Source organism: Coffea arabica, chromosome 8e (assembly GCF_036785885.1).
Source record: "Coffea arabica cultivar ET-39 chromosome 8e, Coffea Arabica ET-39 HiFi, whole genome shotgun sequence".
Lineage (NCBI taxonomy): Eukaryota > Viridiplantae > Streptophyta > Magnoliopsida > Gentianales > Rubiaceae > Coffea > Coffea arabica.
In genome coordinates, this window is record NC_092324.1 from 27,019,152 (window position 1) to 27,091,240 (window position 72,089).

At 36.7% G+C, this 72,089-nt stretch overlaps 3 protein-coding genes, 1 long non-coding RNA gene and 1 pseudogene across 8 annotated transcripts; 4 read left to right on the forward strand and 1 right to left on the reverse strand.

Moving 5' to 3' along the window:
* The first annotated feature begins 2,679 nt into the window (after positions 1 to 2,679).
* LOC140012704 (uncharacterized) lies at positions 2,680 to 3,630 on the forward strand. The gene has a single exon (XM_072060990.1). It carries the CDS (start codon positions 2,680 to 2,682, stop codon positions 3,628 to 3,630), a length of 951 nt encoding a protein of 316 aa, XP_071917091.1.
* Positions 3,631 to 11,766: 8,136 nt separating this feature from the next.
* LOC113704354 (uncharacterized) lies at positions 11,767 to 35,674 on the forward strand. 5 transcript variants are annotated; one of them, XM_072061580.1, is made up of 19 exons: positions 11,767 to 11,963; positions 13,319 to 13,393; positions 13,684 to 13,911; positions 16,630 to 16,716; positions 18,739 to 18,828; positions 18,940 to 19,066; positions 19,157 to 19,257; positions 21,007 to 21,175; positions 21,274 to 21,395; positions 23,811 to 23,939; positions 24,017 to 24,115; positions 24,207 to 24,264; positions 24,344 to 24,419; positions 24,491 to 24,620; positions 27,613 to 27,770; positions 30,859 to 30,931; positions 31,285 to 31,479; positions 32,543 to 32,636; positions 34,573 to 35,674. In XM_072061580.1, the coding sequence occupies exons 2-19, from the start codon at positions 13,319 to 13,321 to the stop codon at positions 35,460 to 35,462; spliced, it is 2,901 nt and encodes a 966-aa protein (XP_071917681.1). In that variant the 5' UTR covers positions 11,767 to 11,963; the 3' UTR covers positions 35,463 to 35,674. The 5 variants fall into 5 exon arrangements, with proteins under 5 accessions (XP_071917681.1, XP_027082011.2, XP_071917683.1 ...); XM_027226210.2 differs by having other exon boundaries at positions 11,768 to 11,963; positions 13,265 to 13,393; XM_072061582.1 differs by lacking the exons at positions 11,767 to 11,963; positions 13,319 to 13,393; positions 13,684 to 13,911 and adding an exon at positions 15,744 to 16,024.
* Positions 35,675 to 38,462: 2,788 nt separating this feature from the next.
* On the forward strand, positions 38,463 to 44,848 carry LOC140003903 (uncharacterized). Its single transcript, XM_027224276.2, has 2 exons — positions 38,463 to 40,505; positions 40,618 to 44,848. The coding sequence occupies exons 1-2, from the start codon at positions 39,596 to 39,598 to the stop codon at positions 41,160 to 41,162; spliced, it is 1,455 nt and encodes a 484-aa protein (XP_027080077.1). The 5' UTR covers positions 38,463 to 39,595; the 3' UTR covers positions 41,163 to 44,848.
* A 3,960-nt stretch (positions 44,849 to 48,808) lies between these two features.
* LOC140012705 (probable LRR receptor-like serine/threonine-protein kinase At4g31250) lies at positions 48,809 to 51,228 on the reverse strand (annotated as a pseudogene).
* Positions 51,229 to 52,874: 1,646 nt separating this feature from the next.
* On the forward strand, positions 52,875 to 57,037 carry LOC113703061 (uncharacterized). Its single transcript, XR_011819818.1, has 4 exons — positions 52,875 to 54,197; positions 54,924 to 54,979; positions 56,056 to 56,120; positions 56,852 to 57,037. It is a non-coding gene; the product is annotated as an uncharacterized lncRNA (long non-coding RNA).
* Positions 57,038 to 72,089: the final 15,052 nt, after the last annotated feature.

The following is a 72,089-nucleotide window of genomic DNA, read 5'->3' on the forward strand; positions in this document are numbered from 1 at the left end:
CAAAAATTGAAATCTCAGAGAAAACAGAAAGCTGTCGGTTAAACAGGGCATTTGGGCAGTCAGGGGTATTTTAGTCATTTTACAGGATACAGTACTCCGATTGAGCTGAAAGTTTTTGGGTAGAAAGCTAACTCAATTCCCTACAACTTTCATGTTTTGAGCAAGAACTGATTTGGCCTTTATCATGGACGAATATGCAGGTCAGTTTGGTTCCAAAAACAGGGCAGAATCACTACAAATGCTGGAAATTCAACTTTTACTCTAAAAAGTCACAACCAAACCATTAATCCCTTCACCAAATCCATATCCTAGCTCAATAACATCACTTACTAGGTAAACAACAATAACCAAAGCTGAAAAAATGCAAACCCTAGCTAAACATGCCACTACACCATCAAAACTAGGAAATCAACCACCACAAGCCAAGATTAAGAACTTCTATACTAATTTTAACAAGATTAAACAAGAGAAAAGCAAGTTCAAGCCTTATACCTTCCAAAAGCCTCTTGCAAGTGAGAAACAAACCCACTATCTTTCCAAAATTTCAGCACACCAAGACTTCCAAACACCAAGAGGTAAGTTTAATCGGTTTGGTTTTGTTGATTTCACTCAAACAAGCTTGATTCAAGGTTGAAGTTGCAAGTTTTCTCTCTTGTTTTTTTCTCTCCTAAAGCTCGGCCAACCAAGGGAAAATGAAGAAGAAATGAAGCCAATTTGAAGATAAGAAGGAAGGAAATTTGTTTGGTCAAGGTTGGTTTGATTTCCGCCAAGTGTCGCTTCATGGTTTAATCTCAAAAAATTTTTTATTTTCTCTCTTTTCTTTTGGTCAAGAATTTCGGCCACTTTAAGGGGTAATTAAGGGCAAATTAGCTCAATTAAAAACAAGGAGATTAAGGTAATAAAGTAGTGTTTAAGTGGTGTATTCAATCGGTAGCAAACGGTGCACGTCAGTTCGAGTCGATTTTCCTTAACTCGTGCGTACTAGTGTTTTCACTTATGATTTACTAACTTACTATTAATACTATTTTCAAGCTAAATAAGAACAAAACTTTTCTCTCTCGACTTTGGACTGAAAATGAAAGTTAGGGTTTGTCAACGTGGGCAGATCTGCCATGGCGGCAATCCCGCCGCCGGCAGGACCCATGGAGGGTGCGCAGCCTTTGAGGAGTTTTGCAGTTGTGGTAGCAGATACAGGCAGCGAGGAGGGATTTAATCCAGGGACTGTATCTACGTATAGAGGGGAGCCTGCCCTCAGAATAGCGAAAAAAGATATCATGCAATTGGCTTTGCCGTTCCAGCACGCACTTGTGGGCAGATTCTCGTACAGCAGGCCACCAATGGAGACTGTGCGGAAGTTCTTTCTTTCGTTGGGTCTGAAGGGGGAGTGTGCGGTGGCTCTGTTAGATGCTAATCACGTTCTCATCAGACCAACACTGGAGGAGGACTACACTCGACTCTTTGTCCGCCGTACGTGGTTCATAAGGAGCTCGCCTATGTCGGTATCAAAGTGGTCCTTGGATTTCAGAGCCAACAAAGAAATTTCAATTGCACCGGTGTGGGTCAGTTTTCCAGGCTTGCCCATCCCTTTTTTTGGCCGACAGGTACTGAATAAGTTGACCTCTGTTTTGGGTCGTCTACTGAAGATTGATGCAGCAACGGGAGATCTGCGGCGGCCGTCGGTAGCACGGGTACTGGTGGAGATGGATGTTACGCAAACGCCTGTGTCACGGATCTGGATCGGGGAGGAAGAGTATGGCTTCTGGCAGAATGTTGAATATGAGAATTGGCCTGAGTTTTGTTATTTCTGTGAAAGATTTGGCCACGAAGAGCAGCAGTGTTTTAAGAAGCATCCGACGTTGAAACCTACCAAGAATTCGCACCTACAGCAGACACTTTCTCGGCCTACATGGGTACGGCGGCAGGGGGATGCTGTGCAGGACATTCGTCAGCCCATGATATCTGGAACGGCGGGAGGAGATGGAGGGGCTGAGGCATTAATTACGGTTACTGGGCAGCCTGACGTGTGGAAGGATGAAGGGAAGACTTTGGCTGAGGAATAGGCATCAGCGGGGGAGGATTCCCCACGGCGGCAGATAGATATTGGGGCCTCGGCTGGAAGTGCATTGGCAGTGGTAGAAGGTGTTGGGCAGGAACAGGAGGGGCGAAGCGCGATGTCTACGGCTGATGTAGGAGGGGAGGCAGCGGATACAGGGGGACTTCTGACGTTGGTGCTTGCACAGGCAGGGGGTGAGGTGGCTGCCCAGGAGACAGAGGTAGCGTCGGTAGAGATCAGAAATTCTTTTGGGATCCTTGAGGACGTGGGTGACGAGGTTGCTGGGGTTCCAGTTGCCAATCTGAGAAGTACTAGATCGCTTAGTCCAGTGCGTGGGGCATCGGCGAGAGCGTTGTGTTGTCAAGACTTGCAGGCCATGCAAGTGGAATTGACGCATCGGTTGGAGCTGTCGCGCAGGCTACAGCAGAATTGGAGGGACTCCGCAGAGGTTGAGTCGATAGAGGAGCAGCGTTTGCCCCATTCGGATAGCGTGGGAGGGAAGGCAAATATAGGCAGGCTTCCAAGATCAACCATAAGGGGAGGGGAAACTCGCGTTAGGTATGCTCTTCGTTCTAATGCTAGGATCAATTAATTTTCTGGTGTGGAATATACGGGGTGCGTCTAAGATGGATTCACTTCGTTATTTAAAAAAGCTGAAGTTTGACTTTAACGTGAAAATTTTGGTTTTATTGGAGCCTATGTCGGAGGAAGGCCAGCTAGGCTATGTCAAACGATTAGTTGGTTTTCACTCGGCAGCCTCCCTTGTGGAGGGTAAGATTTGGGTGCTGTGGGACCTTGCCTTTAACATCTCTTTTAGCACGCTAGCTGATCAGTTAGTGGATATGGAGATTAGTTCTTCTGTTGGTTCTTTTTTCCTCTCTACAATCTATGCCCGCTGCACCAGAGTTGCTAGACGTCCACTCTGGGGGGCCATGGAGAATTTGGCAGCGTCAAGACAGGGGCCCTGGATGTTGGCTGGGGATTTTAATATCATTGCGGAGGCCTCGGAGCGGCTTGGGGGTGCACCACCAAATGCACGAAATATGGAGGAGTTTAATCAAACTCTGTTTAAGTGTGACCTTACCTCGGTGGAATTCGACGGGCCTCAATACACCTGGACAAATGGGAGGGTGTGGCAGCACTTAGATCGGGCGTTGGTTAACAGGGAATGGGCTGAGCAGTTTGCAGTTTCCCGAGTGGTGCATTTGGCGAGGGGGCGGTCTGACCATGCACCCTTACTAATCCAGTGTGGGTCAGGAAGGAAAGGGGCATCATCCTTCAGGTTCCTCAATGTGTGGCCCCGTCATAGTTCCTTTCTTGGGGTTGTTCAGGAAGCATTGGGAAGGGGAGGCCTTTCGCATACGATGTCAGGGTTCTATCGAAAGTTGTTAGGGGTGCGGGACAAGCTGAGGGTATGGAACAAGGAAGTTTTTGGACATATTGGAACTCGGGTGGCGGTACTTGAAAAGGAAATGCGGACCGCGAAAATGCAGTATGACACGGAGAGGACGGTGGCGTCAAAGATTGCTTATCATGAGGCTCGGGCGACGTATATGCATCAATTGGCCGTTGATTGAGGTTTTTGGCGTCAAAATCGAGGATCAAATGGATTCAGGAGGGGGATGCGAATACGGCTTTCTTCCATGCGGTGGTTCGGCAACGGCGGGCCTCAAGCTACATCTCTAGGATTCGGGGTGCAACGGGGCAATGGATTACTGAGGCTGAGGACATCAAGAGTTCGGCAGTATCTTTCTTCGAGTCTTTGTTCAGTTCGGATAAGGGTACTGATCGGCACCCCGTACTGCCTTTTGCCCTCCCACAGGTGACTTTAGTGGATAATGAGAAGCTGCTGGCACTGCCAACACTAACTTAAGTGCACGATGTGGTATTCTCGATCTGTCCAGATAGTGCCTCTGGACCAGACGGCTTTGGATCAGGTTTCTATCAGGCATGTTGGGAGATAATTAAGGAAGACTTGGTGGCTGCAGTCCAGGATTATTTTAAAGGGGGGTGGCTACCAAAAGGGGTGACAAGTACGTTAATTGTGTTAATACCGAAACTTCAGGGGGCTTCTCGGTGGCAGGACTTTCGGCCCATCAGCCTGTGTAACGTTAGCTCCAAGATTATATCTAAGCTAGTGTCCAATAGGTTGAATCAGCTCCTACCTCGCCTGATCTCTCCTTGGCAGTCTGGCTTTGTGCCGGGGCGCCAAATAATGGATAATATTCTTTTGACGCAGGAACATGCAAAGGAATTGGACCGTCGGTTGGAGGTTCCGAACCTCATGTTAAAGCTAGATATGGAAAAGGCATATGACAGAGTTGAGTGGTCCTTTCTCCTATTCATGCTTAGATCGTTTGGCTTCCAGGAACCTGTGGTAGATTTATTCTTTCGTTTGGTCGCAAATAACTGGTTTTCCGTGCTTGTAAATGGGGAGCCGGCTGGATTCTTCAAGTCGACGAGGGGGGTCAGACAGGGGGATCCAATCTCCCCTGGACTTTTTGGTGGCTGAGTTTCTTGGGCGGGATGGGTGGAATAGGGACCGACTACTTCACTGGCTCCCGGGCAATTTGGTGGATGTCATAGTGGAGATTCCATTCGATTTGGATGGGCATGATCAAATCCTGTGGGCGAAGTCGGCGACCGGGTTTTTTTCTTTATCCTCGGCTTGGGAGTTGTGCCGACAACGTCGGGGCGGTTTATCATGGGCTGGGATGGTTTGGAATAAGGGTACACCCTTGAAAATTTCATTTTTTGCTTGGCGGCTGATGAACAACTTTGTGGCCTTGGATTCGGTGCTGCGACGAAGAGGGCTGCCTTTGGTGTCCAGGTGCTCCTGCTGTCTGGAAGAGGCAGAAACCTTGCCACATCTTTTCGTCAATGGACCGGTGGCAAGAGAGGATTGGGGGCATTTTGCCGGTATGTTTGGCATTCTTCACTTGCCGTCGGATGATATTCAGCTCGTGTGGAGGGAGTGGGCCACATCGCTGACACGTATCCCCACTCATCATATTCGATGTGTACTCCCGCTAGTGGTTACATGGTTCATATGGCAGGGAAGAAATAAGGCGAGGTTTGAAGGACAGGCTTTTTCGGCTCGGGAGGTCATTGTTGAGGTGAGCAATTTCTTGCATGACTTGGGACGAGCAAAAAAGTTGGATAAGGCACAGTTCAACGGTGACCGGGACTGTGTATGGGCACGCTTCGCTTCCGGCAGAACTCGTAAACGACGACCAGTGGTAGTTACTTGGGCAAAGCCACCGCCCCTGCGGTACAAATTAAATACGGATGCTAGTGTGGTCAACGGGAGGGCAAGTGGAGAAGGAGTCCTTCGGGATTCTTTTGGTAGGGTTATCGTGGCCTTCTACAAGGAGTTTGGGGACAAAGGAGTACTGCAGGCGGAGGCTCTAGCAGTATTAGAGGGGCTCCTAATATGTGCAGCAAAGGGGTTACGAGGGATTCTAGTAGAGGTGGACTCGGCGGTACTCGTGTCTTTAGTCAACTCTTCGGCTCAGGGAGGATGGTTGTTTTGCAATGTGCTGAGGCGGATTCGTCGCCTTTTGGATCAAGTGGCTATGTCGTTTACACATATATTCCGAGAAGCAAATGCGGTGGCAGATAGGCTAGCTGCTCTACAGGGGGGTCCCAATCAAGTTTTTGATTCTCTTCAGCAGCTTCCTAAGGAGGTTCGAGGCTGTATTGCTATGGATGCTGCCCAAATCCCGTCCTATAGACTAGTGCCTCAGTAGGGGGTAGCACCCTTCAATTCTCTTGTAATTGTTTTGTCTACATTTTGAATAAATGAATATTTAAATTTAAAAAAAATTATAATATTAAAGGAAGTACATTAGAGGTTTAAAAAAAAAAAACTTACTATTAGTACTTCTAATCACACACTTTCTCTTATCTAAAACTCATTCTCAACCACCAAATTTAGTACACACACCTCACTAATTAATCACACTACCAAAATATGCAAAAACCCTATTTTACCCTAACTATAAAACTAAGGGTAAAACTCTTAATTCTATTATTATTACAACTATTGAGGAAGTAAATGAGTAGTAAAGATATTTAAAAGTAATTTATTCAAAATAAAAAGAAATTTTAAGAAAATATGGAGAATTTTGCAAGTCCTCACAAAAGAGGTGGCGAGCCGGCGACTGAGAGGTGAAGCTGAGGCTGACTGATTGAGATTGTGAGACTGAGACTGAGAGAGCGAGAGACGAAAGCTTGAAGGCGGGCTGCGTGGCGGCAAGGGACGAGGGAAAAGTGTGGAAAGGCTGTAAAGGGGATGAGGTTTAGGTTTAGGGATTAGATTCTGTCCCTTTGCCTTTTTGGAGTTTTGTATTACTAATTTTTGTATTATGTGTTTATAGCGTAATATACAACTAATTTAATAAGACTTATTATTGATATATAATATTATTATTAGCTAACGATATTATTATATAACATAAATAAACATATATATATGGGGGATAATTTCAGAACCTCCCCGAGGTTTCTAATAATTATACATAAATACCTTTCAATATCAAAAATTACACTGCCCTCCCTTTTCATTTTGATGTGACCAGATGTCATCCTCAACAACAACAAAGTGATCGAAATACCCTTACAAAATCAGTCCTTAGAATACTAGAAATATGGGGAAAAATAAGATTTCCAAGTATAATATTTTATATGCAATTTACCAATTATACTACTTGTAAAACTTGTTAAGCAACAAAGCACAATAATGGAAGAATGAAAGATTAGTTGAGATTGTTTAGCGATAATAAAGCTATCTAATGTGGGGAAATGAAAAAAAATTATAATGGTTTAAAGAATTTTTTGTATTCTAAAAGGTGCTCTCAGATGTTATTATATGAAAAAGAAAGTTTTAGTTTATTATTCAAGTTATGATTTTAGTAAGTAACAACTATGATACTAATGATTAATTGTATAATACAAGATGTCACCTATGGTTGATCATGACATTGTAGTTCACTACAATCGGAAGAGAATGAAGATTCCTAATGTCGATTTTGATAAGTATTCTTATATAGAATTGTTGAATGATGATATTTGTGAAAAAACACTCCACAAATAACCTAAAAATCTTAATTATTTGCTACATATGAGGTGTGGGATTCCAAAAAGTATTGCAACAATAGATGCCAACGCTAATAAGGCAGTCATTGGAAAGGTTTTAACTGCATGAAAATGAGCTGGCAATCGACTTGTTTGTGGACCATATGGATGTAATTCCTCCTAATATGCTTGAATTGAACAACATAACAACTTTTGATGGGTATTCAGTAAACTTGAAGTGTATGACCTTGTTATTTATTATGTTTAAGACTTGTTTTAGGGTGCATTTGATAAAACTGAAGTCTGAAATTTGAAATCTGAAGTTTAAATTTATTAAATTATTAAATTGTTAAGTATTAAATCTAATACATTTTAGTGCATATAATAATCAGTGATAAGTGAATAGTTTATTATTTAATTTTGAGAGCAAGTTTTGCCTAGGAAATTCAGTACCACTTAATTTATTCAGATGTTCAATTTTTTGGTTATCAAATGGTTTGAATATGTTAAGATTCGAATCCATTAAATTTAAGTGCTGAATTAGATTACCAAACAAGGCCTTAGTTTATTTAGTTTATAGTGCTTTGTACATCTAGAGTCTTTGATTTTGAAGCATGATAGATAAATTCCTACTAAATATTGCAGATGAATTGAAATCCACCATTTTCGTAGCCTTGTGATTCTACCATTATATAACTACCAAGGCTCAACTTTTAGGTGTACATTTTTACAATTATATCCATAGTTCAAATGGATTTTACAACGTGAATGAAATGAATATAATTAATAAACTCAGGTTGATCATTATCAGTATTTGGGTACCATTGCACTTCTAACGGTTCTTGTAGGACTTTACTATCGAGAATGCTGATTTGTTTAATTTTATTTTCATGTCCCAAGGGGATCAACTTACTGCCAACTTTTATTTTTTTATTGCCATTTTTCTTGCCCAAAATTTTAACTCATTTTCTTGTAGGGTCAATAAGGAAAAACTTGGAATATAATTGTTTGACAAGACTGATTCATCATTTTTAAGATTACTTTTTCTCACGTGGGCTTAATCTGTTATCAAATATGTCAATTAAGGAGAAGGCAGTGTAATTGTTCATATTAGAGGGTATTTATGTGTAATTATCAGAAACTTTAGGGGAGGTTGCTGAAATTATCCCTATATATATTACATATATGTACGTATGTGTGTGTGCAAGTGTATGTGTATTATATATATATATGAGTTTGAAATCGAAATAGGTAGCCGATTTTCAATTTTGAATTGTGAATTCGAAATCGAAAAATCCAATTTGAAAAAACATAATCTCAAATTCGAATCAAATTTATAAGTTTCAAAAACAAAAAACCCGATTTCCTTTCTCGTTTTCTCTTTTTTTGATTTCCTCGAATTCAATTTGTAAGTTGGTTTTTTTTTTCAAAATTGCACACTCCTACTTTTTAGTTTTGAGAGGGTCCATTCCTTTTTTTTTTTTCTTTTGGTGTGCGTTGAGTTGGTACTAGTTTCATTGAATAGTTCTTGTTATTCATAAAATATACGTCTTATTTATTTTTTTTTATCTTACATAAATCATATTGTGCTACAATAAATAATACTTAAAAACTCTCGCTAAATAGCCTACAATTATTTATTGATTACAAATCAACAACCAAATCTTCTTTCCGCCGCAAACGGAAAAGAAATCAAATGTGGTTGTTTTATAATTTTTGTTTGGAATGATGGAGAAGTCAAAGCTACAAAGAAGCAGTAGTAGCACGTGACTTGAATGTTAAGCGAAGCTCTCAACATTTCGAGCCTGTTTGGAACCTAAGTTTTTTGGGAGTTTGTCTAAAATTTTACTGTAGTGCAATGTAGAAGTTTTTAAAAAAATTTTGTAGAAGTTTTTGTAAGGTGAAAATTTTTTTTGTAGAAGTTTTTGTAAGGTGAAAAATTATATAGAAGTTTTTATAGAGTGAAAAACTTTTTTTTCCGTTTCTTTTTTTTTTCTTTCTTTTTCTCTTTCTCTCTTTCCTTTTTCTTTTCTTTCCTCTCTTCTTCTTCTTCTTCTTCCTTTTTCTTCTTCTTCTTTCTTTCTTTCCTCCCCGTTACCTCCCAGCAGCACTCACGCCCGTCACCCCTCTCCTCCCTTTCCCCTTCTTCTCCCGCCACCCCCTGTGCCCCTCCCCCCTCTGACACAGCGACCCCCTCCCCCCGCCACCCCCTGCCCTTTCCTCTGCCAGCTCGAGCCCCTCCCCCTGCCTTTTCCCCAGCTTCTCCCGCCACCCCCTGCCTTTTCCCCAGCTTCTCCCGCCACCCCCTGCCCTTTCCCCAGCTTCTCCTGCCACTCCCCCTCCTCCCGCCACCCCCCTGCCCTTTCCTCTGCCAGCGCGACCCCCTCCCCCCGCCATCCCCTGCCATTTCCCCAGCTTTTCCCACCACCTCCCCTGCGCGACCCCCTCCCCTGCCACCCCCCTGCCCTTTCCCCAACGCGACCCCCTCTCCCCGCCACCCAGCGGACGGCGCTAAAATAGTACCCCGGTTTCCGGCAGAAAGCATTGAGGAATTTGCGGAACTTGGAACGCTTCGTCGCGGAGGATTTGCTCTTCTGCATCCAATTGAATAAGGAAACCATCACGTTGAATTTGATGTCCAATTCCTCCATTCTAGACTTTTTTTTCCCCTTGTTTTGCCTTTTCTGGGCTATGATTTTGCTTGTTCGGTTCTTGGGGTTTTATGTTCATTTTTTGTGTTTGAAAATGAAGGATTTAAAAACTGCCTGAAAGGGGAGGGGGAAGGGGGCGGGGGAGGCAGAGGGGAAGAGGGAGGGGGGAGCGAGAGAAAAAAAAAACTTTGTGTATGGCCGGAACTGGCCGCCTGAATAGTAACCGGCGCCGAAAGTGGTGGTGGAGGTGGTGGCCGGCGGCGGAGGATGTGGTGGGTTGGGTGGGGGAGGAAAAAGAAGAAAAGTTGAAGGGAAAGTTTTTTGTGTATTTTTGAAGTGTGTAGGTAAAAAGTTTTAAGAAGTTTTTTGGGGTTCTTGTAGCAAAAGTTGTTAAAAAACTAGTAGGTAAAAAACTTGGTCAAAAAACTCACTTCCAAACAGGCTCATTTCCAGGAATTTCCAGCCAGGATGCTAAAGTTCAAAACAACTACTACCAGTCCCCAAAAGGACTATTAATAATTTTTTCACATCGTAGATGTAAATTTTTTTTTTCCAACCGGCAACAGACTTTCATTACTAATCAGTCATTTACATCTCTGGGTAACAGCCTTTTAACGTCAGCTTTTGCTGCTTCAAGCAGCCAGCTTGGGAAGCTATTCTTCCACTCAATCTCAATTAAACAATTAGCAGCAAATTTTGCTAAGACATGGCTTCTCTTCCGGTGAAAGAGAAACAACATTTATCAAATTTTTGTTTTAGTTTTCTGATATAAGACAGAATGAGTGTAGTCTCTGCAACATCCTCTTCCCCAGCATTTAACTTGTCTATATTGGTTTTGCAATCGTAGATGCAAAATTGTGTCATTAAAATTTGAATAAAAATTACTGCAAGCCTCTTAGTTAAAAATCTATCTACCAATATTGTACCTAAATATCACTGGGTCCGTTCGGTAAGCATGATTTGTTAAAAAAAAAATGATTCTTCTTATATTATAAACACAATTTCAATTCACCATTTTATTTCCCACATACTACAGCACAAAAAATGCTATGGTATTATTTCAAATGATTTTTTCTAAGTAATCTCTTGGTATTTTTGAAATTTGTTATTGTAGATTTCATAAACAAAAACACTTTATAAGGAGGAATCCAAGCAGATCCATTATACATACTAGTGCTAAAGGCGCATACAATGTGTGTGCAATTCAAAATCATTTTTGCGCATCAATTTTATATAAAATTTTCATTATTAAAGCAAATTGTGGTATTTTAACTTTTTTTCGACCAAATAATGGTTACTTTAGTACTTATAATACTTAGAGTCAATCATTTTGTTAACATGTGTTTAGGTGAGTTGTGGTTAAAAATAGTTATGGACAATTTTTTAGCAATTTATATAAGCATAGTCTGTCTAACGAGAGCACTTGTTAAAATGCATTTCACGTATTAAATTTTTAGAAATATAAAATTAATTAAAAAAAATGCATAAATGCAAGGAGATTAGTTATGATAAGTATATAAATGCAAGAAAAAATAATAATTGTTAGTGTGTGTATAGTGTGTATATACATAATAGGTCGGATGGAATATAAGTGTGTTAACGAATACTCATTGGGTACCTATTAAATAATTTCATACATGTAATTAGTGATTTTCATGAGAGAAAAGTTGGAACGTGATGACAGAAAATGTTTATGTTTATTTCAAATTCCCCTATCTTCGTTTATTTATAATATAATATACAATAGATATATAGATATATAGCTATAATTGTACAGACAGTATAGATGACGCGCATCCTGACGGTTCACTGTAGAAATTCCACACGCTGCAAGACTTGAAGGTACGTTTGAAAATCGTTTAAACTTGAGAAACTAACGGACGATGTTAAATTTCATTCTTAATTGGCAATAACGTAAAACTAATGGAGGAGGCAAACGTCAACAGAATATCCTAAGGTCCTTTGGGGGGGGGATTGGTGGGTGGGTGTGTGGGTGTGGAATAAAAGGCAAGACTCCACTAGTATGAACAAAATGGCACCGTCCATTATGGTGGCTTCAAGGCCATCTCTTTAGAATATTTCTAACGCGTTCTCGTATAATATACGCTGTTTACAGTTTACAGTTTTATATTCTCTCCCCTTTGCCTTTCTCTCTCAACCGTTCTTTTCAATTCAATTTTCATGTAAGTCTCTCTTTACTTGTTTGTAATTCTTAATCCATTAATTTGGTATATTTGTTGCCCTGTAATTTTGTGCTTATTTTCTTTTGTATTTCAGTTAATTTTTTTTTTTGTATTTTTTTGGTAAAGTTGTGAATCAAATATCTTCCATTCAGTTGTTTTCAGTGGTTCTGTTCTGTATATTTATCTGCTTCATTTTTTTGGGGTTTTATGTTGCCATTCCCCTTTTTTTTTTGAGAATTTAATCGATTGGATGAATAAGAATGAGAGCTTCATTGCTTGTTGCTTAAGGATGCCTGAATCTTTCTTGCTTTCCAGGGTGCCGGTATTATGATGCATAAACTAAGATAGAAAAGAAAAAAAATTCGATTTTTATGTTCTCGTGGCATAAAAGAAATGATTTTTTTTTGTCTTTTTTTTTTTGTGGAGAATTTGGAAACTGGGAGGGGATTGTGCATTGGGCAAATTTTTGGTTATGTATAGTTATGGTATTTGATTGGAACCACAAGCTGTTAAGCCTCTTTTAGTCAGCTAGTAATGAAGGGGATTGTTAGTTGTACAACTGTTTTTTCCAACGTGGAACGAGCATGATTGAGGTGATGATCCTATTGGCTGCAATGGATATGTATTTTGTTTTGTAACTCTGTTAATGTGAAAGGAGCTTATGCACTCTTTTTTATTTGGTTTCTAGGGGTTAAACTTCAAATGTGTTAAATTGATTACCTTCTTAGTGATAACTGTAGTGGGCTATGCTTGTATGGGAAATGACCTGGCCCTTCTGAGCTAGTCTTGTTTGCTAGGAAAAAGGCAAATTTTGCTAAAGTTACATGGAAAGATGTCTGAGCCACCAGCTTCCTTTTCATAAATTTGAAAATCGTTATAAATTTGTCTCTGTAATGCACCTATAAGTAAAGAAAAAAAAAATTGTCATTAATGTAGACGTGAGTCGGGACCTGGCAGGGTAAAGTCAGAGTTATTAATACATTAACATAACATGACTAAGCTTTATGGTAAAGAGAGAGGATATGAAGGTAGATTGTACAACTTTGTTTTTATGGTCAGTACATCGTGAATCATTAACAATCGGGTAGCTTATATGAGACAGACTTATAAAATGCTGCTCTAAATATAAGTGAGTCACGACTTTCTATGTTTCTGAATCAAACGAGTACTCTTATCAAATCTTATACTTTTCCTTTCTTATAAAAAGTGATACTTATCAGTTGAGATTATATTAGAATGTTTTAGGCTCTATATGCTGTTAACATTATACTTTAATAACTTATGTGTTTCCCTTCCCTTAGTGGAGATTGATAGTCCTGGTTTTCTGAGGAAAGTTGGCTATAAACCTGCTTCAGATGGGGTGGGGAAACATATACAAGAGACGCATAAGAGTTTTCTCGTTGGCACTCGTAATATACTTGGACTATAAGGTACGCCTATCTCCGCTGATGCTTGTCTGTTACTGGATGGGTTCTTAATGGCTTTGGATACTTTGTGGCATTTTAATATTGTGATGGTTGGTTGATAATGGAGTCTTACTGAAATTATATGGAAGGGCACATGTGTTTCTAATAAATCGTGTTGGGAGAATTGTAACAGTAATTATCTAATGGAGTGTATAAAGCCATTTTTACTATGTTGTGGAAATGGGAAATCTTTTCTTCTAGTTTGTTAGTGAAATTCTCTTTCTAAATGTTTGTTTGGAATCACATACTTGAAGGCTTTACAGCAGAGAGATAAATGGACAAGAAATTCAAAGAAAGCTGCTCTTTGGGAGAAAGCTCACGAACGTAATGCTAGACGTGTTCTTAAAGTGATGGTGGAGCTGGAGGGTTTGTGGGTAAAGCTTGGACAGTATCTATCTACTCGTGCTGATGTGCTTCCTCAGGCCTATATTTCCCTTCTGAAGCAGTTACAGGATTCTCTTCCTCCTCGCCCCTTAGAAGAGGTATTGTTTGACTACTATTTTGTTAATTGGGGGAGGTATAGTTTGACTACTATTTTATTACTTGAGGGTGAACAATAAGAAACACTTGGATAGCAAATGATGCTATGCGTACTAATGAAAGTTCAATCTACATGAACTTGAACTTTCATCTACTTTCTCTGCCGTTAATATTCCTTTTTGTGAACTTTCACTGAAACAGCTGAACCTATGTTCTGTCTTGCCTTCATGTTGTATTGGAGTATAGCTTCTGGAAAAAACGTTATGAAGTTGTTATAGCAACAAAGTCATTGTCATGGCAGTCACAATAAAAGAACAATTTAACTTTGTTGTTATGACTTTGGTGAAGGCACATAGGTTGTTGAATAGGCAAGGGCACGTAGGTTGTTGGCATTGGATTCTGTGCCTACTGCTAATTCAGAATCAAGAAGAGGCTTTTGTTCCTTGGTATGTGTGATGAGTTTTAAATACCTAGCTGATGAGATTGGTATGGTGGTTGCTATCTTAATTAGCCGATATGGTAGGGCTAATTAGCTAAAGTTCAACCATGTTGTGCTAATTCAGAACCAAGTTGTGCTAAGTTGGGGTAATAGAACTCTCAAGTTGGGCCTACTTCAGTCTTGTGCTAAGTTGGAGTATGTCTTCTAGTGTGGACGATAAGTTAGGAGGATCTCAATCATTCAAGTTACACCGTTAATCAAGGCCTTTTACTGGGATATCTTAACCCCACCGTAAAATGTTAACAGAAAATGGTAGTGCACTATACTTTTGGTTATTCCAATCTGGTGTGATCACATGAATTAAATGGGCCCAAACTGTAGAAGGTCTATGTCCCAGTAGGATTGGCTTAGCTTGATCACTTGATGTACATTTGTTATAACCAATCTAACATCTCATATTTTCCCTCCTGTATGCTGTTCTTGTTGCCCATTACATCTTGCCATCTGCCAGGATTCCTATGTCATATACGTGTCTGATATCACAAGTCATCATGTTGAAACATGTTCTGCCCTACAAAGATGTTGACAGCATGGCATGGGCATGTTTATCAACATGCACACTCTTCTTATTATGATGTTATATTATGGCAAGTCCCATGGTTAAACTATATCCACATCATAAGACACTGTGTTGCAAAATGTATGCCCCGTTTGGCAAGTGAGTTTTTGGGTGTTTGTCTAAAACTTTACTGTAGCTTACTGTAGAAGTTGTAGAAAAAATTTTTAGGATGAAAAACTTTTTTCTTTTCTTTCGTCTCTTCTTCTTCTCCCTTCCCCCTCCCCCGCCACCTCTGCCTCCGACGTAGAAGAACTAGCAGCCAGGGGAAAATTTTTTTTTCCCTTTTTCTCTCCCCCTCTTCTCCCTCTCCCTCTCTCCCTCTCCTCCCCCTCCCCCTCGCCCTCCCTATGCCAGAGAACTTGCAGCCATGGATTTTTTTTTTTTTTGCTTTTTCTCTCCCCCTCTTCTCCATCTCTCTCTCCCCCTCTCCTCCCCTCCCCCACTCTCCTCCCAGATCGCAGCCCCCCTCCCCCTCCCCCTTGTCCGATTTGGTCTCGCGACCAGATCGCAGCTAGGGGGAGGGGGAGGGAGAGGGGAGGGAGAAAGAAAAAAAAAAGAAAAAAGAGGGGAGGACCAATAGATCGGTCAAAGGGGAAGGGGGAGGGGGAGGGGGAGGGAGAGGGGAGGGGCGGGGAGGAGAGGGGGGAGGGAGAGGGTGAAAGAAAAAAAAAAGAGGAAGGCCGACACAGGAATCGGCTTCGGAATAGGTGACCGGCGCCAGAAGTGGCGGTGGAGGTGGTGGTTGGCGACGGAGGACGTGGTGGGTTGGGTGGGGGAGGAAGAAGAAGAAAAGAGGAAGGGAAATTTTTTCGTGTATTAGATATTTTGAAGTGTGTAGGTTAAAAAATTTGATAAGTTTTTTGGGTTACTGTAGCTAACGTTGTTAAAAAACTAGTAGCAGACAAACTTGGTAAAAAACTCAAGTGCCAAACAGGGCCGTAGTATTTCACAAACATGTTGGCTTTGTAACATGCGCTCGTTGTTGCACTTTGCTACAATTGCCACCTGCAGTTCCTGCCCTTGCTGAGATTAGTTGCCCGTGAGCAAAGAGCAGTGTGTATGTCTTTTGGTCTTATCTATAAACAATGTTCTCACCTCACAAGAGAGATTTTTTTTTAACCTGTCCCTCTACTATAACCTCCATTGCTTTGCCTCTCTTTGGTGCTGAACAAAATCCCATGCAGGCTTCCTTCTGATCCAACTATGTTGATTCCAGTGTACAACATATATACACAGCTCAAGATGCTATCCTAAATTTCTATTAATATGTAATCTGGAAGGTTCATCTGCCTAACATGTTTCCTTTTCCATCTGAACTCAACCCATTGCATATCTCTCTGGTTTGATTTGCAACTTTTATCACAGGTCACTGGTCCAATCCTATATTTATTATTTACACCTGTCTAGATAAATATTTTGAAAATTTAGAAATCTGGGATGTCAATTCCAAGTAATAAAGGTTGCATTGTATGCTTTAAGATCTATTTGGATACTATAGATAGGGCTTTTATTATGCTTCTTTCGGTGAAACTAACTTTCCTTATCATACTTATCTATCTTCCCCTTTTGTTGCTAGTCTTTATATGAGTGTAGTTGCTGGTTTTATATTAATTTCCTGAACATAGTGGATATGGGAATCACCAGCTGATGTCTGTTCAACAGGTTTGCCAAACCATACAGAAGGAGTTGGGGAAATCCATGGAAGAGATTTTTTTGAATTTTGATGAATTGCCTCTTGCGACTGCATCGGTAAGCTTCTATACATGAAGTAGATTGAATTAAATATAAGGAAATGTAAACCAAAAATTGCCCTGGTGGCAATATTGAGACTTTAGTAAATGGGCTTGCTGTTGAAATACTCAAGTTCAAGGACTGGTGATAAGAACTGTTGTAGCCGTAAACCTGTTAATGGTAATATCAAGTCGAATGGATGAACTGAATGGATTTGCAGGCGGCCATGTGGCGATGCCTTACAAAAGATTGTGACAAAATGCAAATACATGTACATTATTTTTTAGGTGAACTATCCCAAAATTTATGATACGCAATTGAATAGCCTTTGCTTTTTAAAATTAGGCTATTGCGAAAGGTAAGATGATCCTTTTAAGAAAGTATTTATGCTAGTTTTTGTGTGCTTATCTTGTGAACTTTGTGGAACTGCTCTGCAGTTAAAGGTGGTGAGCATAACCTCTCTTAATCTTAACCTTAAAAGTATGCATTAGGTATTAGTATGTACTGCAGTATGTTGCATACTATCCATTAAATGTTATCCCGCAACACAATCAGTATATGGTAGTCTCTGACTGAAGGGCCTGGTTTAGCTTATTGTCAATTTCACTGCAAATTTTGTTGGACAACATTGTCTCCTCATGGTTCCATTTTCTGTCTGGCACATTGATGAATATGTGGGTGGTTACATGCTAAAGATAGAGCTTTCAAGAAGTTTTTGCTGTTTTTTTTTTAATTCTTCTTCTTGTTAATTTTTTTTTTGGGGGGGGGGGGGGAAGGGGTGACAGGCGAATATTATGGGATTGTGTGCCTGTTGGTATAAGAAGTAGCACACCATGCATAAGAGGAAGAATGCAAGGAAAATGTGGAATTGCCAGGAGGGGAGGCTAATTAGGCTACAACAGCAGGATTTTGCTCCTGATGGGGATGGGAGTCTGCTGAAGTGTACAGTGCTGACAAGCGACTGGTAGTGGGTCTGGGGAGAGCACTGCACAAGTGATGGTGGAGGAGGCATAAAGGTTGGCAAAGGAGAGTGGAAGGGAATGGTGCAATTGTGCTGGTGGAGGTGGCTTATTATTTAGGCTTTTGCAAGTTGTGTGGTAGTGGCCCGGGGGGGGGGGTTCAAGTAGATGCGGGTGTATAAGGAGGGGATGGAGAGGGGGATGGGAGTTGGGCAGTACCCATGCTCTGTAGTCCACTGGCATAGGTCTAATGCCAGTGTACCCTGGAGATTGCGGCAATTCTTTAGTACCAAATGCAAAATGTCTTATGAATTTTAAATTTGGCATACAGTGGACATGGTTTACAATTTGGAACACTAAAAGATTTGCAGATTTGTCTAGACTGGAAGTAATTGTAATGTGATGGAGGCACCGTACGTAATTAAGCGTATGTGGAGTTAATTGGGAATGGATCATACAATTTGCAACTAGTGTGTTTGCTCCACTAACTATAGGGCTTTTGGTTGGAGGATGACATTAGCTTCTTTCAGTTTTGACTGCTTCTCGATGTTTGGCTTGGAATGAAGCTACTTTCAGTTGCATGTATCCATTCATCTATGTGTTGAAATAGTTATTGATTCATTTATGGTTGTCAACAAAAGACAGTTACACTGAGAACTGTTGTCAGCATGTTATATCATTATGATGTCACAATACCCTCAATTCTGGTATTATTTCACTGTCTTCAAAGGATGCAAAATAGATGTTTCATTGTGTTGCAGTCAATCTATATGTGCTATGATAATTGGATATAGCTGAGTGCTTATGGGTTTTCGTTGTCTTAGAAAGAAAGTGCTGCTTCCCATTCTTTCTTCTCATTTGTTCTTTCCCTTTTTTCCATTTCCTAAAGTTCTATTTCTAAGCGTAATTTACTGATTGGACATCCTGATATATGTCTCGTAATTGGAACTTGATCAATGTCGAACAGTGATCATTTTGATGCTTATTTGACATTAAACAGTGTCGAGTATCTTACCCAAAAAAAAAGCGCTGACTAATTAATCTTTTGGGTTAACTCCTTGGTATCCTTTATTTTCCTTAGATAGCTCAAGTTCATCGCGCAACTCTAAGTGATGGACAGAATGTAGTTGTCAAAGTTCAGCATGATGGCATTAAGGCAGTAATATTGGAGGTTAGTAACTCTTCGGTCCTCGTGTTAGAAATATGGGGTGTGTGGGGTGTGGGTGTTACTAAGTCTGGAGCTTAGCTTTAATTGACCATTAGGTTTATCCTCATCTTGCAGGATCTGAAGAATACAAAGTCAATAGTTGACTGGATAGCATGGGCAGAGCCTCAATATGACTTCAATCCAATGATAGATGAATGGTGCAAAGAAACACCTAAAGAATTGGATTTCAACCATGAGGCTGGTTAGTTTTAAGTCATTTGCAAAATGGTTTTCATTTTGATGATGCAAGCCTCATTTTGTGTGTTTTTGATGATTTCTTCCTCACTTACAGAAAACATAAGAAAAGTTTCCAAAAATTTAGGATGCACTGGCAAGTATGGTGATGATGTACCAGCCAATCATGTTGATGTACTGATCCCAGAAGTTATTCAGGTTCTACGCTTTTCAGTTTTCATTTTTCCTGTTGTATTCGTGATTTTGGTTGCTGTGTAGTGATGCTTCCTTTAGGCTCTTATACAGTTTTCCCTTGAGAAGTCAACAAAAGTGTGATACTGCTCTTAAAATTGATTTTAGGCCATGTTTAGTGACTCAGTTCAGCATTTAAACTTAATGGATTTAGATCTTAACATATTTAGACCGCTTGATTACCAAAAATTGAATATCTGAATTAATTAAATGGCATTGAATTTCCTTGGGAAAACTTGCTCCCAAAATTAAGTGATAAGCTATTCACTTATCACTGAATGTGATATGCACTCATATGTATTATATTTAATACTTAACAATTCAATAACTTAATGGATTCAGACTTTAGATTTTAGATTTTAGACTTCAATTTTATCAAATGCACCCTTAGTATTACAAAGCTTCTCCAGAACAGTTTTTATGGTGCTCTTGAAACCTTGGACATTGATGAATTTGATTCTTTGGATGAGCTATCTGTCACTCTAATCAGATTGGTTATCTGGATGAGCTATCTACCACTCTAATTAGATCACTTATTCTATGTTCAGCTTACCAAACCCTGCCTCTTTGAGATACTTGGAATTATAATTCAAAAGAAAAGACAGAGCAAGAGAGTTGTTCAGACAAAAATACTATTTTCATGCATTTGTAGTGAAAGTGGAGCCATATCTATTCCTCCTTTACAATGAGTTAAATTTAATGGGAGGTTAATGTTAAAGTGCTTAGTTGCAGTTAAAATCATTTTTGTTAGAATTACAGATAATAGGTGGAGCAATTAATTCATTTTTTTTTACCATAATATATAATGGACAGGAAAAAATAGTTACTGACAGGGAGAATGTTTGTGTAGACCTCTTAAACATGTACTAACCAAATATAGAATTTGAAGCCCTCAGTTCACATCCATAGGCACAGAGATAGAGAGAAGGCATGCCTGTGTCTGTGTATTTGTGTATCTTATATTACTAATGAATTCAGTTTCCCTGAAAACAGCAAGAAGTTTATTATGGTGGAGAACTCTACATGGGCCTGTGTCCCTGCTTGAGAACAATATAGCACGTTACTTGTCACTTGTGATCCTGACATTCATGTTCCATATTTTTGCACTTCATGGACCTGTTAATTATGTAAACAAGCCACAATCTGTAAATTTTGGGGAAACTGTTTTCTCATGAAACATGGTTGCATGAAATGCAGTTTGAAGTTTAAAATAGTGGTGAGCTTTACTTTGAACTTCCTTGTTAAAAGGGATATAGCAAGTAGTTGTCACTTGTGTGCCTAATGATTATTGCCATAGTTGGCATTTCATGCGTCTGGAAATATCTCATATTTGTTCTTATACAGTATTGTCCTAGGGTCCTACAGCTTGTCTTGTTTGGACTTAGACTCCCTACTGGTATGACATTGAGGGTTCCTTAATGAACTTATTGTTAATTGGGTTATATTTGGTATATGTAACTGTATGCGAGTGGGAATTTAAGTTTCCTTGGATTGTAGTTTGGGAAGTATCCATTTGCAATTTGTTTGTTGGTATCATTTATATATTTGTCTTGATGACTTATGCTTAATAATGTAGGAGGTTTAGTGGATTGCTGACAAGCAAGTTCTTTTAGGTGGCATTTGAAACTATGCTGACTGCTACTACATATATCTCCAATTTATTTCTACTTCAGTAATCAATCCTTACCCTGTGTTATATTTTGCTTGTACTGTCAGTCAACAGAAAATGTCCTCATTCTGGAATACATGGATGGTGTTCGTTTAAATGACCTTGAATCACTACAAGCTTTGGGTGTTGACAAACAAAAGCTCGTGGAAGAAATCACACGGGCGTATGCTCACCAGATTTATGTTGATGGATTTTTTAATGGTGACCCTCATCCTGGTACAGCATCTTCATACCCACCATGTGCACTGGCATGACTATGCAGGAGATTCATGGTTTTTGTCTAACAAAATGCTTGCACACCTTGTATATCCTAGGAAACTTTCTTGTGAGCAAGGAACCTCCACATCGTCCAATCCTTCTTGATTTTGGGCTCACTAAATCACTATCAAGCTCTATGAAACAAGCTCTAGCGAAAATGTTTCTGGCATCTGTTGAGGTCAGTATGCTGCAATGTCCCAGGGGTAATATTAGTGATGGGAAAAGATTGTCCATGATAAGGTTAACTTTAACGGTCACATTGATAGCTGAATCTGCAAAGCCCTTCTCAGCTTCAGTTACTCACAGCTAGTCAACTTACATATATCTAAAGGTTCTGAATTAATCATTTTTTCCCTGTTACCATGCGGGAGTTTTCGAGTCCATTTGGCTTATGGCACTCTCTCTTTGGTATATGGTGTATGCGATCTTCAATCCTATAAATTTTGAGAATGGTAGAGTTGCTTGCTAAAACACAAAGGGAGTTACACTGTTAAGAAAGATTTGCAGTGCTTTTTGAAGTGCTTGATCTTTCTATTCTTCTGTGTTTCTGGTGGCTTCAAGCTTTTGTCTACACAAACCAGTTTTGATGGTTTTTGACATTTCTTTGGTTTCATCCTGGATCTACTTGCGGTCTCCTCCTATATGGAGTTTGAAGAGCACTGGGTGAAAATTTTTTTATTTGATTTATGAAGTTAATGAACTAATGTAGCATTTAAGTTCAAATTGCACAAATGTCAAACATGCTGACCAGTACAAATCGTGTATGTCGTTATTGTGTGTAATAGTCTTAACTTAATGCTACATGCTGGTCTTGTACGTGAGTGCATAACTTGGAAGTCTTTCCAGCATCACTTTCTAAATGAGAGTTCATGACAGGGATTGATATTCTTAAATCTGTGAGAGAAGTACCGTCTGTGTTGCTGATGCCAATATGCCAGTCGTGTGCCTGGGTGCAGAACTTGGAACTCTTTTTAGCATGACTTTCTAAAAGAGAGTTCATGACAGGGTATGATAGTGTTAATTTGTGAGAGAAGCAGTCTCTGTTGATGAGTGTGGGCAATTGCTGCACCTTAACTTTAGAATATTCGTTAACATTATCCTACACTTATGGCCTCAAATAGTTATGCATCCTAATAGGCTAAAAGTAAAATAATGGGGGGAAAGGTAGTGAAAGAAAGAAAGAGAAATGAAGACATATAGCGAGAAGAGACGGTAAAAATTTGCGTGAAACATCTCAGTAGCCTAATCTCAGTGCAACTTCATCCAGCCAGTAAATGAAAGAGCTCAGGTGTTCGTTTGGATTCAGAAAAATGGGGTGAAGGAGAGAACAGAAGGGAAAGTAGAGGTTTTTTGACAGACAGTTTTAAGTGCGAGAAACCTAGAGATGTGGAGGAATGTGAGGATGAAAGCTTAAGAAAGTTTTCACAAGAAAGTGGAGAGAATGTGAGTTTGCTTCATTTATAGCTTTGAATATCATATTTAAGCATCAAAATAATAAATAAAAACTGTGTGGGTGAATCCTTTTAAGTTCCTATAAGTTATCTTTCTCGTCCATAAATCCCAAACAGCATAGAAGAAAGTTGTCATCCTTTCTCCTCCTTTTCTTTCCCAATTGAAGTTTTCTTTTCAAATTTTTCTTTTTTATAACTTCCAAACTGGGCCTAGAAGCTCTTCATTTCTACTTCAACCGGCTAATAGAAAGACTGAATTTGTCTTATTTTTAGTTTTTATCTGTGATTTAACATGATTTTATGTGTTGTTATTGTTACCATGTTATAAGTTGCTCCTACCATAATCATTGTAACAAATATAAGTTGCACCTAAACAATCTTGTCTTGATTTCTCTCTCTTTTTTTTTGGCTTGATGTTGTTATCTTTTCTAGAAGTTTGTTAATTTCTTTAGCTTGTTTGATCAATAGAAACATTGTTTAATTAAATAAGGTGTGATTCTTTTGGTGCTCAATAGATTTATTTATTTATATCTTTTCTTGCTTTACTACATTTCGGTAGGATTGTTAATGGTTTATGGTTAATTATTCCTTTCCTTTATCATCTTATGACGTTTTTCAGCATGGTTGTGACATTTTCTCTTGGAATTATATTTCTTTTGATTTATCATAACTTATTCTACAAATTTAACTTTGTTTGTATACTTATTTTTGTAGAAGGAATATTGCATACCGTCTCATTTTCTTAAACTAATTTAATTGCTAGATCACATGCTATTGTATCTAAAGTAATGAATTTGTCAAAGAATCAATGAAGTGTATTAAGAATATGTTCAAATTTCTTAAATACGTGTAATGAACCAGTATGATGTCCATATGCTAGCGGCAACTCCAAGCAGTTGTCCCAAGCCACCTTTCTTCATTTCTGACCACTGTTGTCCCAAGCCGCATCTCTCCTTTTCTGACCATAGTTGTCCCTTCTTGTCACAAAGACTCCGTCTTTGTGGCTACATTCATCAGTAACAGTGCTTCATTTAGAAGAATGCTTTCTGTTTGAGTAATTGTTTGCAGTTCCTGGATATTAGTTCTTTCAATTATGATGGTTCTTTACTCCTTTTACCTGCAAAATTGTGGTGTCTTTGCAGGGTGATCATGTTGCACTCCTATCTGCTTTTGCAGAAATGGGCCTTAAGTTACGCTTGGACATGCCAGAGCAGGCGATGGAGATAGCAAATGTGTTTTTCCGTGCATCAAGACCAGCAAATGAAGCTCTTGTTAAGACACTTTTTGTTTTCCAATAGTATCCAATTCCCTTTGTTTTACATTGGACTCATTACTGTGTTTGGTGTAGGAAAATGTCAAATCTTTAGCTGAGCAAAGGGCTAGAAATATGAAGTTCATACAAGAAAAGATGAATCTTAACCAAAATGAAATAAAATATTTTAATCCGGTAAGTTTGTTTTCATCTTTTGTGTTTTGTATTTTTGACACGCTATAGGTGAATTTCATTTCCCAAGTTAAGCTGGTGGTGTTCTATCCAGGTTGATGCTTTCCCAGGTGATATTGTTATATTTACCCGTGTCATCAATCTGCTCAGAGGTATTCAAGATCTTTTGCTTTTCTTTATTGCTTGTTTTTGAGGATTGGGTTCTGATTTAGTTGTTGACAAGGATTTCAGGGCTTTCATCGACAATGAATGCTCGAATAGCATATTTTGATATTATGAGACCATTTGCTGAATCTGTTTTACAGAGGTAAAGTCTATATTGCTCGTGTTTGGCCATGCCCAGAGGTGTCATCTAATCTATTTTATACCTACTTTCAGGAGCCATAGTGAAGGCTCGTCACTGAACAAAGATTGGATCTTCAATAGCCCTGCCCATTCTGATATTGAAGTCAAGCTGAGAAATCTCCTAACTGAACTAGGGAATGCCAATAAAATCCTTGGAATCCAGGTGAATGACCATGGTTTATTGTTTTACTCTTATTTGATCATTACTAAGATCTTTTTAGCACTCAGTTTTGCATTTATAACCACTCATTATAAAAAAAAAAAAAAAAAAAACTCATGCCAGCCTCCTTTAATGTGTTCAATTTTCTTTGATCTTCAATAAGTAGTCATTAGCTCTTTAAGTAATTAGTCGAAAGGGAAGTGAGGGATAATTTTCCTTGTGTGTTCATGGCTTTTTTTCCCCTTCAATCAGCTTTATCTGTAAACAAGTTAAGGCAGGAATGCAATTTCAGTCAGAATTTTCTGTGAATATCAAATTATTGACATATTGGAATATTGTTCCTACATGTCAGGACAAGGGTATTTCCATTCTAATCCTTGCTGACTTGGCAAGGTGAAAGTCCTTTTTATTATGTTGGAGAATCTTGTCCTTTTGTTTTGCTTGTCATCTTTGCTCTTTCTTTTCTAGGCTTTGCAGTTCAATTGTTTTCTTAATTTCACCATGCTAAAACTCACCAATGTATAGATAGAAACACAAAAAGGAGGTACCAAATCCTGTGTACTTTGTACTTTCCTCTTCTTATCCATGAAGGTAGTAGTTTTATTAAAATGCACTAAGGTGATGCAACTCAGGAGAAACAAGTAGTTATCTTCTTATACAATATAGGCCCTATCAAAAGAATCATATAGACTATCAGTTGATTGGTGACCATTCATTCAACAGTCAGGGGTGTCCTGGGATTGAATTTTAACTGGTTCTCATGGTCTCCAATCAAAGCTCTCTTTTTTCTCTCTCTCCTGTGTCCAAAATGTAAAGAGTGGGTTACATATCCCAAATGTCCTCGTGCTTTCTCCTTTCAGAGAAAATTTTCCAACTTATTAATTATAGGCTCTGCACATATTTTCATGCTAACCATTTCACGTCACAAGTAGTAAAGAATGTTGGTACCCTCTACATATCCCAAATGTCCTCATTCTCTCTCCTTTCGGAGCAAATTTCCAAGTTATGAACTATAGGCTCTGTACACATTGCCACACAACCCATTTCACCTTTCAAATAATAGAGAATGCTCGTACCAACAAAAACTTGGAGTTTTTCTTTTTTCTTTTTTTAAATGATTTTGGAACCTTACTTACTGTCTTGATCCATGGACCCTCTATGCCGTGGTTCTGCTGAAAATGGACGGTGCAAGAGGAGGTGGCTTGTCGCATCCTCACATCTTAGCCAAAGTAATTAGCAATTAACATAGATCATAATCCTTTTTCTCAAGTTATCCCCCTGTTAGGATGCTATCATGGGTGTCTTTCTAAGAAAGAAATGCCACTTTTCTTGGAGCAATAGTACCTCATTTTTGTTTGAAAGAAACTCTATTGATGATTCACCTCTCGGCAAAGTATAATAGTACTTCCAGAAATTTCACATTTTGCTCCACCATTCCACTTCACCGCATCAATGTGTTGGTTATCACTTACAAACAAACATCTGCTAGAAAATTTGCTTGTGGAGTACTTAGGGCACTTGGATATCTCTTTGGATAGGTGACTGGCATATCACTCCTGAACTGTTTCCAGTAACGATGACAACAACAGTCTCACCTTGGTTGATTGCAATTTGCTGAATGATGGGACATATTTATACTTAAAAGCTTTGTCCCCACAACAAATGTCACTCTAAAAACTGATAATGGTGCCATCATCCACCCCAAAGCAAGCTTGTTATTTGAGTTGTGCCGTCCTTGGTACATGCTCTTCCAAAAAGTTACTGAAGGTGTTTTTAAAGACAATCTATTTTGTTCCTTTTTGCTTCTATAATTGGTTGATTTCAATACAAGACCAGCCAGAAAAGGAAACTTAACCATATTGGTTCTTTTCAATCTCGTCAAAAGGCTCTCACTAGAAAATTGAGGTCATCATTTTATTCCAAAATCAATTTTTTTTATCTCAGTAAAATCATCAGCAGGGAACAATTAGTGTAGAAGATAGAGGTTTTGAAATCAATTTTTTGAACACCTATGTTTTCCAACGAAAAGTTCTGGAGGTTATAAAGTTCTGTATATCTGTCTTCTGAAAGCTTAAATTAGTCCCTGTTTGCAGCTCTGGGTGTGCGATTATCGTGGATGAGCTTATAGTTTGCTTGCCAATATTGCACTTGCCGTAGGATGTTCTGTGTCCTCAGCAGAGCTGCTTTAAAATAATGGAGATACAACCAATTGGATGCCTCAACTTTTAATGAATAAACTGTAGGTACTTACCAAAAATCTATGCATTTATTTCTAACGTTTCTGGATATATTTAGGTGCTCAAATCCTATATCTATGCCAATTCTATGATTTTGGTAGCAGCTTGCGAATTTTATTTGTATGAGGTCACCTTTAGTTTGTTTATTGTCTATTTCCACTCGATATAGACCAACATGAGTAACTTGCAAAATGATAAATTGCAGAGCAAAGTTGAATCTTATGAAGATGGGTGAAGTATGATCCTAGATAGATGTGAGCAAGAAGTTTAATTATATTTTCTTGGTGTCATGTATCAAATTATTATCTGAGGTTAGAGAAGTATCGTATCCTTTAGTCGATTGTATTTAAATTGAACCAACTTGGCAATTTGAATCTCATTTTGGAGTGTTGCTGGCTTTGAGCTTGTTAAATGGCAGTTTTGAATACATTAAACGTATTTGACGTATCAGTGTGAGGTTTCTACTATCTTATAGTGTGCAGTTAGCGAAATTCTCTGACTTGTCTATGAAAATCTGGGTATTCTTTCTTTGATGGCACTTTAACTTTCTTGCTAATCGAATGATGCTGGTGTCACTGTAATCTCCTTAACATCTGATAGTATTGGGAAATGCCATCATTAATACATCTCTCTTAACAAGTCCAGTTCACATAAAGCTATTTTAGGTTTTATCTTTAGTTTTATTTTTTTGTGTTAATCATGTCCTGCTTCCTAATTAAATATTTCCTTCTTTATATTTAACTTATATTATTTTTAAGGTATGTGCCTACAAAGATGGAGAAGTGATCATTGATACTGCTGCTGGAATTCTGGGAAGATATGATCCTCGACCGGTTCAACCTGATAGCTTATTTCCAGTTTTCTCAGTAACAAAGGGAATCACATCTGGACTGTTACATTGGCTAGTTGATAATGGGTATGCACTTAATTGCTTAATATACAGCTTTGGTGTGAGATCAACTTGGTGAATGTTGGGCTGCATAATGTTTTGATATTTAATGCAGTGGATTAGGATATATAGATTGTGTAACTAATGATTCATAAGCAAGATGAGAAAGTCAATATAGAAAATGAGAAGAAAGAATACGTATTAGCTTCATTAGATGGAAATTAAGAGGCAGGGCGGGCTGCAGGGGGCGTATATTTGTTGTGGGGTGAACACCCAAAGGTCGCCTCAAAGGCGGAGGTGCCCCTGGGCATGCACCCCAGCACTCTTCACGACCCAACAGAAATCAGAAATCGTGAATTTTGGAGGAAGAAAGCGAAATAGAATAGGAAATATAAACATTGTTAATTGATTCCTAAATGGTTTTTACCATTAATGATAAGAGGGGAGATGATATGGAACCATGGAAAAGTTTATTAGGATGTAAGAAGAGTTGAGAGTCTGTCAATTTGGGGTGCAAAGGAGATTTGGGGATGACAAAGAGGGATGATTTGCAGTTGACGGCGGCTGGACTTCAGAGGTATAGGGCAATTGCTAGAAATTATTTAGTAATAAGTCCTCCTATTTTAACTGACTTTTAAAACTTATCTCACATGTTATCTTTATTTCTTATCTAACCCAAAACTTAGTATCTTTTAGATGTTACCATCTTTAGATGGTAATACAATATGATAAGAATATAGAAAACTAAATTTCTAAATTCACGGTCCCTTGTCATTTTTAGATGTCCATAACCACTATTTTACCATATTTTTCATACTGCTATTACTACCATATGTTGTAACAGTTTAATTTTTGTAAAGTTTCTTAATTTTACATATTTTTATGAGAGTTGTTTGTATTTTTGATGAAGTTTTTCTCATTTTCTCCAATCTTTAACCATGCCAAATGTGTCTGAAAAAGAAGAGCAAAGCAAATGAAGCGTGTCTAAAAGTGAACCATCCCCTTGGACTGCCACGAAAAAACACCATTGGATTTCAAAGTGGCATGATCTAATTAAAAAATTTAACCCAATTGAGCATGCTTAGCATATTTTTTCACGGTAGCAAGGAAAGGTTTGATTCAGCGGGAGAAGAAGAGGCAAAAGTTGGAACAGAAATATCATTTGATTCATCGATCCTCAAAAAAAGAAATAAGTGTTCAGTCATTAAATGACAAATGTGAAATTTATAGAAAGTTAAAATCTCCACCGTGGAATAGTGCACCTATCTCATACTAGAAAAAGGAAATTACTAAATACTAAATTTAGTATTTAGTAATGAAAAATAGATACTAATAGGGCTGGAAGGGGGTTGAAACTCTTTTTGAATTATTATGGAATAAAATTTGAAAATTATGTTCATTTTCATCATATATATATTTACACTTATAAATATTAAAAATTCAAAATTCGTAAGGCTTCCACCCCAAGCCCGGCTTTCGCCTCACCTGGGCGGAGGCAAAATGCCCTGCCTAATGCCTTTGCCTTTTATGACATTGACCTTGACTAAGTGATTTGTTATCTGTATTGTGTATGACCTTTCATGTATTTACTCCTTAAGAAAAAGCCAACCAACAGTGTCAAGCTTCATCAATTTGTCATTATCTTCTCAGTTTCAGTTTTAAAGTTGTGGAAGTTTAGTGGTTCGTGATTGTATGATTGTTGATTCTTGTTTGACAGGCAGCCTATTCTACTGAAATTGTGCATACAAGAACAGTATGCACTGTTTGATGAACCTGTATCTGTCCACCCGAGTATTACTTAGGACTTATTTTTGGATAAATAGCATGAAATTCAGTTATCAATAAAAAAATGTTAGCATCAAATTCAATTTCTGAAGAGATATTAGTAACTAATTGAATTAATTGACTTATTACTCTTCTTAGAATATTCCAATGTAATTATCATTTCAAATGCTGTCTGATTGTGACAATCTAGATAAAAGTTTAGAGCCTGAGTTTTCTGCATGCTAAAGATAATAATTGTTGATCGTTTGGAAGTCCTTCATCAATATATATAACTGCTTTGGGGTTTTTAATCTCTCTTATTTATTTATTTATAAATATAAATTGTTAGAAGTTTGAAAATTGGATTGTTTTAAAGTTGGGGTCATAGAAATATCTCTGTTTATCATATTTTGCACCAGATATGATATTTTAACAGATTCAATATCTATGCTCCAATTGGGAGCAGTAACAGAGCCACGGTCCTCCGAAACGTGTAGTAGTGTATAGATTTTTGCAAGTTTCTGCAAAATTCAATGACAATTGTAAATTCAACAGTTTTCCCCTCTAAGGCACTGACACGGTTAAACTATACAAATGACTATCAGGTCTTGTATAGTATTTATCATGACTTTTATTTGGAGTATGTAAGCTACATTAAAGTATGAGCTACATAAAGTGAACATACATTATTTCTTGTTTCCACTTTTTTTTTTTATTTAATTTGGTATTGGTTGTTGATTAATTAAAAAAATTATTTGGGGAGAGGTTTGGCAGCTATATATTTTAAAGAAAACGCTGAAAGAGCGATAGACATGAAAAATATTCTACATCAAATTCCAATCTGATTCTTTCACATTGGCAGTTAATTACAAAATGTTTATCATCTTGCAAGCTGTACATTTGTTTAATTTTCTTATTTTCTACTGTGATTTGAAATTGAAGCTAGCCTAACATCAGGATGCTTTAAAAATGAAGCAGAGATTGATAACTCGAAAATGAACCTAAAACTGGTTACTCAATTGGACTTGAAATTTTTTTAAATAAAAAATTTTGAATACATGAGATATAAAGACTATGAAAATATCCTCGAAGCATAGCTTTATAAATTTTACCCCCACAGCAAAAATTTTCTGGCTGCGCCAATAATTGTGAGGACATTTTACTGAAAACTGATATTATTTTCCATTTTTGTAAGAATATACATGATAGGCTTAACTTCCACATGATGTTGATTCTCTATGAGTAGTGTTCATTTATTTTCACTCCCTTTTCTACTTCATTGCTTTCTTGAGTAGCCAGATGTTTAAATTGATAGGCAGAAGAATGACTGCTTGAAGTTTTCATGTACCAGGAAGTTGAGGCTTGAGGATAACATCCAAAACATTTGGCCAGGATTTGGATCAAATGGAAAAGATCGAATAAAGGTGTGAGCTTTTATGCTCCAATTTATTCTTCATGTCATCTTTTGCTGATAAAGACCTGTTATATCTAATGGAAATATTTGTAGACTTCTCAGGAAGTAAGGAATCTTAAATTGTTCTAATTTGGTCTCCAGAACAAACCTGTTATATCTAATATGCGGATATGAGCTGTATATGGTTTGGCACTTTACAGCTTCATTGAAAGTGATAGAGGGTTATTGAAAGAGTTTGACCAACACTTCACAATGTATCTCAACCTAAGAATCTGCTTTGAAATTGAGTTTTGCATGTTTTCATAATGCTGTACAAAGGTTCTGTTTTCTGTTTGTTTTACAACTGATTATTCTCTCTGCTAGGTTCATCATGTGCTTAACCACACCAGTGGTCTGCATAATGCTCTAGCTGAGCTTATGCGGGAGAACCCATTGCTAATGACTGATTGGGATGAATGTTTGAACTGCATGGCTATGACAGCCCCTGAAACTGAACCTGGCAGTCAGCAGCTGTACCACTATTTGTCATTTGGTTGGCTTTGTGGAGGCATTATAGAGGTATTCTGGCAGTTCGACATTATAGAATTGCAGTTTGGTCCCAAAGTTTGGGCAATGCACCAAATTGATCCCAAATGGTTTAACAAAAAGTAGTATGGTCCTGAATGTTTTCAATTTTCATTATAGTCAATATTGTTCCTACAAAACAAATTTGTTGATGATTTTTTCACTTTGACCAAATAAAGGGCAATTGACATCATTCATCATCAATGATCAGATTTATGTGGAAATTACGGAAAACAGTATTACATCTAGATCCGTTTACCAAAATCATCTGCGCTTTCTATAAGTAAATTTTAAAAAAAATTGTCTTTCTCAAAAATCTGCTTACTGAAGTTATGATCATCATAAAAATTGAAGGGAGAAGTAGGTAAGAATGACTTTGCAATTGATTCCAAGAGTAAAAAGCTTTTCCTTATTGTTTTGACTAACTTGCACGTGACCTTGATGTGGCTCTTCACCAGTAGCAATTGCCCAAATTCTGCCAGTGGCCTTGTCAGGTCAAAATGGCAATTAGGAACAGAATTCTGTTAATTGTCCTTTTTCTAGAGGAAAGTAGATGTGCTATGGACCTGATTTATATGGCTGATGCAGTGCCTAAATTTTAGGGAAGAAAACTGCAATTGTCTCTTAATTGTAGCATGAAGAAACTAGAGAGTTGAGCAATTTTATTGTACTTTGAACTTTACTTTTTTAATATCTATTTTCGGACTAAGCTGTACTAAAGATAATATGAATGTATACTGATGCAGTAAACTACTTGCCATGGTTGCCTTTTATATTTGGACCTGCCTTGCCATGGCAAGGTCTATCCATTCCAACTTCACACATTAGAATGATATTTGACTAGAGTAACTTGTGGACTTCAACACCTTTCTTTTTTTGCCTTTTTCTGTGTGTTTGGTTTACCATCAGAATCAGAATTGGCATGGCATTTATTCACATTAAGTGACATATTTTGAGAATGCAATTCCATTCTAGTCCAATTTCATTTCCATAATAGAACCATAGACAGCCTTTTTGTTATACTTTTCAATCTGTTAACCAATTGCCGTTTGAACAGCATGCATCAGGAAAGAAGTATCAGGAAATTCTCGAAGAAGCATTTATTCATCCTCTTAAGATTGACGGCGAGCTGTATGTTGGAATTCCTCCAGGCATGATTTAAACTCTTTATATTTTGATTTCTAGGCATAACTGATTGAACAAGTAGGGGTCTACATAAAAAATCCAGTCTCCCAAAATAGAACCAAATCCTATTATATTGCTTATATAGTTGAGAGTTACATGAATAAAACATTTAATCAAAATATGTCATATAGTTTGTGCAATCTTGCTTGGTTCTATCAGGGTAGATTGTCTAGAATTTTTATAATCACAAGCTTTTAGGAGGGATCTAGGATTGTGTGTTTGGATGTTCAATATTAAAGTATCTTTGAACTTGACTCACCATTGCTAGCTGTTGATATCAGATGGAGGCACAATGGTCAAATGACTTGTTTAATTTGACCATTATTAAGCTGACAATCTTACTCTCTTATTGTTGTGGTACTGTATGTAAACTTGCTTTAAAGTTTCTAAAGTCATCATACTTGATGACTAGAGTTCCCAATTTAGAATGTTTTAGATCGATTTATCCAAATTGTATGCAGAAGAAAACTCTATCGCCTGACCAAAAACTTTTGAAAGTTCCGTGATCCATTTAATACTAAGTATCGATTTAAGCACACTAAGTGAATCTGGTATAAAGAATTGAGCTATAATAAACTATAGGGAATTCTAATAGAGTTCATTTCCATTTTGTGAAAGTCTAGGGTTTGACTTGTAGCACATGCTATAGTTTGAAAAGCCTGCGGCAGATGTGGGATAATTATGGCTATGGCACTTGGTAAACTTTAGCAGAATGTTTAAATCTTCCTTACCAGAGAAAAGACTTAAGAAATTGATGTTAGTCTGGAGTTGGATCTTGTGAATGCGTACACGTGCCTGAATGTATGTCTAAGTGCACGTTTTTTTATTGAAGTCTGTCTGTTGTGGTGTAGTAGGGAGACATAATATAGTTAATATGTCATGGGATCCACGTATTACTACAATTTAACCTTTAGGACAACCAAATTTTTGGTGTTGAGGTGGGCGGTTTCTAGTGAATGAGTTCCTCATCTAACTTCAATTTAGCTGTGGTTCTCGTCTCTCTTTCATCAGCAAAAGGAAGCATGGTGGGTTTTTTTTTGGGTCTAATTGTATCCCTTGGATGCTTTTAGAGCTGAAACTGATGGTGTAGCTGGTTTGAGGTTGAAGCTGAAAAGTAATGCATAGATTAGAATATTGCCCTGTAACCTTTAGGTTCAAACTTACGATTAGAAATCTACAAAGTCGTCTTATTAGATTCGTTCTATTTATCTTGTTCAAATGGTAATGATACTGTTTTTAAGATTTATGCTAAAGTTCCTCCCAATTGTAGATTCTAGTTTGTTTTTCCTTTAAAAACCTTGATTTGCAATGTAAACCTAAGCCATATTCCTTTCTCTTTTCTTTCTGCCTTTGTTAAATCAAGTACCATAGATTCTTGATCTATCACCTGATGCCCATGTCCTTAATCAGCCTGTAAGATAAAGCTCTTTAGAGTCTCTTGTAACTTGTCTTTAATTTGGTTGAATTCAGCACTTGATCAGGTAACACTAAACAGTTATAGTGGCTGTTTCCTTTCTAAGAGCCCTTGAATGGAATATCTGCCAAGAGCCCCTTTTTTTTTTGGGGATTCCATTTCCTGCTAAGGTGTTTATTGTTTCTTTTTGGTGACTTTTGGGCTAGATCTTTTTTTTTTTTTTAATATTTTTGGGGCGAGGAGGGGGTGGTGACGTAGCCAGAAGGAAAATGCAGTCACCTTTTTACTGGTCAAATTTGCCTTACAGCAATCCTTTTGAACGTGCAGCGTTGATTGTTTTGGTTTTGTTTAGTGGTTGAGTTCCATCACTTGTTTTTTGGTAATAGTTCTTTATCTTTTGCTTCTTTTGCAGGGCCTGCAGATGTTGTGATATTTTGTTATTGTCCTTTGTTCTTCTAATTGATCAATCACGTGATGCTTTTTCCCAGGAGTGGAGTCCCGGCTGGCCACGCTAACTTTGGACATGGATGATCTAAACAAGATCTCTACTATTGGCAACCGTTCAGACCTACCTTCCAGCTTCCAGCCACAAGATATTTTGCAGCAGCTGACCAGTCTTCCTTCTCTGTTTAACACCCTCCAAGCTCGCCGAGCCATCATACCAGCTGCAAATGGACACTGCTCAGCTCGTGCACTTGCACGCTACTATGCTGCACTTGTTGATGGAGGGGTGGTGCCAGCACCCCATTCTTCTTCGGGGCCTCCACTTGGAAGCCATCTTCACACTCCAAAATTTCCTACTAAGAATATTTGCAAGAAAAATAGAGCTGCAAATATCAAAAACTTGTTGACTGCATCGAAGAAGATTGGTAACTTTCACCAACGGCAAGAACGTGATAGTTCTGGTGGAGGTAATTCTCGCAGGACTGCAAGGGGTAACAGTTACACTAGAGTTCCTGTCGACTCTAGCAGCAGCAAACCTTGTGCATCTGAAGGTGATAGTTTTGATGGTAGAAATGTTAGCAAGCTCTTCTGTAGCCCTCGGATTCATGATGCTTTCATGGGCGTTGGAGAATATGAAAATCTTGCCCTTCCAGATGGGCAGTTTGGGCTTGGTTTTAAGAGATCTTACACAATGAGTGGCGACATTGTTGGCTTTGGGCATTCAGGTATGGGTGGCTCTACTGGCTATTGCAACATAGAACACAGATTTGCAATAGCTGTGACTATCAATAAGATGTCAATGGGGACTGTAACTGCTAAAGTAATCGATTTAGTTTGCACAGAGCTTAATATCCCATTGCCAAAGGAGTTGCATAGGTTTGTGGAGGGATCACCTGATGACGTGCTAAATTCGGGAACACCTATCATCAATTGAGGGAAATCCATTTTCACAAGTTTTTTTATTGTGCAAATATGTACATGGAGGAGCATTTGTTGCCTCATCCTTTGTTAAGTTTAAGATTTGGGTTTTGGGTGCTGAAGGTTCGTCAATCCGGCTTTGATTGACTAGTTCGCACCTGAAATTTCAGAAATGTGCGAACTGTGAAGAGGGATTTTTTTCTTTTGGAATGAACTTAAAATTAAATATCCTCCATCTATCAAATTATTCCTATTGATTAATCAACAAAAAAAATGAATACCTGCACATGTGATGTCTTTAGAAATGTTTATTTTCTAATGATTGTTATCATAATGGTAAAAATATAGTACGCAAGTAGCGGATATTTTAAATAATTGTTTAAAACAGAGCAAACCATCTCTAATATTAGTTAATATTAGTTAGTTGGCCTATATGGCTCAAATCAAGTAAACATCGTCTAATACCATATTTTTTTGTCAAACTATGTCAAAGGTCATCAAACTTTTCAAAAATCTAATATTGTCCACCTAAATATTTTTTTGGCTAAATACTCTACTGAGAATGATTAATGTGACCTGCTTAAATTTGTTTTAGAAACGGCATGAAACTTTTTTTTTAGTGTTTCTAAAGCACCCTCTTTTTCGCCAAATGTTTTTAGATTACCAAAAACAAAAACAAATTTACCAAATAGTGTTTTCTATTTTTGTTTGTTGTATTTTTTGAATAAAAAAAATACCAAACATAAATGTGGGCAAATGTGACCAAAACTTTTTAAATGTCTCATTTTGCTTACTGAATTATTTTTTTTATATCAAATAGCTCACTAAACATTTCATCTTCCATATGTGCACAATGTAATAAACTTTTTTGGGGAAAATTCAATTGTCCCTTAATCTTTTCAAGGAAACCAAACCCTCAATGCAAATCTTAATACATGATTGCCACATCGTTTAGTAAAGATACAAATTGTTATGTATTAAAATTCCTTTAAATACTAGGCAACATACTGTAACAGGTTGCGGTTATCATTTTGTATGAAGAGATCTACGTATGTAGTATGATATAAGATATATTTTTTAATGTTCAAAGCATCATTAAGTTACAATATTAGTACTGTAAAATACTAAAAGAAGTACAATAAAAATAAAAATTAAATAATATTAAGTGTTTGGATAGTAGATCATTGGGGATAATTTTCTGAAAAAATACTATTGCATTTTTTATGTAATGTATGTAAAATAAAAAGGTGGTTAGAAAATATATTGATGATGTAAGCAAATAAATTTTTGCAAATAATCCACTATCCAAACAAACTAGCAAGTAGAATATAGTAAAAGCTACTATCTAGTTGTTTGACTACTGTACTATTAAATATGGTGAAAACTACTTCTAATCTAAATAATAATTCAAAATTTTGTTGTTGTGGATTGTATTAATAATCATAAAATAGCTATAAAATACCAATTTGTGATAGTATATAAGTGCCAAAAGGTACTAAAAGCCTATAACTTCCAAAAGATCAATATGCTATAGTACTAATATATCATATACCAAAAAACGTACTTTGAAAATCAAAGCTACTATTATAATAATACCAAAACTAGTACTATGAAAAAGCTACCTTCTATCCCAACAGGGTTGCAAAATGTCATTATCGGTGATTGTATTAATGATCATAAAATAATTCTAAAAAACAAATTTTATAAGTATATGTTAGTGTCAATTTGTATTGAAATTTTGTAATAAGCAAAAGATAAGTAAGTTATAGTATTAATAGTCTCAAATACTAAAAAAAATATTATGAAACCTAAAACTAATACTGCTCAATATAGTTAAAGTTCCAACCTAATTATTTGACTATTGATACTATCACATATTACGTATTGTAATGTCCAAAATGTGGATAAGTTAATATTAGTGCGGTCAAATATTTAGAGAAATACTATGACAACTAAAAATAGTACTCTCCCCTAAAAAAATGTAATTACTTAACTAGTGTTAGTGTAAGATATAATGAAAACTATGTCTCATCTAAATAATACTTTGAAATTTGATCATATTTTTGCCAAAAAATCCATCATAGTTAATTGTATTAATGATCATAAAGTAGTTGTAAAATAATGAAAAAAATTAAATGTATAACTATCCAATATAGTTCAATCTATAATTGGATTATTCTTTTTACTAACCAAAATTTTGGCTAATGGTACTACCAAATATGGTGAAAACAACTTCTTATGTAGATAATATTTGAAATTTCACCATAATTTATAGCAAACATGATTATGAACTAAGTACAAAAGATATATTTCATTAGTAAATTACTAAAATATTCAAGAAAATTATGTTTTGAGTTATTAATTGTGCCAATATGAATTAAATCGTAATATAGAATAACAATGTACTATAAAAGACAAAAAATGAACACGAAGCACTCTTACAAAACAAATTTATGAGCATAATAGGACCAAATGTTAATGTTGATTAAAGTTTAAAAAAGTATTATATTAGTATTGTCAAATTTTACTCTTATATATATAGATTATTTTAAAATTTCATCATCAATAGTTATATTAATAATCATGAATAATTCACAAAAGTTGAATTTCATTAGTAATTCATAAAACTATTATAAAATTTCACAATGTAGAATATATCAATAAGTTAATATGTAAATTATAGTATTAGTATTATTAAATACTAAAAGAAATATTAAGAAAATAAAAGGCAGTATAGTCTAATATAGTATTAGTACTATCAATAAGTCATACCAATAGTATTGACAAATACTAAAAGAAGACATACGATGATTAAAAAAAAATAGAACTATCAATTATAGTATTGGAAGTATCAATAAGTTATGGTACTATGATCATCAAATATTAAAAGATATATTATGTAATTTGTAATGTCTAATATAGTTGTATTACTATTGAATAAACCATTATTCCTGTCAATAAGTCATTAGTACTAGTACTATTAGATACTAAAAGGTGCACTATAAAAGTAAAAAATAGTACTAACTACTATAGTATTAATGTTTTGAATATTTTCATCGATGATTATCAATTGTAGCAATCATCCATCTTCGGTGCTTCAATAGTTGGTCAGAAACAGCCCCAACACTGACGGGATTCATGTGCAATATTCATCAAGGGTCACAATCGTGTATTCCAAGATCAGTACTGGAGATTGTAGCCAAACAACAGCAGGTAATCGAGGACCGGAATATCAGTTGTTTTATGTTCTCTTAAGGGAACAAAACAGCAAACGAAAAACATGTCCTTCCTCCAACCATATTTTTAACACAAACATCTTGCTTCTCTTTCTCCTTCACTTCACTTATTGTCATTTGGAAGATTCTTGCTGGTTGTTGGTAAAATTTGGGAATTCATATCTGTCCAAACTTCATGAACCGTAAGAACTTAAGTTTTGCCTTGGTTATGTTTGTTAATATGCCTCAATGAAAACACAGTCAAAATCTCTTCTTTTATGCAACGGTGCGGCTGTGGACATGGCTGTCCTCCAGCCCTCTGCTGGGGGGCAATCATCACCTTCCCAGGTGTTCCAGCGTAAGTCCTTCTCCGCATTATTCTCTCCCGGTTCCTCACACCCAACCCTCTCTATCAAAGCTTCATCCTCCACACACAAGGGGGAGCCGGCTATCCTCTTTTTGTAAGACGATCTTGATAGGCTTTCTACTCCCTACAAGTATGCTCTGGTGGGCAAGTTTTCCAGAGGCAAACCAAAAATGGACGAGGTGCGTAAGTTCTTCCTTACGTTGGATTTGAGGGAGGCTGTTTCCGTGGGTTTACTGGATTCAAGACATGTCTTCATCAAGCTGGCCAATGAGGTCGACTTCCATAGACTGTGGGCTCGTAGCATCTGGTATGTCCATGGTTTTCCGATGAGGGTTTTCAAGTGGTCGACGGCTTTCCATGTTGACAAAGAACCGTAGGTTGCTCCGGTATGGTTCCAACTCCCTAAACTGCCAGTTCACTACTTCCATAAAGAGGTTCTGTTCCAGATTGTCTCCCCACTGGGGACTCCATTGTTTGTGGATGCGGCAACTTCGAATGCGACACGCCCAAACTGTGCTCGTGTATTTGACCTCCTAAAGCCTCGGCCATCCAGAATCTGGATTGGTAATGGCGCGCAGGATGGGTTCTGACAGAGTTTTATCCCGGAGAATCTCCCACATTATTGCTCCCATTGCTTTCGGCAGGGGCATGGAGTGGAGGGCTGTCATGTTTCGACCAGAGCTCCGAGCAGGCAAAATGGAGGGTGAGAAGTTAGTGAAATCACAAGCTGTGCAACAAAGAATAGCAGAACAGGTGGCTGTTCAAGCAGGCCCAATACCACCTGTCCGCACCACTGGAGTGGGAGTGGCATTGCTGGAATCGAATGAGCACGAAATGGGTGCCACCGTCCACACTACTTCTTTGTGTGCGAGGGGTGGAGTAGCGGCTGAGGCTTCAGATTGTGACGGAAGAGGGAGCCCAGAACAGCAGAAAGAAGACAGGATAGGAGAGGTGCGGCGCTCGAAGGTGGTTCTGGTGGAGGACGTGATGATAGATTCAGCAATGGCAGACTCTGTTGCTGCTGCTGGGGGATTGTCGTTGCTGGGTAATAACGCGCAGGTGATGGGTGCTGCCCACGGCACTTTTCAACCTGTTTTGTACGCAAAAGGGGAGGATATTGCTGGGCAGCTGGAGGCTAGGGTAAATGGTGAAGCTGATGAGAGTCATGAGGAGGAGCAGGTTGAGATCCTAGTGGTAGCGGGAAACCTCTCATCGAGGTCCATCGCAAGTTCTGAGATAGGTGGGGTGGAGTGTGATGACCTTTGCGCAGAGGAGCTGGGTGCAGCGGTGGGGGAGGAGGAGATGGTTGCAGCAGAACTATGTGCTGGTAATTTGTCTCCACGGGGTGAAGTTGGAGCTGTGCCACGGGACATTGGATCTCTGGTGGTGGATATCTTTAACTTGGATCCTATCATACAGCAAGTCCAGGAGAAGGTGCACGGAGATGAGGGTGGTAAGATGATTTCCAAGCGTAGAGGTACGCGTGTCCCACATCCTACTGATCGTTCTTTACGTTCTAAAGCAAAACTGGCCAATAACTCTTTTGCTGCACTCTCTTATGGTTAATTTTTTATTTTGAAATATTCAAGGTATCTTGCGTGCCCCAAATTTTCGTAGATTAAAAAGTTTAATTGCTGAGTCGTCAGTTCAGTTAGTTGCTATATGTGAACCTAAGTTGTCTGTGGGAGAGATTCACTGGATACGACTAAAGTTGAGGATGGATAAATGCATTGCCAATAGTGAGGGTTCTATATGGGTGTTCTATCAAAACTCCCTTGTATGTGCCCCCCTGGGTGAGTCGGGTCAACATTTATTGCTTAAAATACAATCGCAAATGGTATCTGGTCCCATGGTCTTTTCGTTTGTGCATGCAAAGTGTAATGAGCAGGAGAGAAGATCGCTTTGGTCTGCTCTATTGCTCGATAACCCGGGCAATACACCATGGTTTCTGATTGGGAATTTTAATGTCATTGTCTGTGAGGAGAAGCGACGTGGTTTACCTTTTCGCCTGGGGAGGGTTTGGATTTTATCTGTTTCATGGCTTTGGCTAGAATACAGGATGCTGGGTTTTCGGGGACAAAGTTCACATGGTGTAATAATAGAGGGGGAAGCGCGCATATCTGGAAGAGGTTAGACAGGATGTTGTACAATCAGCATGCGTTGAGTTTAGAGTATAATTTTGCGGTGCAACATTTGGGGTGAGATCCCTCGGATCACGCTCCCTTACTATTGTCGGCACTGTTTAGGCTCGATAATAAGCCGAGATCCTTTCGATTCCTGGATGTGTGGACGTCTAAACCGGAGTAATTGGATATTATTCGACGATGTTAGGGTGGATCATTTTTGGACCCTCCCTTGCAGAGATTGACTGCCAAATTGCGGGAAGTAAAACAGCAAGTGCAACTGTGGTCTAGGGACGTGTTTGGAGATATTTTTGCGCGGGTGAGAAAGGCAGAGGGAGAGGTGCTAAGGCTGGAGGGTTTTTTTGATAATGATCCTTCGGAGTCGAATTTAATTGCACTTCAAGAAGCGCAGGCGGTTCTGAGGAATTCTCTAATGGTAGAGGAAGGATATTGGAGGCAAAAAGCGAGGATTAATTGGATTCGGGAGGGGGATAAAAATTCAAAATATTTCCACTTTATCGTTGCGGAACGTAGGGCGAAGGCGGTCATTTATCGGATCAAAGGTGCAACTGGGGATTGGATGGTAGATGATGATCGGATTGCAGCGGAGGCGGTTGAATAGTTTAAAACTTTATTCTCGGCGGAGACTTCGTCAGGTTCCGGGGATACACTGAACGTGCTTGCTCACATGGTTTTTTCACACACAGAATACGGAGTTAGTGAAGGTTCCGAAGATGGAGGAGGTACGAGAAGTGGTGTTTGGGATGGATGGGGAGAGTGCAGCGGGACCAGATGGCTTCACTGGGAGGATTTTTACCTTTGCATGGGAGGTGGTGACGGGGGACGTATGTGAGGCGGTGGTGAGCTTCTTTTGTGGGCAGGAACTGCCCAGGAGTATCACGGCAACATGGGTAGCTCTTATTCCCAAGGTTAGTTCCTCTCAAGATTTTAGTCAATTCAAACCGATTAGCCTATGCAATTTTCTCAATAAAGTGATCTCCAAAATTTTAGCGATTAGATTGGCCAAGGTGTTGCCTGGCATCATATCACCCCAGCAAAGCAGTTTTGTGAAGGGTAGGCAGATTTTTGATAATGTTTTGTTAGTTCAGGAGTTTATAGCTGATATTAGGAAGGCTGGTAGAGGGGGTAATGTTGTCTTAAAGCTCGACATGGCTAAGGCCTATGATAGGGTTTCATGGCCATTCTTGATTCAGGTGCTGAGGTGGTTTGGATTTTTTGAAGCTTGGATTGATATGGTTTGGAGGCTGATCTTGAATGTTTGGTTCTCAATTATTGTCAATGGGTCGCCCCAAGGTTTCTTTAAGTCTAGTCGTGGGATTCGTCAAGGGGATCCGATTTCACTAGGCCTTTTTGTTTTGTGTGCTGAGGTGCTTTCCCGTCATCTGAATTCCTTGAGTGGGCGGCAGGGGTTTGTGCCTTTTCGAGTCCCGCAGGGTTGCCCGATTGTCACGCACCTAGCTTATGCAGACGATATCATTATCCTCTTGAATGCCATGAAAAGATCGCTTCAGCTGGTTATGAAGGTGTTGGAGGACTATACGTTGATATTGGGACAGAAGATGAACCATCATAAAAGTGGTTTCCTACCCATGCTACATTGTCGGATTTGAGGAAGCGATTTATGGCACAGGTCACGGGGTTTCATTCCCAGGCCTTCCCGATTACGTATTTAAGGTGCCCACTATACTCGGGTAGACGAAAAAAGAGCTATTTTGCTGCGATTTGTACTTCATTGGCAAGTAGGGTCTTATCATGGAAGGAACGACTGTTGTCGGCAGGTGCTGGCGCCCATGCCGATCCACATTTTTGCTGTCTCCAATCCTCCGAGAGGGATATTTGACAAATTGGAGCAAATTTTAGCCAATTTTTTATGAGGTTCTTCTGATTTCGGTCCACGGTTTCATTGGATTAAATGGATTCAGTTATACAAGCCTATTGAGGAGGGAGGTGTGGGTGTTCGGTCTTTGCAGAATGTATTTGATGCCTTTTCGTTGAAATTATGGTGAAATTTTAGGCAGCGACGATCATTATGGGCTGACTTCATGCACTTGAAGTATTGCCCAGATGTGCATCCGTGTTATTCAGATTTCTCCTCAGGGCAATCACACACTTGGAAGATGATGATGAATGCTCAAGTGATAGCACAGAAGCATATACGATGGTCACTGGGTACGGATCTGCTAGCTTTTGGCATGACAATTGGGTAGGGACAGGGCCACTATGTAGGCAGGTGGAATCCTTTCAGAAGTGCTCGGTTGCAGACTTTGTCGTGGAAGGTAGGTGGGATCTGCAGCGCTTAAATAGGGTGCTACCGGCGGGCTGGGTACAGCAGGTGATGGGAGTGGCTCCCCCTACCATGGCACAAGCGGATGGCATGATTTGGGCCCCCACCAATTCAGGTGCGTTTACTATTTCGTCGGCATATCAGATAGTGCGCAAAGGAGGTACTGTTTCCCGCCTGTTTGGTTCTTTGTGGCAACGGGTTTTGCCCTCAAAAATTTCCTTCTTTATGTTGAGGTTGCTGTATGGTAGATTGCCATTGATGGATATGTTACACAGGTTTGGGGTTCTGGACCTCTCTAGGTGCTTTTGTTGTAATCTGAACCCGTCCCCAGAAACTATTAACCACGTCTTCTGTATGGGGGAGGTGGCTAAGCAGGTTTGGAGTTGCTTTGATGGTCTTATTGGCGGGTTTAGTGCGGCTTTCACGGTTAGACATAAGGTGATGAGCTGGTGGGTTAAACCTACTCTTAATAATTACCTTGGTTTTATTCTCCGCACGATGCCATCCTTAATCTGCTGGAATTTATGGAAGATGCGGAATTTGTGGATATTCGATGGTAAGCTAGACTCGGTAATGCATGTTTGTGATCGGATTTTTTTGGAGCTGAGAGAATGGTTCTATCTTCGGTTTCGAGAGATATCACTGCTTGATAACTCACGGATTGGTTTTTTTGATATAATAGCTAGGTTGCGGAGCAAGATTATCATATGGGAGGTTTGTTGGGAAGGTACGCATTAGTCGGTGGTGAAATTGAATGCTGATGGTTGTTCAAGGGTAATCCGGGGAGGAGTGGCGGTGGGGGATTGTTCAGGGATTATGATGGGAGGTTCCTGCTTGGCTTCTCATGTTGGTTTGGGGAGGCTACTAGCTTTCAGGCGGAGATGAAGGCTCTGCTTTTTGGTGTGCAGTTAGGTGTGTCCTGGGGCTTTGTTAGGTTGCACTTGGAATCTGATTCACTGGTGTTGGGCCGTATTACTCAGGGGAAGGTTCAGTGCCCATGGCAGTTGCAGAGGGAGTTACTAAATCTGCAACAATATAGACAGTATTTTGAGGCCGTGTCTCATTGCTTCCAGGAGGCAAACAAGTCGGCGGATAGATTGTCTAATATTGGCGTGGAGATTAAGTGTACTGCAATTTATGAGACCTATAATGCGTTGCCTCGATTGGTGAGGGGAGATATTTCTTTAGATGCGTCTGGGTTTCCAAATTTTCATAGATGCCGACGGTAGGGTTATTTAGAGATGGGCCAGGATGTGTGATACAAAGTTATTTCTTACAAAAAAAATTATATAAAATACATTAAATGCTTCCATTACAAAAAAAAAACTAATATCGTATTTATATTGTCAATAAACTATAGTATTAGTACTGTCAAATACTAAAAGAACTATGAAAAAATAGTACTGTTTATAAGTACAATCTATTATGGTAAAAATATTGCTAGCACTGTAAAATACTAAAAGAAGTAATATAAAAATAAAAAATAATATTTCTTAAAAAAAAGATGAACAAGTTATAGGATATGTATTATCAAATGCCAGAAGAAGTATTACGAAAATAAATTATAGTACTATCTAATAGAGTATCAGTATTGTCAACAAATCATACTAGTAGTGTTGGCAAATACTAAAAAATTTTAAAAACATACTGTCAAGTATGGTATTAATAGTGCCAGCATGTCATATTATAGTGTAGTATAATATTAGTATTATAAAATTATTTCTTAGCTAAACAATTGTTTTGAAATGATGAGAGATTCTTGTGAAAGACAACTGAAATTAGTAAAAAATATTGTTAAAACTTCCTAACCTACGACCAATGTGTTACTACTAGATAATGAAAATGATCCATGTCAATTTAATGATCATTTGAACCTTCATAAGACAGGAAAAGAAAAAGGATCCTATTATGAAGATGTCATGATAGTATTATGTAACTAATACTATGTCTCTAATATCTTGAATTTTATCATTATTGATTGAGGTTGGTCACAAAATATCTATAGTGAACTAGTTTTACAAGCAAATGAATGGAGAATTTATAAGATCATAAAAAGAATCATATTACTATAACAATTTTTCATATACGAAGATAAGTTAAAGAATTTTGTAGAAAAGTTTGGAAGAATATTGTTTAAAAAAAATTTCATATTAGAATTGCATTAAAATTTTATAAACTAGAGACTAAAGGAATGAAGTGTTGAAAGAAAATTATCATCATAACAATAGTGAAAATAATTACAATAATAAATTTATAATTGGAGAAGTTAAAGAAATTTCATGAAATGTATAAGAAGTATGAAAATTTAGTTCTTACAGGGAAAATTATATCGAGAAGAAAGAGTTGTGATCAACTTTACTATTGTAAAGTTTAGGGCATATATGAAACATTTGAAAATTTAAAGTGCTAAATACAGAAGAGAACAAAGAAAAAAACTTTAAATTTTTAATTTTGGCATGTAAGATGTCGAGATTCATGCCTAATCCAATAGAAACAAGAGGAAATGATAATTATCAAAGGAAGAAATTGTATTCAAGTTCAAATTGTTGAGGGATAGAGGATATCTAGAATAGTTTTGTAATCTGTAAGGTAGTGAATGTATATATGTGTCGCGCCCCATTTTTTTTGAAAAATAAAATTACGAATTATAAAATGAATTTTTGATTAATTTTGAGTGAAAATGAGTTTTTAATTTTTAGAGAATAAATAAAGAAAAAGGACCTAAAATGGGACTTAAAAAATGTGACGATTTTGGCCCAAAATAATAGTTTAAAAAGGGTTTTTGAGAAAAAATAGGAGTCGCCATTTGGTATTGAGTTAAGGTGTACCAAGTCACCGAAAAATGTATTTTTAATAAAAAAATAGGTAATACCCTTTTTAAATTACTCAGGTCTTTGAAAACAAGAGAAAAGGGTTCAGGAGTCTTGGTTGAAGAAATGGAAGGCAAAGATTTGATCTAAGGCATCCTTTCAATCTAACCAATGCTAGTTGCGTGATTTAGTCAAAAATTTTCTTAATTTAATCTATAAAACTTATCACATTTGGATGTTACTATATGGATGCAAACCTATACCTAATGGATATCGAGTGGGTCGAAATATCTCTTCAAAATTTAATTGGTGCAAATCGCATTAATTGTGATGCCCAAAATGATTCTTAGAAAAGGTTATGAATATGCAAAAAGTGAGACTCGAAGAAAAGAAAAATTATAATATATAAATATATGTGACCTAAAAAGAGGAATGCAACATAACGGGTACGGGGGACTAAGATTCGTGACTCAATTTTTCTTTTTATAGAAAAGATACGAGCGTGCTAAGGCTAAGAAGCCATACTCGTCCATTTCCCATATTTAAAGGGTACTCTCCTAACCTAATCAAGCAAATGATCTAACATATTTCTAATTTTCTTAAATGGAATGTAAGTCTAAATGTTATGTTTCGCACATAGGAATAAGGGATATACATATAGAGGAAATATCATGCAAAATGGTAAAGATCCCAAAAAGTAGAAAATATGCATAAAATGTAGTGATTGTCATGCAAGCATGTGGTTCTAGCGTGTGAACGGTCTAAAGGGTCTAGCATTGGACTAGCCCATTTCTACAAGTCTTCACTAGCGTTGGACTAGTAAGAAATCGGAGAGAATGGCCACAACTAGCGTTGGACTAGTGTGGTGACGTCATACATTTATTATCACTAAATAAATCATATACAACGACATAATTAAAGCAAGTAAACATATAGAACACATAGATCACATAGCACAAAGGCATGATTTCTAAATGCAAAACCCTAATTAAAGCGAATAAACACGTGAACACAAGCATGCAAGCACATAGGCAGATAAATGCAAATAAAAATCTAACTATTACATTTGGGACCCTAATTATAATATAAGGGGGGAATTAAAATAATAATAATCTAACTATTACATTTATCTAACTAAATACATTTTTAGCAAAAATTAAGAAAGTAGTGATCAAGTGGTGTATTCGATCGGTAGCAAACGGTGTACGTCGGTTCAAGCCTATTTTCCTTAACTCTCGCGTACTTGTGTTTTAACTTATGATTCACTAACTTATTATTAGCACGTCTAATCACACAATTCCTCTTATTTAATACTTGCTCTTATCCACCAAATTTAATACACACACCTCACCAAGTGATCACACTACCAAAATGCGTAAAAACCCTAATTTGCTCTAACTATAAAAGTAAAAGTAAAACTCTCGATTCTATTACAACTATTGAGGGAATAAAATGAGTAGTAAAGGAATTATAAAATAATTTATTCAAAATAAGAGGGAATTACAAGAAAATATAAGCAAATTTTCAAGTCGTCACAGCTAATTCTTGGGGTACACCCTAAGGGAAGGTGGGGCTGTCACAATGACCTAGACATAAAGGATGTTCTAAAAAGTTCTATTACTATCAATTAAAGTTGAAGGTCTACAGCATACAAGAATTCACCTACCATCTTGGCTTAATTGAACAACTCTTCACTTGAACATGCATCGTTTCCATACCATACACCACAAAATCTTCAAGAGTCCAACTCTTTTCCAAAAAAACATTTTGTCAAAATACTTAATGAAATTGTTAGTATTAATATTTCTCATATGAAACTTTGGTTGATTATACTAGCACCTATTTATTTACATACATCTAAATAGTTATAATTCTTAATATTTATTTGATTTTGTCAATAATTTTATCTTTTTAATATAATCAACACCCTTAAAATTCAAAATCGTCTAAGAATGTTTCTTGGGGTGGAGATTGAGGTTGTAGTTTAAGGAGTTAGCTTGTTCAGAATATCAGTGTATAAAGGTAATAGAAAAGAGTTTGGAGGAAGATACATATCAAGCCTGAATAGTTTTTTGAATGAAATAACATGTTTGTCTTTAGAAGTTTTTTAGTAGGGAAGATAACTTTGCACTAAAAAGTGACTTTCTCTAGCAAATTGTTTTAAAGTTTCTAGGTAACCAAGAAAAACTACTATTAAAAACAAAAACTCATGTGAAGACACTCATTTCGTTAGTTTGTTTTTTTAGTAACTTAAGTAAAATCAATGGTTACATTTTATGGGTCCATACTATAATGAACTTGTGATGAGATTATATACACAAGTAAAAGAACTCATTGAAACCAGTAATCTTGTCTATGCTAATAGATCCAAGGAATGATATCTCATAAGGTAGACAAATGAGAACTGTTTACATTTATAAATTGGGATGAAAAAAGTAATGCTACTAGGGTAATCCAACATGATAGTATGAATGACTGATTCAACATCTTAACCACAATAAGTGACTCATTATGTAAACCCAAATTTCTTCACTTCTTCATTTCACGCACGCAAACTTTTGTCAACCGTAGAAAAAGAAAAGTCATTACTAGTCATTCCCTTGGAAGTGTACATGTCTCCTTCACTCCTATAAGAAGGGTAGTCTTGCTTATCACTATCCCTTGCTTTCAACTCTTCAATCTTCTCAACAACCACACTCAAATCCCACCTTCTCTCCATGTTCCATTCACAACAACACATTCCAATTTTCAAGAGTTTAAGCATTCGGCCCTCTCCATATTTTGTCCCATACATGTTGTTGTCAAATACCTCACTAGTCCATTCTTCTCTCACAACAGAATTAACCCATGTTGCCAAATCTTTATTAGCGCCCTTACCTTGTCACAAGTAGTTAGTTGGAAATCTTCCGGTCAGCAACTCAAGTATCAAAATACCAAGGCTTCATACATCTATCTTTCTAGTAACTTGATCATGCTGCATAAATTCGGGTGATTTGTAGGCCATCATGAGTTTTTGAACATTTTCTTTGTTCATCAATAAAGCTAGAGCTTAGTTTGCAAGGACTGGTTCAAATTTTTTGGCCTAGAAGAACATTTGATGATTTCAAGTGTCCATGTGGTAGAGGCACTTCGGGAAGCTCTTTATAAAGGTAAGCCAAGCCCTTGGCGACTCCTTTGACGATATTTAAGCGAATTGGCTAGTCAAGACCAGGTTGGTTAGGGCTATGTTTGCCTAATCAAAAGCATTTGAATTAATGCAGATGGTAGGTAGGACAATAATAAGAAAAAAAAAACTTAACATATTTAATTGTTGTGAGGTTCTTAACTTTTTTCGCTTTCTAACAAATTCTTAATGATTAAGATCATTTAAAAGCAAAGGTCTCCAATTTAGGATAACTCTAATACAGTAACCTTTATGCAAAAGGAAATGCTAATTCATTTTGATTTCTCAATGTTTATAAAAAACTTAGTCTCTTTTCCTATACCAAAATTGAATTATGTTAACGATACCATTATGAGCAAAAAAATTTTAAACAACAAAAATACGAGTTATGATCTCCTTAATTTGATCATCCTTTATGTATATGTAATTAACTAATATGTATATGCAAATATATTAATGTGAAAAGTATCCATGTTCCAAAAGTTTTAACCTTTTATAAATTAATCTTAGTTTTAAATTAAATAGTTTGAGTTGATATTCGGCACTTTTGGAGTAATAAGAGAAATTCCTAGATTATGATATCTAAAGCATAAATAACTTACCATGGAGATGGCTAGCCAAGCTTCCATATGTAGCAAAATTGGTGACGAAGTTTTTCTTCTTTCGTATAATAAAACGCCACCAGAGGCAGAAGATTAGGATAGGGTAAAAAACCTCAGCGGTCACTAAATTATTGGTTAGATCATGTTTTGACTATCAAATTATTTTTCGTCAATAATTGACCACTAAACAACTTAATAAGTAAAGTGATGACCATTTAGTCGATAATTGCTCTTAATTTATAAAATTATCAGTTAATCTGTGAAATAGGACCGCGTAGTTATTGGACAAAATTATCCCGCACTTTGCCATGTGTACTGCTAATTTCACAGATTAAGAGCAACTATTGACTAAATGGTCATGAATCTACTGATTAAGTTGTTTAGTAGCCAATTACTGAGGAAAAATAGTTTGATGGTCAAAACATAATCTGACCAATAGTTCAGTGGCCGTTGAGATTTTTTGCCCATTAGGATATAACAAGTTTCCTAGCCTCCTCAAGTGCTCAAAAAATTGTTCCTTTCCCACATTGCTCATATGTCTAAACCTTTTGACAACCATGGATAGACCATTAAGAAGATTAGATTTATACGAAGACCCAAGGTTTCCACTGCCCAGTACTTTAGGTGAAGCTCTAAGTAGATCTTCTAACTCAAACTTCTACCTATCATTCCTAACAAAATATAATAAGTCTCCTTGGTTGTTTCTTTTGTACTTTAGAGCTTGTTGATCATCTACCCATCTCTTGCTAGTATAAGGTTTATGAAAAGATTCTTTACCCTTGAGGTTTTCAATAGTGGATTCCTCATAGTCTGAGCGTCTAATCCAAAATCGACAGAAAAAAGAGGCTAAAAGAATTGTAATTAAAACAACTCCAACAAAAATAAAAATAATGACTATGGTTTTTTGAATAGATTTCTTTTTGGGGCAAGATAATTTCAAAGGTCAGCCACACAAATTGTTTCCTGCATCATTAGAGATGTTATGTTAGACGCTGGCCAACAAGTGTATCATGCATTTGTGAAAAAGTGTAAAATTGTTATCAAGATCAATTGATGGCCATGTTTAAACATCTGATCATTGGGCATACAATCCAATGGCTAGTAATATGTGTTTGAATGAATAAAATCCAATATGAGAAATATGTAAAGATGTAGTGATACTATTTTTCATTACTTTGGGGACAAAAGAATCGACATGCGAACAAACCATAACAGAGTTTTTTTTTTCTAGCAGCAAAAGAGTATGGGGCTTAAGAAGTGAGGATTTGAACTCAAGCCCTCTAATTCGTGGGTCTTCAACCTTAAACCATAATAGGGTTTGGCTAACAATAGAGTATGATTATTTATAACATTCCCTCAACACAACATAATGAAGGTTAAACACTGAAAAATAAATTTTTCTTTGAGGTTCTAATATACATATTACTACTTTGTAGGTAGATAGTAAGACAAATTATTTTAAGAATTTCAACATTCTTATAGGCTTAGCAAATGGATCAATAGTTTTACATTCTAAATGGAATCCAATTGGATTAGATACTTGACAGAAGTAATCGGGTAATAGAAGGGATATATGGGAAACAAACAATCTCTTCTAGAAGAGATTATTCGTCTTCCTAAGAAGCTAGAAAATAATAGGATCTTCCTAATTAGGAAACTTTTAAAAGAATTAACACAAATGAGGATCTAGAAAGCCATAATGAACAAAATAAATGAAAGATAATTAAACATATTTTGGTGCGTACGAGATTATTTGGGCACTGACTTAGGCAATGAAGTTCTCTCCAGTTACAAAAATATTTTATAGAGAACAAAAGTATATACTAGCAAAATACTCAATTTTGGCTTGATACAAAAATTAAAATAATGTAGGCTCATAGTTTAAACTCATACAATTTTCACTATCTTAACCAAAAAATATAAATTAGACATTTTTATTATACACTCAACTAAATATTACCATGTTATTTTCTATAAGTTTTAACTAAATTATATCTTGAAACCTATATAATTTTCAACGTCTTTTAATAAGTTATATTTGTGCAATTTATTTTCATGCTAGGCACTCTACTCAATTTTCCTTAATTCAATCAGGGATATGAATAATATTGTTTTGATATATGCCTTAACATTCAATCAACAACCCCATCTCCATGGGAACAATTTAGAAATCTCAAGAGTCAAGATTTTTTTTTAATTAGAACAAGCAAGAGAGTTAAGGCTAATTGACTAGTTAAATAGAATTATTTTTTGAATTATTTAATCAAGTAAGAACTGCTTATTTCTAAGATAACAATCACAAGGAATGACTTTCTAACCACTTGCAAAATAAATTTCACATTTATAGTTTTGTTATATGAGGTTAAAAAAGAGTATATATATGTGTGTGTGTGTGTCATTTTAGTTTGGTTTTAACTTCAAAAGATTATAATGTGTATTCCACAATGACTTATTGGAAGATCTAATATTTTGAAATTTTGCAAGGCAAATGCTTAATAAGTATAAAATACTTGAAATTATCAATATCTAATAATGTTACATTTATAGTGATATTCACAGTATTCATTTAGTTTAAAATGAAGATAGGTACACTAACTCACCAGTATTACACATAATTGATAGAAGTGCAACTTTTGGTGAACAATGCAAACTAAAACAATGTATAAGTTCTCAATAATAAAAGTGGAGGCCCATTATTATTAGAGTAAATCTTGCAGTGTACATACTATCATAGTTAGATGAATACCACATATGTAAAAATTTAGATTTGAAATTCAAATTCAACAAATATGGCATCCATCCAGACATGACAGTACATACACTATCAGCGTATATAAAATTAATCCTTATTATCAAGGTAAAATGTGCAGAACCCTCTTGTGGTTTGTCTGGAGGACATGGAACACCATCTTCTTCAAATATATCTAGAAGACCCCCCACCCCCCGGTAGTTAGATAGTGTGAAAATTAGATGGAAATCATCTGTGTCAATGGTAACAAATTGAATTCCATAATTAAAAGATTGTGCATTCTATTTCTTGTTTCGTTTTGTGGTTATGAACCAATGAATATGTAAAAATAATTTTTTTTAAAATTTCTCTTCAATTCTCATCATCATGGTAGGGAAAGTTTCAGCATCATTGCCATTGTTGCCCCCGCCTCAACTATCAAGGCTGCGTAGATTAACAGCAGTAGCAACATCATATTGGTCTCTTTTTCTTTTTCTGTTTCTTTTCTACACTCTTGCTTCTGTGAGGGCCCAAAAAATGTGGTTGCTTGACAAAATTGGCCAAGAGAAAAAAGCAAAACTTGGATTTAACTTGGCACTTTGACTAAGTTATACTCCCTCCGTCCCATTGTTAATGTCATGTTTCACCTTTTTCATTGTCCCAAAATTAGAGTCATGCTAAAATTTTTCCCTTCCAGAGTTCCATTCTTACCCTTGTTGTGCACATGTAAAAAAGTCCCAAGAAATTTAATAGGACCCACCATTTATTCCCATTTAGAGAAGTTCAAAGAGTGTGCAGGACAACTCCCAGTTTATAAGGCCACTATTGATGCGTGTCCTTAACGTATGAAGAGATGCATTTGATTGAGGTGGGACCCACAGAATTATGACTCTTTGAAAAACACAAACTTTAGTTGACTAATGCAATTCTAGCAGGGTAAATTTGGAAGTAAAGCATCGGTTGCCAATAATTGTCCACTGTACATAAAAAGTTGCAGTCCCAAGAAACGACTTTAAATTTGGGACGGAGGGAGTATTAACCAAGACAAGACCAAAAACAACAAGAGACAAAGAGGAGGAGAGCCGGGTGAGAGCAAGAAAAAAAAAAAGTGACCAAAAGAAAAGAAAGGAAAAGAAGACTTTGACTCTACTCTAAAATATATCAAGCCTTCCTAGTTAAGCAAAGTAAATAACATAAAAGAAAGAGAGGGGACGGGAAGTCGGGCAAGCTGGACAAGAAAAAGGAGAGAGAGAGAGAGAAAGAGAGCCTTGAGAGAGCGAGAGAAAATAGAGGGGAAAAGGGACAAAAGCAAGAGGAAATCTGGGAATTCAATCAACCATTTATCCCTCCAATTATGTGTGAAAGCAAGGAGAAGGAACGATTGACTGCTGGCTGTCTTCATCATCTCTGTCCAGCTTTGTTTCTTGAAGATTGAAAGGTAACCTGACTTCCTAGCTCTCAATTTTTATGGTATAGCTTGTAGTAGTAACTAGAAGTTGGAGTTACTAAGCTAGGAACTGATTTCATAGCTGGAAATTCGTGGGTTGAAATTGATTGAATGAATTTGGCAGTTTTGATTACTGTTCCAGATTTCTTGTCTGAAATTGGCTTGAATATTCGGGTATGATGGAGGCTGAATTAGCCTTAGAACAAAACATGGAAGTTGTAGAGAATTGAGTGTAGATTATGCTTGTAGATTTTCAGCTCAATCGGAACAGGGTACCTCATGAAATGACTATTTTACCCTTGCTGCCCTGTTTTTGTCAGACATGATAATCTGCCTCTGTAATTGCTTCGTTTGGCTGGGAAGATGAATGAATTAGTTTTTGATGCCTTCTTAAGAATTATAGCCTTGTATCTTAGATTTCAAATGGTTTTGGAATTACCTGAATCAGAGTTGTGTGTACTGAGATATGATTGAATGAATCAGGACTGTTAGTTGCATTTCACAGTGAGCTTCGAACTGGAAAATCTGGGGGCTGTTTGGGTAAATTTGGCTAGGTTAGGGTGGGAACTGAGTTGAGATGTCTTCATGAGAATTGTAGAGCTATGTCTTAGCTTCGAAACTATATATTATTTGTTTCAATCCGATAAGTGTAGCTCAAGTTGTGCTTAAATTGCTAAAAGGTGACAGTGATATGTGATATTGAACTTTGTGTTTTAGGAATTGGATTTGGACAATAATCAATTGTGGTCAATGGGGATCATGAGCGGTGATTGGTGAGTGTTCCTTATTTGTTAGAATCTTTCCTCAAGTATTCTAGTTAAATGTGCCCATTTGTTTATTTAAATGTATTTGCCGTTACAAAAAGGGTTTGCTAAATGGATTTGTGAACTGTATTCTCTCTTTATAAGGTGAGTGTGTACTTTATCGCACTCACCTAAGGACATGTGTTTGATTTGAGCAATTGGGATTTATTGTATTAGCTACCTTATGTGATTAAATGAGACTTAGATGGGGGTGTACCTTATCGCACTCGATCTAGGTCTCAATATTTCGATATTGGATGTGTGATATGTGATTGGATGTATATATGTGATAAATCTTGTTTTATTACATGTTTGGCTTGTTAATTATGGCAAGGTATTCCTTAATTGAGATGGATGAACTTGTGTGTGTTTAAGTATAGTAAGAGGAAAAATTTCTGTTTTGAATCTTTCATGTTGGCCGAAATTTTGGGACGAAATTTCAGATTTTTGGAGCTTTTATTTGAGTTAAAGTTTTGCCAAAATAATGGATTTTAAGTGTATTTGGGTTGATTAAACCGATTAGCTCTTCAAAGGTAAAGAAAGGAGTGAACTTGTTAAAGTGAAAACTGGAAATTTGCTTTCTGGAACATCAGACCAGTTTCGGGAAAAGGTTATCTTTTGGTGTATACCACTCCAAATCGAGTCCTGTTTGTTTGGTTAGAAACTAGACACATAAGGTTACAATCCATGTAAATTTCAGGGGCTAACTCATTTTCTGTGATTTTTGGTGATTTTTCCACGTCCGCTGGAAAAACAGAATTTTCCCTTCCCTGCATTTTACTGTAGCACTCTATTGACGGAAAAACTGGGCAAAATCCGTATGGAATCTCATCAAGGTGTCTTCTACAAAGTTTTAGCCCTTTCAATTAGGTTTCCAACGGTATCAACCATGCAAATTTTGGACTTGTAAATATTAAGTTACAATTTTCTAAATGTTTCTGCCATAAACCTCCAGTTTCCTGATTTTTACAATAAACATGAAAATGACTTGATATTTTTGCTTGGCCTAATGTGCACGTGAATGATCGTGATTATACATGTTTCAGGTGAATACGAGAACTCCGAAGAACTCGTTTAGCCGCTTCATTTTTTTTCTCTCTCACGATTTTTGGTGAGTATCAAGTGCATGTTAAGTGTTGCAATGAAATGTTTCTCATACTTGCTAGTTAATGAGGCTAGGGTGTATTTTATTGTCCTTGTCCTCTCTTTCATGAAATTGCTTGCTTGATAAGTGATACGTGTTACATGTGAATGCAAATGAAAGTGTTTTTCGTGAGCATTGAGCGGCAGAATGTATCATGCCCTTTTAGGGTGGGAGGTACCGCTCATCCCGTCTCAATGCTATGACCAAATCTTGTCGATTGGAGTTTCGTCTTATCGACCTAAAAGTGAATGGGGGAGGACGCCCCAACCCATTGGCTAGCCTTGTAACTCGAGCCGGCAAGGGCTTGGTCGAGAAACTTGGTGAACCTTGGGAAGTGTTATAGCTTGATCCAAATAAGGGGTCTTGTTAGGTATACTTGTTAAGTGATACCACCTACATGCTTGTTTGGTTACGGATCCAAGAGGGTGTCATGGTGGCTGGAGGTAGCAAGTGGAGTTCTACATGGATAACTGTGAAAGTTGACGGAGGGTCAACTACCTGAGCTTGGATCGCGTGTGGATTAGCTCCTGAGAGCTGCCGTATCCTTTTATTGTGATTAAATTCTCTACTTGCTTAATGTTTCGAAGTTACTTGTTACTCAAGTTATTGCTTTATATTGTGTCTTTGCTCGCATGCTTGCATGTTTTTCCCTTGGCCTCACTGAGCGTTAGCTCACCCCAATTTGTTTTCCTTAACAGGTTTGGAAGTGGAAGTTCTGAGGTTTAATTAGTGACCCCTTTTGGGTAGAACTAGTCATTATCTTTAATTCTGGGACTCCATAGTGTAAAACTTATGATTATTTTGGGCTTTCAGTATTGTAAAAGTACATTGGAAATCTTGGATGTAATATATAAGCATGAATCGTTCTTTTATATTTTAGAGTACATGATTGTTTTAGTGGAGCATTTCATGTGATATTGGAATTTAATTTGGAATTTACTTGAAGATTGTAGTGAATCCCAGCGAGAACTGGGCAGGCGGTCTGCTGATACCCCAGGGTTCGCCCTAGGGAGATGTGGGTCGTCCCAGCTTCAAACACCATGACGAGCTCGGGGTATACATATAACATTAAGCTCATCCTAACCAAGTTCTACGTTTATAAACTCCTAAATACCCCACACGCGATTTATCGCAAGTATACGAATCGTGAGCGAGTATAGGGTATTAAGGGTCGATCCCACAAGGAAGATTGTAATTACCGACACTACTAAAACTTCTCTATTATTTAGACTATCAATGAATTATAACAAGTAAAACCTACTGAACTTATGCAAGAAAATAACAAATGAAAGCTCCTTAGGTTGTGGTATCCCTAACTGCTCATGCAAGTGCTATATTTGGATCATTGAGTACTACATCTAGGCTAGTTATGGTGTAATTTCCTTATGCATTTGAATTCTACTTTCGTAGTGAATCAATTATACTTATAACTAATTCATACCTATTCTCATGGTTATGAAATTAGCTACAAGTTCATTTCTTCAGTGAAATTACATGAAATGAATCACTAAAAACCACATAGGTGCACCTCTATTTTCGTGAGTGTACTCCCTATGTTTAGCACTTCTTGAACTAGTGTTAAATCTCAATTTTCATTGCGGGAACAACACCTTAGATAATCACAATCAATGGTACCAGATTAATCATGATTTAAAGAGCCAAAGTGCTAAATAACTTGCACAAATCATAGCAATCAAATAACCAAATAATAAATACTAACAATTCTAGAAAGTTCAACCAAACCCAATGTATAAACTTTAGAGACACATATTGAACACAAAATCCAGAACTTGCATATCAACTAAACTTAGAAACCAATACAAAAGATAAAGAGTTGGAAAAGAGATAACCCTTGTCACATGAGCTTCAACTGCTCCTTCTTCATCTTCATTTTCATCCTAATCTAGCTAATATACAAGAATGGAAGAGCTACACTATTCTAAACTAAACTATCCTACTACTCAGAAAGTGCAAGTGCTACATCTCTGCACTCCAAGTTTCTCCCGTATGTCTCTCTATTCTCCTTTCAATCTTGCAAGTTTTGGCTATATAAAGATGAAAGGTGGTCAAGAAATGAGGCTTACGCCTCCCTTTTATAGATGGTAATGTTTCTCATATGTTTAGCATTACATGTGACTTAGTGGAGGTGAAATTGTGTTTTCCGCGTAAAGAGCAGCCTTCTCTGACCACAATTCGGCCAAGTTCCGGCCGGATTGCTACAGTGACATTTTGGTGCACTTTTGTTCAATTTCTAGCTCTGCTTCGATTTTGTGTGAACTTCAACCGAACTTTTCTTGATGATAAAAGCTGATTTAGCTCTTGATCAAAACATAAAACTTGTAGCCCTTTGAGTTATCTTTCCAATGCATCAAGAATCACCTCATTTGGATTTGTATATGCGGAGAAATGACCGAAATACCCTTGACTGCTCACTGCCCTGTTTCAGCTTCGACCAATAGAAATTAGCTACTGTAATTCGGCTTTTTGACCTGGAAAACCTTCCAACTGGATTCAGATGTCTTCACCAAAGTTGTAGATCTATCTCTTATCTTCAAATTGGTTTAGGAATCATCTCAATCCGATCATTGTAGCTCAAGTTGTAGCCAAAATACAAAAATGTGTCAAAACTGTCAAAATGCACAAAATCCAAGTAAAAAGTGATAAAAACCTCATTTAATCACTTAAAAGCAATTTTCACCAATTATAGCCAAAATGATTCATTTTCTTCCAATAATATACCCAAAGTGACTAAAAATAATATAAAATATCATACAATTATTACGTAAATTAGTCACTTATCAAACTTCCCCACACTTAAATCATTGCTTGTCCTCAAGCAATCCATACATAATCAACTACAATGATTCAAGAGGTGAAACAATATATGCACTTTTATCAAATTTAATTCCTCAAGACTTGGAAAATAATCATTATACAATTGTTCAAATTACACTAAATACTCATAATATCAAGTAAAGGAGAGATAATTATACCTTAAATTCAACAAGTTAAACTTAATCTCTCACCCTAACCTAATTTCACAAATAAGCAAATCACATAGTCAATTTATAGCATTCCTTCTCCTATAATCATCCTTTGTTTTATTATTATTTTTTAACTAAGAGGGATTTATTCACACTAATTTTACTTAAATAGTGAAATGCCTTTTGACGCGAAAATCGACACTTTTAGGTGAAGATCCCCGGTTACTCAACATTTCACCTATTCAAGTTGCTATGCATACTCTTAATTCAAATACCTTTTTACGTGAATATCGACATTTGTAGATGCCAACCCCCAGTTACTCAGTACGAGAATCATTGGAGTAGAACAATTTTTATTTACTTCCTTTTCTTTTCTTTTATTTTCTTTTTATTTTTTCTCTCTTTTATTTTCTTTTCTTTTTTTTTCCTCATAGAAAAATATATAGAAATAATCAAAGGAGGAGTATAACCTTTATCGACTATATCAATCACTTACTTGGAAAATTAAGTAAAGAGGAGAAATCTCATTAAACATTGCAAAATTTATAGGCATAATATTCCTCACTTTATCGAATATACTTTCTAAAATGTAAAAATCCTAAGTGCATAATAACCATTTCCAAGTTAAATGAGGACTAAACCTTCCAAAATACGTATAAAGTTTCAACAAATGGAAGAATTAGACACTTAAGATTAGAATACTTTGGCCCTTTTTGAATAAAAATGCACAAATTTGAAGAATTTTTAGGCCATAGTGAAATATTGGAAAAGATTTTAGAAAAATTTTGACAGAGTTTCTCCTTATAAATGGATGAAAACTCCCTGCCAACAAACCCAATTTCAAGCAAATTATCCACATGGCAAATAATTCAAACACAATTCCAATATTTCTAAGCATTTAAATCCACAAAATATCATCACATAGAAAGTATTTGCAAGTTCAAATATTTCCTCCCCCACACTTAAGCTTCACATTGTCCTCAATGTGAGAAAAGGAAAATAAATAAAGAGTAAAAGAAAATAATACTCATATGAACTTGCGCAGTCCAAATCCGTGGCCAAGTGATGAATTTCCAACCTTATTTTGGAAAGAATGGAGAGTTTAATTATTGCACTCTGGAAAAAGACAAAATCAAAACAAATCAACTTCTTAAAAATAAAAGGTTGCAATCAACAAAAAACATGCAATTCAAGGAAAAAGGAAAAATGATCAAACATGTAGAACCATACAATGTTCAAGTGATAAAAACATGAAATGAGCTAATCTTTGCTAATCAAATATATGCATTAGTATCCAAAGCAAAGGGAAGCTAATTTCACACAATAAATCCACTATCACGAACAAAGTAAGTTCCATTTATACATTTTGTCATCAATGATCAAATCCCCTCAAGTACAAAAGTAATCTTAAAATGGAAGCAAACACACCAAACCAAAATATACATGACTTTCGTGAGAATTCATGAAAATACTAAAAACTATTGAACCACAAAAATTGTAAGTGCATTTATGAATTTCATCAATTAAGGCCATCTTCAATTCACCTCTTCTTTTAGAATTACCTAAGAATTCAAGAAATCATTCAATCAAGCACCTTTTTATTCATTAGGTAATCTAAATTACTCACATGAATATCAAAAACTCCCACTAAGCTAATTAAAATGCTACATTTGGCTACTTAATATGCAACTTTGTTACCAAGCCAAATTAAGCATAAAACTAGCAATAATTCACCAAATAAATGCAAATCACAAAATTTATTTATCACTAACAATCACCAATAGCATCAATAAGCTCAAATAAATACACCTAACTTCACATATAAAAATTGCCTAAACATAGAAAATATTCAATCATGGGAAAATTCAAATAACAAAGTTAGGTGAAGAATTGTTACCTCAAATTGGTTTGGTGATCTTAAGTGATGAATATGATGTGAAAACCCCCAAGAAACTTACTCCAATTTGACCTCAATTGAGTGATTTCAAGAAGGTAGAACCCTAACTAATGGTAAGTTTGAAACCACTTTAGAGTTGTTTTTGAAAGAATATGAACTATGAAATTCACTCTAGAGGATGGGAGAAAGTGATTTGGTGAAGGTTATTTGAAGATTAAATGGTGAAAAGTGGTGTTTTAGTGAGTGGTGTGTGTTTGAGGTGTTAGTGTGTGAGTTGGGTTGAAGAAGAAGGGAGAAAAATTGTGAGGAATCCGTGAAACGGATTCATCTTACGCTGGTTACTGTTCATAATCCGGCCAGAAATTGGAGGGATTCGTGGAGGGATTGCTGAAGGGATTTTGGGCAGATTTTTTTTTTTTTTTTTTTTTGCTGTTGCATATCCGGCCATTTTCTGGCTGGATTTCCGGCCGGATTCTTGGCCGGATTGCTACAGAAATTTATTTTTTTTTTTTTTTTTTTTTACTATCTGGCCAATTTTTGGCCGGATTTACTGCCGGATTCTGGCCAGTGAGCCCGAAAAAATTTTTCTTTCTCCCCTGAATATTTGGCCTTCAATCCGGCCAATATTTGGCCGGATTTGCTGCAGAAAAAGCTGTTTTCTGTAGTTTTTCCTCCAAATTTACTTGGCCAACCTTCCGCATTCCACTAGTATCCACTTGCTTTCATATTCTTTGAATAAAATCTAAGTTTAACATGATCATGCATGATTATAATTTTAACATGAAACACTTTAAAAATGCATGAAATGAAGCAATTGAACATGAAAACTTCCTTTTTGCTTCAATATAGACACTTTTGTCATTGAAATCATTTGCATGAACCCTTGCCATTGCCACCTACAAAACAAACAAAAACACTGGTTAAACAACTAAAACTTACTAAAAATAAGAAATCGTTGGGTTGCCTCCCAACTAGCGCTTCTTTATAGCCATTAGCTTGACTATATCACCTCATTATCAAGGAGGTTTAGTTACCGAATAATCCACCATTTTAGGCCTTGGTGGATCATTAAATGGTGACTTTATAGCAAAAGTCACATGATCTAATAATGTGAGAAATGAAAGTGACTTACCTATCTCAAGTGTTTCATAGATATTACCTTGAATATGCACCACTTGAGAATTCACCAAAGGAAATGCCATGAGAGTATCTTGGGCAGAAATATCTTTAAAACCTGTACTTTTTATACACTCCTCAAGAGGGGTGAAAAAATGAGTCATTAAAGCTCATCTCTTGAGATTCAAAGTTAGTTCCAAAGATATTATTATGTGAAATGGACATTTTCTCATTAAAACACACTTGAGATTCATCATTTTCATCAAAATGCAACCCATTTTCACATACAACATTCCCACCATTCATGCTAGGATCATTTTGCAAATTATTAGAGGAAATAACTTCACACAATGCATTCAATTGCTCATGTATTCTACCAAAGTGAAAAGCTAATTCATCTATTCTTTCCTCAATCCTATCAAAACGGTCAGAAGTTGCATTTGCTAGCTTTTCTATTGCTAAATCAAATTGATTAGAAAAATTTTCTACAGCTAGCTCCCAAGATACATTAAATCATTAGCTAATAGTTCACTTTCTAATACCCAAGGCAGAGGTGCATTAGCTAACTTCTCTATTGCCAACTCCCAAGATGGTTTTGATTCATATTGGACACTTTCAGGTTGGTAACTATAAAAATACGGATAATCACTATATGCACATTGATGTTCCCAACCATAAGAAGGAGAATTGCTCCAATTAGCACTATATCGATCAAAACAAGGATTGTAATGCTCTAATTCATCATAATAATTCACATTTTATACTTGTATACATGTATTAGTAGCATGATAACCTCCACACAAGTCACAAATCACATGATGAGAATTAAAAGCATTAACATTTCTCCTTTGCTCAATTTCATGCATAATTGTGTCCATTTGAACTTGTAGCATCATAACATCAAATTTAGCCTTTAAGCACCTTAAACCATCTTCAAAAGACATACATTCAGTAAATTCTTGGTTACCTCTGTTGAAGAAGCTTTGCACTTGGTAACCATCCATTGCCAATCTTCCACTTCTCAAGCATCGTCCTCCAAATTGATCTATCCTCTTCATCACCTAAAATTGTTTTTAAACAACTTAAGAGCAAGATTAGTAAGAAGAATAGGTGATAAAACACATACACACATAAAACACTAAAATTATAGAAAATAACATTCACACTATAACTAATAAAATGTCTAAACTAATAAAGTTGCTTTTCACACCGATATTGCCAAATCTTCCCCGGCAACGGCGCCAAAAACTTGACGAGCGCGGGGTATACATATAACATTAAGCTCATCCTAATCAAGTTTTACATTTATAAACTCCTAAATACCCCACACGCGATTTATCGCAAGTATACGAATCGTGAGCGAGTATAGGGTATTAAGGGTCGATCCCACAAGGAAGATTGCAATTACCGGCACTACTAAAGCTTCTCTATTATTTAGACTATCAATGAATTATAACAAGTAAAACCTATTGAACTTATGCAAGAAAATAACAAATGAAAGCTCCTTCGGTTGTGGTATCCCTAACTACTCATGCAAGTGCTATATTTGGATCATTGAGTACTACATCTAGGCTAGTTATGGTGTAATTTCCTTTTGCATTTGAATCCTACTTTCGTAGTGAGTCAATTATATTTATAACTAATCCATACCTATTCTCATGGTTATGAAATTAGCTACAAGTTCATTTCTTCAGTGAAATTACATGAAATGAATCACTAAAAACCACATAGGTGCACCTCTACTTTCGTGAGTGTACTCCCTATGTTTAGCACTTCTTGTACTAGTGTTAAATCTCAATTTTCATTGTAGAAACAACACCTTAGATAATCACAATCAATGGTACCAGATTAATCATGATTTAAAGAGCCAAATTGCTAAATAACTTGCTCAAATCATAGCAATCAAATAACCAAATAATAAACACAAACAATTATAGAAAGTTCAACCAAACCTAAGGCATAAACTTTAGAGACACATATTGAACACAAAATCCAGAACTTGCATATTAACTAAACTTAGAATCCAATACAAAAGATAAAGAATTGGAAAAGAGATAACCCTTGTCACATGAGCTTCAACTCCTCCTTCTTCATCTCCATTTTCATCCTAATCTAGCTAATATACAAGAATGGAAGAGCTACACTATTCTAAACTAAACTATCCTACTACTCAGAAAGTGCAAGAGCTACATCTCTGCACTCCAAGTTTCTCCCGTATGTCTCTCTATTCTCCTTTCAATCTTGCAAGTTTTGGCTATATAAAGATGAAAGGTAGTCAAGAAATGAGGCTTACACCTCCCTTTTACAGCTGGTAATGTTTCTCACATGTCTAGCATCACATGTGACTTAGTGGAGGTGAAATTAAGTTTTCCACATAAAGAGCAGGCTTCTCTGACTACAATCGGGCCAGAAATCCAGCCAAGTTCCGGCCGGATTGCTACAGTGACATTTTGGTGCACTTTTGTTCAATTTCCAGCTCTGCTCCGATTTTGTGTCAACTTCAACTGAACATTTCTTGGTGATAAAAGCTGATTTAGCTCTTGATCAAAACATAACACTTGTAGCCCTTTGAGTTAGCTTTCCAATGCATCAAGAATCACCTCATTTGGATTTGTGTAGGCTGAGTAATGACCGAAATACCCTTGACTGCTCACTGCCCTGTTTCAGCTTCGACCAATAGAAATTAGCTACTGTAATTCAGCTTTTTGACCTGGAAAACCTTCAAACTGGATTCCGATGCCTTCACCAAAGTTGTAGATCTTTCTCTTATCTTCAAATTGGTTTAAGAATCATCTCAATCCGATCATTGTAGCTCAAGTTATAGCCAAAATACGAAAATGTGTCAAAACTGTCAAAATGCACAAAATCCAAGTAAAAAGTGATAAAAACCTCATTTAACCACTTAAAAGCATTTTTCACCAATTATAGCCAAAATGATTCATTTTCTTCCAATAATATACCCAAAGTGACTAAAAATAATATAAAATATCATATAATTATTACGTAACTTAGTCAGTTATCACACCAAAAAAGAAAAAATAGACTAAAATTTTCAATTTTTCTTAACTCATCTAGACTTTTGTTCCCAACACCAAATAAAATATCAAATTTAGATCGAGGCGAAGAAGAATAGAATGAAGATGGCAATCATGAGGATGAAGAGAATGACAAATTCTTCGGTCTAAGATACTGAAGACAAGATGACATTTAGATTTGAAATGACAAGATGATGTCTTCACAAGCAGATCCAAGATCTGGTAGTTTTTAGAAGAAGGGAAAAGATAATGAAAAAAGAAAAATGGAAAAAGGAAAGTAGAAAATCCTTTGTGATTTCAGATTGTAGAGAGAAGAAGAAGGAGAACGGGACCAAAAAGAAAACAAGAAAAAACAAAAAAAGGAACTAAGAAAAGGACACAATCAAATTTGGAAGGAGGAAAACACAAGAAGAAAATAAAAAGAAAAGTAGAAAAAGAAAGGAAACATGAAAAAGAAAAGAATAAAAGAAGGAAAAGGGAAAAAATAGAAGGAATAAAAAGGAAAGAAAAAAAATAAAAAATAACTAATTTGATGGGAGAGGGTATTTTAGGAAGAAAATATTAAATTTTGTGCAAGAAATTGCCTTTTATCATTTACACTCACCTAATAAGGCGAGGTGAAACTACTCTCTGTTAATTTTATACATTCTTCATCCATACTACATCAATTAAAACAACGAAGTAATCTTCTAGATATTTTTAAATGATAGGAGAGTTTCTTGTCTTTTGGTCAAACCACAAGAGGTTCCATGTTTTTGTCCTTATTGTAACAAAAAGAAACACTAATAATCAAACTAATACATTTTGAATGAAGCAAATATGTTAATTCAATATTGAAATAAAAATAGAGTGGCATGTTTTCATACTCTTTGTTGTCTCTTGGAACTGGGAGAACTAATTCTTTAGGTAGTTTATTATAAAGGCATGTAAATAATATCAATTGTTGAAAAGATTATTATTTATAAATAAAAAATTTTCTCAACAACTAAGAAAATTCTAAAATAATAGCCTGCAAATGATATTACATATTAAAGTGTCAGGAGGAGTTGGGTTGAATGGCAAGGTGGGAGGGATTGTAAGTAAAAAGTCATGAGTTCAAAACCTCTCGCTTACAAATAAATAAATAAATAAAGTATCAAATCTAAAGCACTTTTAGAATACAAGAATGGTTTGAGTTTGTGAAGTTACTTAAAACATCCAGTCTATCGAAAATAGAGAAAGAATACACACGATAACAGTTCTCAACCTAGCTAATATAGTACTGTCAACTAGAAGAAACTAGTGTAAAGGGAGACTAGTTTAGAAAACCATTTTACGGTTTAGTTATTCATTGATTGTTGTTTGCTTAAAATACGGTGACAATATTTTCTTTTTAGTTTACTTGCATAACTGAGTTTGGTGTCATTGGAAACAGGTTAAGAATATCATAACTGAAAGAAGCTTATTAATGTAAAGTTGTATTATTTTGTAATCAAGTTTTTTAGTACCAAACAACCATAACAGAGACGTATATTAAAAAGTCTAATCGAGCAGGTAACATGGTGATCAAGTTGGACATGATGAAGGCCAATGATAGGGTGTCATGGTTTTTTCTATTGCAAGTTTTGCGCCGTTTTGGATTCAGTGAAAACTGGATTGTTGCTATATGGAGATTGATTTCTAATGCTTGGCTCTCGATGATTGTGAATGGCTTGCCACGAGGTTTTTTTAAGTCCATTCGGGGTCTAAGACAGGGAATCCATTATCTCCAACTTTGTTTGTTATTGGTGCTAAAGTTCTTTCCAGGTCCTTGAATACTTTAATCGCGGAGAGACGATTTCACCCCTTTAAAGTCCTCGTAGGTTGTCCGATTATCACGCACTTGTCCTATGCAGATGATTTGGTAATTTTTACTAGTGGACTTAAATCCTCTTTAAAGTTGTTAATGGAGGTCTTGGATGAGTATTTTTCAGTCCCGAGTCAGAAGATTAATCAACAGAAGAGTTGTTTCTTGGTGCATCCTAGCTTATCTTCTTAACGCAAGGTTCTAATTGGGTAGTTGACTGGTTTCTAGAGGAAGTCTTTTTCGATTAAATATCTTAGATGTCCTTTGTTTATTGGTAGACAGAAGAAGGCCTATTTTGCTGATATGTGTAACTCGGTGGCTAGTTGGATTTTGTCTTGGAAGCAGAGAGCTCTATCCAAAGGGGGTAGAATTGTGTTGATAAGGCATGTTTTGTCCTCAATGTCGATTCACTTGTTAGCTGCTGCATCCCCTCTTAAGGGTGTGCTTCTAGAGCTGGAAAAATTAATGCTAGATTTCTTATAGGGCTCGTTTGACTTTGGCTCAAGGTTCCATTGGATTAAGTGGTTTGACCTTTGTCACCATATAATGAAGGGGGTTTAGGTTTCCGTAGTGCAAAGGATGTTTTTTTATACCTTTTCAATGAAGCTTTGGTGGAAGTTTAGGCAAAAATGTACCCTTTGGGCGAACTTTATGTCTTCAAAATATTTTAGAGGGTTGCATCTTTGTCTTGTAGAGGATGGCCCTATGAGATCTTATACGTGGAAGAGAATGAGAACAGTGCAGAGTGTAGCGGAAAGCACATTAGTTGGATTGTTTGAGCGGGTTCAATGGACTTTTGGCATGATAATTGGACATGCTCAGGCGCTTTATGTCAAAGGGTAGAGATTTTTCATGATAATTTGGTGGCTGATTTCATAGCTGATGGGTTGTGTCATGCATAGATGTTGCGTCAATTTTTGGAGCCAGAGCTGGTTCAGCAAGTGTGAATACTGTGCCTCCATCTTTTCAAGGGCAGGATACAGTGGTTTGGATTTCAACTAATAATGGTGAGTTCTCGATTGTTTCGGCTTACTCAGTCGTTGGACGACCTTCGAATGTCTTTTTCTCTACCTCGTGTGCTTGGCATTGCTCACTTCCTATTAAAATCTCATTTTTCATGGCTAGGTTGGTGCTTTCTAAGTTGCCTGTCATGGAACAGTTGCAAAAGTTTGGAGTTCAGGGTCCTTCCAAGTGCTTTTGCTGTCAAAATCCTCATGAGGAGCGTTTGAATCATGTCTTTTGCACTGGGGAATTTGCTTGTTAGGTTTGGAAAAGATTTGAGGTTCAGGGTGGTGAATCAACCTTGATTAACATAGTTTGCCATATGGTGTTGATGTGGCGGACTCGGCCATCAAAAAATGTTTATTTGTCGTTTGTTTATCGTACCCTTCCATCTTTAGTTTGTTGGGAATTATAGAAGGCAAGAAATACGATACTTGTCGAAGAACGGTGTTTGGAGAGTGAAGCGATTGTTGGTCGGATTTTTTGCCACCATCAAGAGTTATTTCAGGTCCAATTTCCATCATTTTTGCGTGTTTTTCTCTCTTGGGACGGTTTTCATGCCTTTCTTCTGGGCTAGTTGAGGTCTATTCTGATTAAGCTGGTAAAATGGTTAGCTCCAGCGATGGGTTATAAGTTGAATTCGGATGGGTATGCTAGAGGAAACTCGGGTTTAGGTGGAGGGGGTGGATTGCTTCGTGATTCGAAAGGGGATTTTGTTTTTGGTTATTCCTGTTTGGTTCTTTGACTAGCTTACATGCAGAACTCAAAGCTATGGTTTTTGGGGTTCAACAATGTTTGGCTCGGGGTTTTCATGAGTTGCATATTGAGACTGATTCCTTTCTTTTAGTTAAGATGGTGCAGGGTTGCTTGCATGTCCTTGGAGGTTGCAGAGAGATTTGGACGAACTTTTGAAATATCAATTTTATTTTCGGGTTGTCTCATATTGCTTCAAGGAGGTGAATAAGCCTGCAGATTCACTAGCAAATACAGGTGTTGATTTGGAACAGGATTGTATGTTTAATAGCTTTGCGGCTTTGCCTGGTGTAGTCCGGGGTGAAATTAGAATTGATCGGTTAGGATTTCCAAATTTTCGTAGAAAATTTCACTAGGCTGTCCTTGATTTGGCTTCCTTGATGTAAATGCAGGCAATTTTTGAATAAATTGGGGCTGGCATCCCCTTCTCATTTGAGGTTTTCCGAATTAAAAAAAAACAACCATAACATATATCAGACAGTTGCTTACAAAAAATTGTGCAATAGGATAGATTATGAACAATTGGGTAAAATTTTTCACCACCAATCCAAAATCGTAGAAATAGGCTGTGGCATTAAAAATTTTCAACGGTTGCCAAACCGTGGGCACAATTCATTGCAATCCTAAACCATGTTAAAAAATTATGGTAAATATTGAATTACACATATAACACAATATTTTTGTAGCACAACCCAATACCGTGGCATTTTCATGGTAAAAAATATTTGCCACAGACCCAAAATTGTTGCAAAGTTTTTGCATTGCTAACAACTCCAAAAACGTAGTAGAACTATGCCAAATAGTATTTATTACTTTTAAAGTTACTTCTTCCCACATATCAGAGGTGTATTAAAAGCTCATTTTTCTTTGTGCAATTGTACTTTTTTTTTTGTAGTTTCTTAAGTTGAATGAAACTTACTTTTATTTTTGTTTAGCTTTACTTTGAATTAGATCAACCTCTTACAAGAACCATTAACATATATTCAAGATATAAAATTTAACTTTTGAGCAAAAATATAGATTTACCAAATGAGATCATGGTCTATTAGTCAAAAGAAGTAAGAAGAAATGTGATCACATCAAACAGTTGTTGGTTACTTCCCTTGCACTATATTAGTACTATGCCCTATTATATAGGCATTGATCTCACTATAAAAATTTTTGCAAGCAATTATAATTTTCAGTTCACGTCCCTAGTTCAAACGAAAATGTAGAGAGTAACACAGCACTTGGTTCTTATTGCTGTTCTATTTGCAATCAAGAAAAAATGGATTAAATCACTTTTAACAAGCTACTTTCTTGTTTATTAGTAATTTTTTTAGAAATATAGCCTTATTCTAAAAAATTCATTTTCAAGTTATAGACACTAAATTTTTGTCAATTTTAATATTTTCTTGAATTTTTATCTATTTAATGGGTAATTTACTTTTATGCATTTTAATGTGAATTTTCTTGTTTTATAGGTTTATTTGAAAAGCGAAAAAGAAAAAAAAAGGAAAAGAAAATCATGAAAAGAAACAATCACTCTCTAATAATTTTTTTCCAACTACTATACTATTAACCTAACATTACACTCCAACCCACATCCCTCTTTTTCTCTATTTTTGTACAACAATTGTTCAACACACCATCACACACTTGCACTGTGATGACTCCACCACCCCCTAGGACGTACCCAAGGGTTTGGTAGATTGTCTATCCAACTCTTGCCAAGACTCACTCATTCACCACGAAATTTACAAAATAAAAACCTCAACAATAAGAGCAATAACAATTACAATTTTAGATATATACAATCGTGGATATCAAATGTGACGAACCCACCTCCCCCTAGGGCGAATTCAAGGGTTTGGCGGACCGTCTGCCCAACTCTCGCCAGGACTCACTCACTAACATTCTTGAAATAGTCTTTCACACTTCTAGATTAACATAAAAGTTCCATTCATCCAAGAATCAACTTAATTTACAATCAAAAAGTGAAACATAGGATTTCATTAACAAAGATCCCAAATACATTTAATCTACAAAAGTACAAGTACATGAAGATTATACACACTAGTTCACGCTTACTTGATCCGGCCTCCACTCCTGTAAGGAAAACAAAATTAAATGAATGAGTTAAAAGCCCGGTGGGGTTCCCAAGCAAGCAGTCAGGTAGGTAAAGCACGAAAATATTACATTTAACACTTCACACACTTTGCACAGTAATAAGTAGTCATTCAAGAAACAAGCATTATATCATTGGAAGGATACGTGCTCACCGGGAGCCATTCATTCAGTTACTGTCCATTTTCCCTTATACCTCTGACATTTGAAAGCATTTAAAAATGAAAACTCCTTCAGTGTTCATTTCATTCATTCATTCAGTCATTTATTTCAATCATTGCATTGCATTCACTGGCCAGTACTCCACCCGATTTCGTGGTCATACTCGAATATACCTAATACTGTCCAGGGTCACCAGCCGTCTAATCGAGTCCGCTTCTGGCTCAAGTCGACTGGCAACGAAGGGCAAGAGCCTAGTTCAACCAAAGGCTTACATTCATGCACAAGTAACATTAAATGATTTGATCATTGAAAATTCACATTCACTTAGATCGAGTGTGATAAAGTACACACTCGTTCATTGAAAATCCATTTAACAATCATTGAAAAACATTTAACATTCAAGCAAACATTCACAACATTCCACATAGTCATTGGAAGCACAACATGCAAGGAACACTCACCCATATCAGTAGATTAAACGTCAACTCTTTGGATGATAACCTTGATCGCTACTACACCCTAAGGCAAGATTCACAATCATAATAGATTTAAACTTAGTAGATTCAACTAGCCAAAACATGCACGTATAGTATTCCAAGGTATTCCATATGCTTTTCACTTTGAGCTCGAGACTTTAAGATAAAATCCAACACAAGTATTCTAAAAGTGAGGAGAGCAATTTAAGCATCCAAAATCACACCAAATTAAGGTTTAAGACCTAGAAAAGTTTTCCCAAAGTTTTCCAAGTCCCACTCAATTCTTTTGACAAAGTTTCCAGCTTTGGTGACATTCTTTGAAAAAGTATAACTTGAGTTCCGTAGGTCAGAAAATCACAAAACTTACACCATTAGAAAATAGACTCAAAGCACTAACAAGTTGTAGAAGACATCTCATAGGTTAGTCAAATTTCAGTTCAAACTCACTGCTGTCTCGTGTGCAAAAACAGAATAGTCATGATTTTCAAGAAACTTTGCAGATTTTCTGGTATTTATAGGAGTTGAACCAAATCCTGAATTTTATATCGTTGAAAGCTCTATGAGCCTAGTTTCAAACGCA

What these genes read in the sequence shown, in the direction of transcription:
- LOC140012704 (XM_072060990.1), top strand. Translation starts at nt 2,680, where the DNA reads ATGGATTCACTTCGTTATTTAAAAAAGCTGAAGTTTGACTTTAACGTG.
- LOC113704354 (XM_072061580.1), top strand. Translation starts at nt 13,319, where the DNA reads ATGGGGTGGGGAAACATATACAAGAGACGCATAAGAGTTTTCTCGTTG. An exon ending in TGCCTCTTGCGACTGCATCG is followed by an intron (nt 16,717 to 18,738) that starts GTAAGCTTCTAT and finishes TATTTTCCTTAG; the next exon opens with ATAGCTCAAGTTCATCGCGC. An exon ending in TTTGTGGAGGCATTATAGAG is followed by an intron (nt 31,480 to 32,542) that starts GTATTCTGGCAG and finishes CCGTTTGAACAG; the next exon opens with CATGCATCAGGAAAGAAGTA.
- LOC140003903 (XM_027224276.2), top strand. Translation starts at nt 39,596, where the DNA reads ATGGCGCGCAGGATGGGTTCTGACAGAGTTTTATCCCGGAGAATCTCC. An exon ending in GATGATTTCCAAGCGTAGAG is followed by an intron (nt 40,506 to 40,617) that starts GTACGCGTGTCC and finishes GAAATATTCAAG; the next exon opens with GTATCTTGCGTGCCCCAAAT.